The sequence below is a fragment of the Nicotiana tabacum genome, chromosome 7 (genome assembly GCF_000715075.1).
Source record: "Nicotiana tabacum cultivar K326 chromosome 7, ASM71507v2, whole genome shotgun sequence".
Lineage (NCBI taxonomy): Eukaryota > Viridiplantae > Streptophyta > Magnoliopsida > Solanales > Solanaceae > Nicotiana > Nicotiana tabacum.
The window spans coordinates 45,914,322-45,986,410 of record NC_134086.1 but is presented as its reverse complement, the minus strand read 5'-3'; the positions used below and the strand labels follow the sequence as shown (position 1 = coordinate 45,986,410).

At 39.0% G+C, this 72,089-nt stretch overlaps 2 protein-coding genes and 1 long non-coding RNA gene across 6 annotated transcripts; 1 reads left to right on the top strand and 2 right to left on the bottom strand.

Moving 5' to 3' along the window:
* Positions 1-5,149: 5,149 nt before the first annotated feature.
* On the bottom strand, positions 5,150-9,682 carry LOC107775871 (translocase of chloroplast 159, chloroplastic-like). The gene has a single exon (XM_016595669.2). It carries the CDS (start codon positions 9,390-9,392, stop codon positions 5,283-5,285), a length of 4,110 nt encoding a protein of 1,369 aa, XP_016451155.1. The 5' UTR covers positions 9,393-9,682; the 3' UTR covers positions 5,150-5,282.
* A 1,132-nt stretch (positions 9,683-10,814) lies between these two features.
* On the bottom strand, positions 10,815-13,674 carry LOC107775870 (mediator-associated protein 2). Of its 3 annotated transcripts, none has more exons than XM_075257185.1 (4): positions 13,444-13,674; positions 12,512-12,589; positions 12,293-12,377; positions 10,815-11,323 (listed from the first exon to the last, which is right to left on the bottom strand). In XM_075257185.1, the coding sequence occupies exons 1-4, from the start codon at positions 13,570-13,572 to the stop codon at positions 10,929-10,931; spliced, it is 687 nt and encodes a 228-aa protein (XP_075113286.1). In that variant the 5' UTR covers positions 13,573-13,674; the 3' UTR covers positions 10,815-10,928. The 3 variants fall into 3 exon arrangements, with proteins under 3 accessions (XP_075113286.1, XP_075113288.1, XP_075113287.1); XM_075257187.1 differs by having other exon boundaries at positions 12,293-12,376; positions 12,507-12,589; positions 13,444-13,659; XM_075257186.1 differs by having other exon boundaries at positions 12,293-12,376; positions 12,471-12,589; positions 13,444-13,631.
* Positions 13,675-50,782: 37,108 nt separating this feature from the next.
* On the top strand, positions 50,783-70,222 carry LOC142182684 (uncharacterized). Of its 2 annotated transcripts, none has more exons than XR_012711614.1 (3): positions 50,783-51,320; positions 57,505-60,833; positions 70,029-70,222. It is a non-coding gene; the product is annotated as an uncharacterized LOC142182684 (long non-coding RNA). The 2 variants fall into 2 exon arrangements; XR_012711613.1 differs by having other exon boundaries at positions 59,001-60,833; positions 70,029-70,218.
* Positions 70,223-72,089: the final 1,867 nt, after the last annotated feature.

Here is a 72,089-nt window from a genome sequence, read left to right as displayed (position 1 = left end):
AAGATTGTGGTGATGTTGTTAAATTGAGAATTGATGCCTAAAGGGCACTCGGTTTATTGGGTTGTGGACTGTGGAGGATTACTCCGGTTATGATGGTTGTTCTTGTGTATTATGAGAAAAAGGGAGTTATTATGGACCTTTGAAAGTAGTTTAGTGCGATCAGAATCAGCTTGAGGTATGTGGATGGATTTAAATGTGAATATGTTCTCTATATCAGGCCAGATGTGTTCATTTCAGCAATGTGCTCCTTATAGAAGAGTAGTCGGGGTGTTTGTTTAATTATGTTGACCGCGTCGCATGTATGATTCGCGAGCGGGGTAATTGGATTTCCTTTTCAGAGTTCGCTTTCCTTTTGTATCGCGTTCAAGTTGGTAGCCCATTGGCGCATTGTGGCATCATATGAGACTTTTGGTCACGTCAAGGTGGCTTATTGCCTAAGCAGTTCGTACTGGGTGAGACGAGATCATTAGATTTAGGATCAGTGCAATTTGATTATATGAAGTATATTAAAGCTAAGACCATTATTTGGTTCAGAATGAGGTGATAGTTCTTGTCAGGAGTATAGACTCAATGATTTGTTGATTCAGCAGTTGGTTATGAATTTCTACACATCTTTTCCGTTACGGCGGTATTGAGTAAGACCTATGTATGTCATGAGGTGCAATGAGAGTATTAGATTCATGGAATTTCGAATAATTTGATCAGAGAATGTTATTGTGGTCCTATGAGTAAAGTGGTGCAAGGTGTGAATTCAGCTAAGGTATGCAGTCATGTTTTGGTGCTACATGTAGTTATTGATACGGTGGGCATATGCTGGAACAGGCCTGGCAAAGAATTCCGGATGTTGGAATTGGGCTCTAAGGCTTATTTGCTTAAGTGAAAAAGGATATCTTCAGATTGATTAAGCTAGGGTGCCCAGCTGAGTTGTGGTAGCACGAGTAGGGGCTCGAGGTGTTAAATAGTGATTTCGGGCAACTCCACCGCAGTTCGTAGCACGTTCGAGGACGAACGTATGTTTAAGTGGGAGAGAATGTAATGACCCGACCGGTCGTTTTGAGCTCTAGCGCGTCGTTCAGTAGTTTGAGGCCATGAGCAGTTTCACTTCAAGTATTATGACTTGAGCGCACAGTCGGAATTGAATTCTGGGAAGTTCAGAGTTGATTTGGAAAGAGAATTCTTATTTCGGAAGCTTTAAGTTGAAACAATTGACTAAGGTTGGATTTTTGAGTAAACGACCTCGGAATCGGGATTGAAGGTTCCAGAAGGTTCGTATGATGATTTCAGACTTGGGCGTATGTACGGACAGTGTTTTGGAATACCCGGGAACGTTTCGGCGCCTATTGTGGAAGTTAGCATTTTGGAAGAATCTCATAAGTTTGGGATGAAGTGCATTTCAGCATTATCAATGTCTGTTTGGGATTTCGAGTCTGAGAATAGCTCTGTATGGTGATTCTGGTATTGGGAGCGCGATCGGAAGTGAATTCGGAGGTCCGTAGGTCCTTTTAGAGTCATTTGGCTAAAGATAGAAATTTGAAGGTTTTTGAGAAGTTTGACCGGAAGTGGACTTTTTGATATCGGGGTCGGAATCCAATTCTGGAAGTTGGAGTAGGTCCGTAATGTCAAATATGACTTGTGTGCAAAATTTGAGGTCAATCGGACGTGATTTGATAGGTTTCATCATCGAATGTAGAAGTTTGAAATTCTAAAGTTCCTTAAGCTTGGATTAGGGGTCGATTCATGATTTTAGCATTGTTTGATATGATTTGAGGCCTCGAGCAAGTCCGTAATGTGTTTTGGGACTGGTTGATATGATTGGTTGGGGTCCCGGAGGACCTCGGGTGATTTTCGAATGGTTAACGGATCAATTTTTGGAATTTGAATAAGAAGAGATCAGCTGCCTTCTGGTGTAACTGCACCTGCGAGGTTTGGGCCGCAGGTGCGGAGATGCAGAAGCGGCCCTTGGGTCGCAGAAGCGGAAATGGGTCGACCAGGCTGGGGCCGCAAATGCGGTCGGTTTGTCGCAGGTGCGTAACCGCACCTGCGGAAGGAGGAGCGCAGATGTGGAAGCTGAGGCTAGGAGGAGGACCGCAGAAGCGGAGGGTAGCCCGCACCTGCGGGACAGCAGAAACAGTCAGGTGACCGCAGGTGCGAAAATGCTGGAATCAGTAAGGTTGTTTAAAATGGGGATTTAGCTCATTTCAACCCCATTTTCTCCATGGGAGCCAATCTTTGGGCGATTTTGGAGCTCCATCTTTGTCATCCATGTCAAGGTAAGTGGTTTCTACTAGTTTTGAGTTAAATACTTGGATTATATATGGATTAGAGCATGAAAATTTGTGAGAATTGTGGGTTTTTGGTAGAAGACCTAGAAATTTATATTTCGGATTTTTACCACGATTTTGGGCATGGAATTAGGAGAAAATCATATATTTGTGTTTGTGAGTTCATGGGTAAACTTTATCTTCAAAAAATTTCGGAATCCGGGCACGTGGGTCCGAGGGCAATTTTGTCAACTTTTCGATTAGGGTTAGGAATTGTTATGAATTGGATTGTAATGAGCAATTGAACATATATTAATGGATTTGCATAATTATTGGCTAGTTTTGGAGCATTGTGCATCGATACGAGTCTTCGGAAGGGCGTGGAATGCCGGTTATTGACCTTCGGAGCTAGGTGAGTCTCCTTTCTAAACCTTGTAAGAGGGAATTATCTCCATAGGTGAAATAATTGGTTATGTGCTCCTATTTGTGGGGGCTACGTACGCACGAGGTGATGAGAGTCCGTGCGCAGTTACTAATATGTCTAAGTCCGGGTAGTCTAGGACCCAAAAGCATGTTATACTTGGAATATCTGTAATCTTATTGACAGTTGAATTGCTTAAATCCTATCGAATTGGTAAATGAATTTCTAAAAGGATTAAACTTCATTTTCTTAAATCGTTAAAAGAGAATTGGCTTTTATTTGGATAAATGTTCCCCGATAAATTCTTAATTGGCTGTTGGAGCATGTATTTCTATGTGTACCTGCGTCGCATGTATTATTCGCGACCAGTGTGATTGTTTATTTAAATTTGACCGCGTCACATGTATGATTCGCGATCGGAGTAATAGATGCATCTATTGTTCACGACGTTCGACCCTCGGTAGTGCACATTTTACATTTATGTTGGATCGGGCCGTTTGACCTCGGCATGATTTGCGCATACTTGTATTGCTTGCCTTGAGATTTATTGATATTCGCTCTACCCGACTTGAGATATTGTTAATTAATGGATTATGAATCCGGAGACTCTTTAATAAAAAGGAATTTTTACCTGTTTCGTGACTTATTTGAATTTACTGTTGTTCTTAATAAATCTGTGATTCATCGCATTTATAATATTATTATTGGACCACTAGCAAGTGTCGAAGTCGACCCCTCGTCTCTACTTCTTCGAGATTAGACGGGATACTCATTGGGTACACGTTGTTTTCGTACTCATACTACACTTGCTGTGCATTTTTGTTGCATAGGTTCATATGTGGCTAGTGGCTTAGCGGCATGGTTGATATGGAGACTTAGGTGGGCTGCATTTATCGAGACGACCCGCAGCCAACAGAGTCCCCTTCAGAGTATTTTACTATGTTTTTCATTTCTGTCCACTTTGTATTCCGGACAGTGTATTTTATTTCATTCCCTAGTAAATGCTCATGCATTTATGACACCGGGTTCTGGGATAATTATGGGGTATCTTGTATTAACTGTTTAACATTCATATTTGATTTGAAACGATTATCTTTTATTGGTAAAATTAAAGGAAAATCATAATTTTTAAAATTATTAAAACGAGAGTTTAAGTAAGTATTTTGGTTGGCTTGCCTGACAGCGGTGTCCGGCGCCGTCACAATCCTTAGTGCAATTGAGTCGTGACAAAAATTATGTTTAAGAGGCACATTGGAAGGCCATGGATTTTCGACCTTCTAATACATGATTACAATAACTTCTTTAAATGGTGAAAAAATCCGTTAAAAATTACAGAAGAAACAATAAAAAATTAAAACTTAAAAAAAATATATGTACCAATTAAAAAAATAGTAAAGTACCTCATAAAAAGATATCGTCATAACCCACGTCTGAAAATAAGTGCAAAACTCAAAACTGCATAAAAAACAAAAATTAGGACTTCAAATAAAAAAAAATGCTCAAGATCACAGCATACAAAGTTTACCGCACAAAACTAACCTACACGTACAAGCTCCTTTTTAGATAAAAAGTAAAATTTGAGGCTAAACAAACCAAATAACATAAAATTAACAAACAAATTGCAACTTTAAAAAATCAACCCACAAAGTACTGAATAAACCACATCAAATAAAGCAAAACCCGAAAAATCTTGCTTAGAAAATTAGCAAATTTTAAGATCAAAAGAGCATAAAATCTAACATAAAACTGAAACTTGAAGAAACATCAAGAAGCATAAAGTTTAATATAGCCACAAAAAATTTTAAAACCTTAAAGCTTTTTCAAAATAATAGCAATTTTAAGGCTAAACTAATTTTAAAATTTAAAAAAAAAATATTTAACTTACAAAAATAACTTGACGAAAAGAATAAAGAACACAAAAATAAAAAACAAAACATACCATCTTCTTCCAAACCAGTTGGAGCTAGAAGCTCAAAGGACATGCCTTCATGATTCTCCATAGAGTTCCACTATGTTGTTATTTTTTTCCACCTAAAATGAATTCTCCAAAACATACACAACAAAAATGAATATGCTCATTTACACTTAAAAATCTTAAACGAAAACTAATATATAAAAGTTCCTGAAAAGGAAAAGAATAAAACAAAAATAAATCACAACTAAAGAACATTCTTTAGTACATCTTTAAAAAGTCAATCAAATAAATTAGCAAAAAAAAAAAAAAAAATCAAGCTAATAAGCAGATCCAATATAATAGTCGGACAAGTCATAAATAAAATTTCAAAATATCCAATTGAAAATATGTGATCACCGAAGTCTTTTTCAATTTGAGCAAACAGAACTCATAGCTCTATGAGCTTTGCTATCAATCAATAATACAACAACTTCAAGCAAACATTCTATATCTCTAATAATCTTTTATTAGTTGAAAATAGATTTTAGAAATGATATGTACGTAGAATCCTAACAGGGAAAAGTAAAATGGTCCTTAAGAAAGAGGAAATGAAAGGTCCGCAATTATTAATTAGGCAAAATAGAATAACTGCCACTAAAATCATCAAAATTAGAGGTGCAACTGGCACTTGTCTAAGATACAACAACTATATTAAGTTCTTTTCACTTGTTTGCAGGAAGAGCACCCTCACTATCGCTATAGCAATTGGCAGAAGTCCTAAAATAGAAATCTGTTGTTGATCTGATGTGCTTGTTCTAACTGTTATTTGCCCGCTTTTCTTGCTGTTTAATCCAGCCCTAACAGCCATCTTGGAATTCCTTCCTATGGAGAACTGAGATTGCAAGTTGCATCCCCATATGATGTCATTTCTCCATTTCATCAAAGAAAGGCCAAGTGAACTTTGGTCCTGGCCGACGGGGTAATCTTTCTCTCTCAGACGCAACTCTAAGTTAGCTCCATACGCTGAATTACCCTGAGACCTGATGGTGCCCGTACTTCCCACCACAACTAACTGCTTACCAATGGCGAACTGGTCCTCCAACTTCAACCCGGTCACCAAATTATCGCCCAATAAAGTAATGGATACTCCCGCAGCTGTTTTATTCGTTTTCAGATTTTTCACTTTTGTTTCTCCCTTCAAAATGTAGGCAAGTTGCTTTCCTAAAGTTTGAATGTCGAACCCCACCATAGTTGATCCTTTCTCCCAAGTCTTTGCGGAAACAGATGAATCCAAGTGGATGTTGAACTCTTTCTTATCTTTTGTGAGCTGAAGAGCTATTACTGCAGGAAACTGACCTGCAATGGCGAGGTGATCCTCAATGCTCACACCATCATATCCACAATCGTGGTCCCAGCCCTGGGAGTCCATAACAGGTCTAGCAAGAAGTTGAGACGAAGGTTCTAAAAACCGGTATTTATAAGCCGGATTGTCCCCATCAAAAGAATTTGGGAGTGCCATGTCAGGTAATGGGATTGCTACTCCTGCCGCGCTCCCTGTTTCCTGGTCAGCACCTTCTTCCATGTAATCACCTATCTCTGCTTTGCCTTTCTTCTTCATGTCCCTAAGCCTTTTTAACTCCTCCCTCCATTGCTTCTTCTGAAGTAGCTTCACACGGTAATCATACTCGTCAAAATATGCTCTCTTTTGCTCCTTGCTTAGCTTTGCAATCTGAGATTTCCTCAAAGGTCTGAAAGGTGGAAGGTTATCATACTCTTGTTCAACTTCTTGGTCGGAATCAGATGAATATGCCAGCTCAATGTCTGAGTCCATATCATCACCGCCTTGATTGTTAGAGGCTTTAGGATGAACATTCGATTGTAACAGTGAAGATAAAAAGTAAGCTAAAGGAAGTGAACGCATGGGGAAGCCAAAAAGCTTTCTGTGGTCAGGAAAATCGAAATCTTTCATGACAGAATCTACTTCTGACAAAATCTTCATCGAGTAACACAAAAGCAGTAGCTGTGATCTCCAATTTTCTCCATTTGGGAGCAATATTTCTCCTTTCTCATTCTTTGGACTGAGTGGGTGGTTTTCAACAAGTGAAAATGGACGACTCGTCAACCCAGCATTCGTCGTGTGTGAATCACCAATGGAGTGGTTAATTAACTGTTGAATGATACGTGAGCGCTGCGCAACAAACATTTCATAGCTTACAGGGTACCCCGCGGGTCCATCTGGAGGACTTGAAGCAGCATGTGTAAGGGTAACTATGGCATTACGCCATATTGATGGACCAAGATATCTACTGATGGACTTCAGTAATGGTACATCACCAAGATCTCTAGATTGTGTGTCAATGCGGTCAACATAAAGGACTACATCAGGACTGTGTTTCTTCATATATTTCTTTATGGACAGCAAAGTTCTCCGGTTAATGGATTGTTCCGGCAGGGAAGAACTGAGACCAGGAGTATCTAAGATGTTCAATGTAACTCCATTCAGTTGTCCAATAATCTCCTTCACATTTGTCGTTGCAGGTACAAATGCATCTACTAATGATTTGGCTTCACCAAAGATAGAGTTTATTGTAGCACTCTTACCAACTCCTGTTTTACCAATAACCAGGATATTCAGAGAAAAGTTCAAACTGTCTGGATCCTCTGCTTCTAACTCCATTGCTACCTTCTCAGCAGAGTCAAGGCTGGATGCTTGAGAGGCTGACTTCCCTGCCGCACGAACTAACTGGTATAAGACCTGTGCAGCTACAGAATCTTCAGGAGACCGGTTTAGCTTGTGGATGAGCCGCAAATATTTCACTCTTAACTGTTGTAACTTCTCAAGCTTCTTCGTTTCTTCGTCACTCAAAATTTCTTCTGATATACCTTCAGTCTTATTCTCGGATAGGCTGAAACTGTCTGCATTGGTTGGCTGAGCAGGCCGAGATGAGTGAAATGTGGACCCCGAGCTACTAGGTTGCTCCAGAGAAAAAACCCGTGTACCATCAGCAGATGGAATTGTAACATTTCTACCTTCAGGTCCAACACCAGCAGCAGCCATCAGCAGCGCAGCCAGTGCTTCTGCATCAAACATCTCTTTCCCTTCACTTTCTCCGTCTGTGTCTACCTCCTCATCCGAGTCTGTCACAATCTCACCATCAACCTTTGGTAAATAACCTCGAGAGACCTCTCCATCATAGTCAGCAGTGGCTATTCGGAGGTCCAACTGATCAATGATAAGTTTCATATCATCCAAACTTTCATCATTTTCACCTAAGAGTAAGACTTCTTCATTTTTGAACAATTTGACAGGATCAATGTCTTTGCCGTTGTTTTCTAAGTAGTCTGGATTTAAACAATCCTCTGTGTGTTGTGTTATATCTGATAACTTTGGCACGTCATCTTCCACTGTGGAGGACCAAGTTACATCTGATGAAGAGCTTGGACTAGAATATACTTGTTCTTCAGCTGTTGGCGGTACTGAAATTTCAGTGCATTCCAAGCTATCTACTTCACTATTCTCAGTGAGTTTATGACAAGATTCAGTTTCAGTTTCAGTGGCAATATCCTGACGATCACTTCCTTGATAAATCTCTTCCTCCGTACTCTCTAAATTCTGACTGTCCCCCGAAGCTCCAGTAAGCAAGACGACACTGTTTCCACAGTTCAATTCATCAGCTCTGAAGTTTGATACTGTATTTTCTTCCCTTGGGCTGTTGTAAGTAGTATCAGAAGGCTCAACATCACGAAACAAATCTGCACTTTTTGGCTCAGCATTACTATCAAGAATTTGACTTGCTTCTGTTAAAAGCTTTCCGTCATTGTCCAACTCTTGTCCCAACAAAATAGATTCTTTACTTGCAACCTGATACACGACTTCTCCTCCTTCAAAAGTACCATCGGCGTCACCTCCCTCCGTTATGAGATTCTGAACAGTGTCAATGTCAGCTTTATCCTCTGCTTTAGTCAAGATCAAGTCCTCTGCCATTCCAGATTTTATCACATTTCCAAGCTCTAATTCACCCTCCTCGCCATCCGAAACATCTGGGATTCTAACTTTAGGGGCACTATCTAACCTCTCCAACACCACATCATTCGGAATTCTAATGGCACCAAGAACATCATTCTCTTCTGGTAAACCGGTGCTCAAGTACTCATCTTCACTGTCCCAAGACAAGTGTGCACGAATGCCTCGAGTTGGAATCGAAGGAATCGCACTATCAACAACAGCACTTCCAGCAAAGCAAACATCTTTATCAGACCCCTCCAACGATGTTCCTATAGCTACCTCATTCTCCCCATCCACAACAAAAGGCCTATCACTATATTCATCAATACTATCAAGTCCATCAACAATTTCCCTATCTTTTACAAAAGGTCTATCAATATATTCGTCATTACTATCTAGTCCCTCAATGGAATCTGCATAAAGGTCAGTTAAAGAAGACCTAGAGTCATCATTTTCACCCACACTGCTGCCAGTTTCTTCATCTGGGGTTTTCACAAATGGTCTAGAAACAACAAATTGGTTAACAAAATGAGTTTTTTCAAGATTTTGCTCATCAGGGTCAGACGCAAAAAGCCTCTCAGAAGCAGTCTCAAAATCATCCTCACCACTAACAAAACCTTCAGACTCAAAACCAGTGTCACTACCATAATAACTGCTTGTGGAACTAGTATTCTTTTGTCCATTAGAGTATTCAAAGTCAGAATCATCAACAGTAAGAGGAGCTCTAATACCTGTAAAAAGAGGGACCTTTGCAGGAGGTGTGGTCCCTTGTAGTGTGGAAAGTGGAACACCATAAATCTTTGAATCCATGGTCACAAGTCACAACAATAATTCTTTTCTTTAGTCCCTACCTTTCTTTATATAAAAACATACACAAGAACACAAAAAATAGAAAAGGGGTATCAAGAAAATTCGAAAAAGTCCGAGTCTTGGGGCTTTGGAAAAGATGGTGATATACGGGGTTAGGTTAGGGTTTGGTTTTTGGTGTATTTCAAGATTGGTGTTTTGTGTTTGTTGTTGTTGGTATATGAGCTCATGATTCGTTATTTGGGGTAATTTGGTAGGTATAGTGGTTAGAGGAGAAGCTTACACGTGAACATTAGACAATGGTGTGTGAAATGTGAATAAGATAAGGCTGAGAGTTGTAATTTTCTTGGAGGTCTTTTCGGCTCATTTGAAACCTTCTTTTTGTGTTTTATTGCATGCCTCCTGTCACCTGTGTGTATTTTGTATAATAAATCATACGCGTGCGAGTCACGTGACTCGTGTTACTGACTATTTCACCTTTTAATTTCCTTCCAAAACTTTCTATAATAAAACCGAACGTTGATTTCAACTTCTTTTCTGTACTTCTTTTGTGCAAGTGTTTTTTATATTATTGGTCACTTCCTTTCTAATAGATTATAAGGTGTCATTGTTGTTTTTGTTGTTATTTTCTTGAAAATGGTAACTCTGTTTTTGTTGTAATTTTTGTTGCTGATGAATGAATTAACCGACAGCAAGTTGTGAAGTTGTGGTAATTTTGACTTCTCGATATTTAGTTAATTGACAGAAAAGAAAAAATCATTAATGATTTTGATTCAGATGTTAATTCTTGAAAATTTTGTAAATTGATTAAAACCATCAATTGAATATGGCATGGCAAATGTGTTGCACATGTAGGGTACTACTGTGAGAATTTCTCATTTTCTCTCCTTGTTATGAAGCTTTCCTGCCCTTTATTTGCTAGCTGTTAAAGAAAAAGAGTGAAAGAATAATCACCACTTAGATCTCATGTAAAAAAGAAAAGATATTCACACGGTAAGAATAAGACACTAGAAGTAAGAAAGAAAGCTAGGAATTCCATAAAGGACAGTTTCAAATTTGCCTTAATCCAAAGAATGCACAAGAACAAACCACCCCAACCTAATCGATGATAGACTCAGTTCTTGGCAAAATGTCTACAGTTAAAACGACTTGCATTAAATTTACAGTTAAAAACTACTGATGTATTAAAGCAAATTCGAAATGGTTCCTAACCAGATCAGAGACCACTACATTTTGGGGGCGAAACATGAACTAAAGACACAAAAAGCCTAAAAACGAAAATTATGCTCTGTTCGACGTTCGATGTAGTATTTGCTCCTTTATATGAACTTGCACAGTATTTCTAGTTTCCTGTGTTTGGTAAACAAAAAGCTTTCTTGTCAATGCAAAATTCAGTGGGGATTCACCTCATAAAATGAGCAGCCCTAAATGTAAAACCTAAATCATTACATAGACACCATCTGTGGGCAAGAACCACATATTTGTTTTACAACAAATGCCAGAGAAATCAATGTCGCAGAAAAAACATAAGCCAACACTTCAACCATCAATTTTCCTTTTCTTCTTTGATTTTTTTTCATGAGATTGATCCAAGGACCCTGAAGTCAATGCACTATGATCCCTTCCTGAATCTTGAGCAGATTGGTCATTGGATTTCGCAGGGCCATCGCGGTGTTTTCTCTTGGTAGATTTTGATGGTTCCCCTGCTTCAGACAGAGAGCTTCTATTTCTGCTATTGGAAGGAGTATAGGCACTCGCTGTTCGCATACTCCGAGTCCTGTTACTTTGAGTAGGAGTTGCAAAGCGCCGAGATGAATTGGTCAATGTAGTAGCAGATGACCGCTGAGCCATCTGCTTCAAGTTTATGCTATTCTGTTTAAGCTCACTTGGCTCTGGGTAACGGATAAGGGAAACACGCCGTGAAATTTTCCCAGCTGCCAAAACATGCAAAAGCATCAGAATTGGTGCGCCTAACCATCTCACATGATGCTCGACAAAGTTAACAGTGAGGGGGGAAAAGATGCATCTGAAGGAACCTCATGTGCATATGACACAAATAGTTTATTGTCCAAGTAAAAAGATCATACTATAGTTTCATATAAAAGATGTAGTCATGCACAGAAAAAGCGTTATACTTGACATCAGAGACGGTCTTGAAGAAGTGGGCACTAATTGACTAGATTATACTATTTGAATGCAGTCCACATTATGCAGTCTCTTTCCAAGACGAATTTCCTTGACAAATAAAAACTGGAGTCACAGGTACAATCTAGGAGCCAATATCTTAGAATTGACCAGTTGAAGTTCTTTATACCGGTCCGCAAAACTACTTCAAAAACAAATTCACCGTCAAAATCTGCTCAAAGCCTTTTTCGCTGTTTATCTGGGAATTAGCAGTGGTTGGATCATGTAGAGGTTCACACTACGGAAACAACAATAAGTTTTACCAAGAATAAACAAAAGCAGAGCACAAGTAGTTGGATCGTGTAATACAGTACGAGTTCCACGCAATTAAGAGATAGCAATAAAATTTGAAACAAAAAAGGGCAAGTCATATTTATTAACATAATACAGCAAATTGAAATCATCAAAGATACTGAGTCACATTAGCTTCAGTACTCACATGACAACAATGCGCGGCAGAACATAATGGTCCGCCCTACTCAGAAATTAATTCCACGCCGTAACAGAGAAAAATAAGATTATGAAGCATGAAGCCTCATCTGTCAATAGAATAGCTTTTACTTGAACAACATCACAAAAGAACATATAGAGATGCCATATCCAAAGGGACATTACACGTTTCGAGTGTTGTGAGATTATATGAGTAAATAAGCAGATAAAAGTATAGCAATATGCAAAGGAACTTTGTATTATGAAAGAAAATGCCGAGTAGGAGTTACCAATTGTTGTCTCAGACTCAGAAGATAGAAAGACCGTCACATCTGGGTCCAGCGCTCTACAACTGACCACTTCATATGATTTACCTGTTACAATCATTAAGCAAAATGTTAGGAAAGAAACTTTCATTATCCTAAAAGGCCTATATGAACGCTAGAGACACTGAGGTGGGGAGATGACCACAATTAGATGTAAATGTTATTCTTAAGACTATACTTTCCAGATGAATCCTCAAAGCTGCCCATATGCCCATCTTGATGGAGCTTCAACGAAACTTCTCTCCCATCAAAATCTGGATGCTGGAATAGCCAATTGGAAATTCAATAACACAGAACTGATATAAGTGACAGTGACTGAAAATATACTAACACGTCCTACATTAAGAGTGATTCTGTTCAAATTCAATTACTGAACAAATCATAATTAGTCACCTCACAGAACATGGTAACTTCAGTGCATGAAAGTCAAAAAATTCATGTTCTACTATGTCCCATCACCAATCCTCTCAAGTAAGCTCACTCTTTGTTTGGAAACTAGGGAAGGATGGGAATCCCTTATTGTTGCTTGTTCAGAGAAGAAACAGAGACAGAAAATCTCTCGATTCATTGGGTATTTTTCACTAAAGTGAGGGAAATTATTAATTTGAATAATCTTCTTTTTTCCTTTATTCTGATAAAGTAATTTTTTATCTTTAGCCAACCAAATATTCACTTAGAGACTTCAGCAGCTGATTTTCCTCCCTGAAATCTCTTCTTTGCTCCCTAACCACACGAAGAAGGGAGAATGTCTCAATTTCTTAATCATTTTCCACTCTTTACCCCTTCCTTCCCAATTTCCAGACAAAACATCAATTTAAGGATTAGAAAATTATCTTGATGAAAGAAATTCTTTTTTTTTCCTTTTAATATTAAAACAAAACCTCATAGATGAGCAAAGGCATCGAGGAGATGCATACATGGGTGAAGAAGAGAACTAAGATTGAAACAGAGACGAATAATGTACATTAGACTATGATAATGTGACTAAACGTCTATAGATATTGAAAGTACCTTGATCTCCTATTATCCAATTGTGAATTGAATTGAGTAAAAAAAAAACATGCACCTTATTACATCCTAAAAGCGGAAGAAAACGAAATCCCCGTGAATCTTACTTGATTTAAGGGCCATTGGATAAGCCAGAGCTCGGTTGAGTCTGCTGAGTTAAGATTAATAAGTGAATCCTTTTTGACCTCCTCAAATTCTGGGGCAGGTTTGTAGCTAAGTTCTTTCAGAGGATCCATAATAATGAAATATAATCAATAAGAGTGTTTATTTTCAAAGATTGCAGACCAAGCACCTCCTTAACCACAGGCCTACACAGAAAAGCAAAATCAGCAATTCAGCATAAGACAACTCAAAATTGGAAAATAACTGGAGAAGGTAATAGATCTTTGACCATAGCAATAAAATAAACAATCCAATTGTAAACTTATTAAGACTATAAAAACTGCATCGGGTTAAATTTGAAAAGAGTTGCACAGGCACAAGCCTATCGGATGCTCCAATCACTTGAACTTCGAAACACGAACTTCTACTAATTAATTTTTGAATAGTGGACGAGGGCAATCCCCAGTGGTGGATGTAGCTACCAATCTACGGGTTCAACGGAACCCAGTAATTTTTATACGGAGTTCAGCTATATATATGTAAAAATCTTTAAAATTTCAATTAATATCACGTTTTGAACCCATAAATTTTAAAAGTGCAACGGGTTTATTGATAAGACCATAAGGACAAGCCATCAAGTTAAAATCCTGAAATCCGCCTCTGGTAATCCCAGTCACGCCCCAGGCTACTTTGCACTTTCTGTCTGATTAACTAAGTTTAGTTTCCTTGACTCACTGAGGTAATCCTTGTTAAATTCATTGTATGGTTTGGTTTGTTCAGCTTTTCTGTTTACCTTAATATGATTCTTGTTCTTAATAACACTATAACAGGATAGTGAAATAAATCATCATCCAAATAGAGGTATTGCCAATGACTTGTTACCCTATTCACATACTGTTTCTTTCACCCAAAAGCTGTCACCTCATTCACAGATAGAAATGATAAACCTAGCAAATCGGAGGAGTCCAATAAAACAGCCACTACAATTAAGAAGCAATGCTTTTCTATTATATATGCTTAAGCAGACACTAAAATGCTTTTGGAGCAACATGCTTATGGTTTCCACTTTGTACACTATTACATATATTAGAGAGAGAGAGAGAGAGAGAGAGAGAGAGAGGAGAGCAACCGGGCGGCGGAGCTAGGCAAGGGCGGCTCTAAGGTAACGCAGGCGAAACCCTTGCCTTAGGCCCAGATATTTAAAGCCCCAAAAATATACTCTTGACGTTTCAATTTATGAATTCATTCGATTGACACGGAGTTTTAAAAAAAAAAAAAAAATTAAACTTATGGTATAAAATGAGACACATATATTTTATGTGATTATAAATCATTGCATAAAGGTAAATTATTTTCAAATAAGGAAAAGGATCTTTTTTTAGCACGGAATGTGAAGAAAATAAGTTCACATAAATTAAAACAGAAAGAGTATAATTTATAATTATGCATTAGTTAATAAAAAAATTCAAATTTTAATTTATTTTAAAATTTGATAGAGATAGGTTTGAATGAGTTACTCCTTCCGGTCCATTTTATTTATTTTTTCACACATATTAAAAAATTCATCTTTTAATATTAATTAGCAATAAAAATGACTATACTAACTTTTACTATCTCTTTACATTTTTTTACATTTTATTTTATATTTAACATAATACCATTTTGGGATTTGAAATGTGATGATTAGCAACTCCCACAACTCGAAGCAACCGACAAAACTCATTGAAAACTTTGTGAGGATCAAAGACTATTTCAAATTTTCAACAAGAAATCTCAATTTGTCATGTAATTTCAATTTTAGAACGTCAACGAACTATAAAATGGAGCAAAACAAAAGTTCAACATTTTCTCTCCAGTTTTATTTTACAAAAATAATTAACATGAATTGTAGGAGATGAAATAATCATCAGATTTTATAACAAGTAGTACGTGGACTACTAGAGAAGTGAAACGCCAATTTGAGATGGATGAATCCAATTGCATTGAAAAATAAATATAACACATACTCCAATACAATTTACTCCAAGGGTAATTTTGAAAATAATAATTAATTCACTCTTGTAATCTGAAAAAATTAAATATTATGAACCACAAAAAATCAGATAAAGTGGATGGAGGGAGTAATATGATAGATCTTTTCTATCATTAAAATCATCAACATAAACCGCTACAATAACAATAGAAGAAGAAGAAGAAGAAGAAGAAGAAGAAGAAGAAGAAGAAGAAGAAGAAGAAGAAGAAGAAGAAGAAGAAGAAGAAGAAGAAGAAGAAGAAGAAGAAGAAGAAGAAGAAGAAGAAGAAGAAGAATATTGTAGAGAAAAGTATAGAGAGGGAATTCTTATTGATTTGGGATGATTTACAATGGAATAGAACCCTTTATTTATAGGGAGAGAGTGACTTAGCCACCAAGTAATAAATCCTAGAATCTCTCTAAATATAGACATTCACCATAAATAAAATTTTATTTATAACACCCCACCTTGAATGTCTATTCAACAGATAATGTGCCTCGTTAAAACCTTAACTAAAATAAAACCCAGTAGGAAAAAATTCTAGTAAAGGAAAAAGTGTACATATATCTAACAATACGTCTTTTGGTTGCCTCGTTAAAAACCTTGCAAGGAAAACCCAGTAGGACAAAACCTTATAAGGAAAAAAGAGTGCAACGCGTATTAACTCCCCTTGATGAGAGCATTAATCACATCCTTGAGCCTTCACATTCCAATCTTGTGTACCATCTTCAAGAGATCGTTGGTAGAGATTTGATAAATAAATTAGCCATATTAACTTGAATGAATATTTTGCACCTTGAAATCATCAGTCGTGATACAAATATAATGTCTTCATAAATATTGTGGAATGGCTCTTCAATATCTCCATAGAGGTATTCTCGTTATCACATTATCATGCTTATAGTTATAGCAAGATACATTTGTGCATAAATTGCATTGAGGATGTGGTACTTCAAGATCAAGAATTGTATATGCTTTAAGCAATTTAAATCCTTCAGGGATTATCATATAAGTATAAGCAGGTTCGTATGATGATTTCGGACTTGGGCGTATGTCCGGATCGGATTTTAGAAGACTCGGGAATGTTTCGGCACCTATTGTGGAAGTTAGCATTTTTGGAAGAATTTTATAAGTTTGGGTTGAAGTGTATTTCAGTGTTATCAATGTCCGTTTGAGATTCCGAGTCTAGGAACAGCTCTGTATGGTGATTCTAGTGTTGGGAGTGCGATCAAAAGTGAATTCGGAGGTCCGTTGGTCATTTTGGAGCCATTTGGCTAAAGATAAAAAATTTAAGGTTTTTGAGAAGTTTGACCGGAAGTGGACTTTTTGATATCGGGGTCAGAATCAAATTCCGAAAATTGGAGTAGGTCTGTAATGTCGAATGTGACTTGTGTGTAAAATTTGAGATGAATCGAATGTGATTTGATAGGTTTCGACATTGAATGTAGAAGTTTGAAGTTCTAAAGTTCATTAAACTTGAATTGGGGTGTAATTCATGATTTCGATGTTGTTTGATGTGATTTGAGGTCTCGAGCAGGTCCGTGTTATGTTATGGGACTGGTTTGTGTGATTGGATGGGGGCCCGGGGGCTTCGAGTGTGTTTCTGGGTGATTTCGGAACATTTCAGGCTGTTTTGCAATAGTTGGTGCTGGTGTCTGGTATTGTTCTTCGCATTCGCGAGGATCCTCTCGCATTCACGAAGAAGGATTTGGCTTCAGGGACTGTTTTTCGCATTCGCGAAAAGATCCTCGTGTTCGCGAAGAAGGAAATCTCTATGCGCAGGTCTGACTTCGGAGGCTCATATCTCGCAATCTATAAGGAAATTGGAGATGATCCAAGAATAAAAGTTGTAGCCCTTTGTATCTAGTTTTCAAAAAATATAAACCATTTAGCATTTGGATTTGTGTACAAAAGGTTATGGCTGGTACACTACAGGTTGTCCGGGAAGATGAAGAAGAAATTTGTATTACACAGGGCTGATTTTGGCAGCTTATATCTCAAACTCTATAAGGAATTGGGAGATAACTAAAACATGAAAGTTGTAGATCTTGGTTTCTAGTTTTCAAAACATTAAACCATTTGTAATTTGGAGTTTTGTACAAAAGGTTATGGCCATTATACTAGAGGCTGTCTGAGAAGAGTTTGGAAAATGGTTTTTGGGAATTTTCTTCTTCGCGAACGCGATAGGGGTCTCGCGAACGTGAAGAAGAGTCGTCTGGACAGTGTATAACTGTAAAGAAATGGGTTTGACTCATTTCCTCCATGGGAGCCGACCTAGGAGCGATTTTGGAGCTCCATTTTCATCATTCATGTCAAGGTAAGTGATTCCCACCTATTGCAAGTTAATTACTTGGATTATATCTGGATTTTAACATGGAAAATCATGTAAATTAGTAGAAATTTTGGGATTTTGAAGAAAACCTAGGAAATTTGTATTCTTGGATTTTGACCACGATTTTGGACATGAAATTGAGAGCCAATTATATATTTGAGTTCGTGAGATTGTGGGTAAACTTTATCTTCGAAAAATTTCTTAATTCGGGCACGTGGGTCCGAGGGCATTTTTGTCACCTTTCCGATCGGGGTTAGGGATTGTTATAAATTGGATTGTTATTAGTAATTGAACATGTATTAATGTGTTTACATAATTATTGGCTAGTTTTGGAATGTTGTGCATTAATTTGAGTCTTTGGAAGGGCGTAGAATGCCGGTTATGGAACTTCGGAGCGAGTTAAGTCTCCTTTCTAACCTTGTAAGAGGGAATTGTCCTCATAGGTGATATAATTGGTTATGTGCTCCTATTTATGGGGGCTACGTACGCACGAGGTGACGAGAGTCCGTGCGTAGCTACTATTATGTGTAAGTCCGGGTAGTCTAGGACCCAAAAGCATGCTATACTTGGAATATTTGTAATCTTATTGGTATTTGAATTGCTTAAATCCTATCGAATTGGTAAATGAATTTCTAAAAGGATTAAACTTCATTTTCTTAAATTATTAAAAGAGAATTGGTTTTTTATTTGAATAAACATTCCCCGATAAATTCTTAATTGGTTGTTTGACTGTGTGTATCTTTGTGTGCCCACGTCGCATGTATGATTTGCGAGCGGGGTATTTGTTTATTTATGTTGACCGCGTCGCATGTATGATTCTCGAGCGGGGTAATAGATGCATCTACGGTTCGCGTCGTTCGACCCTCGGCAGTGCACACTTTACATTTATGTTGGATCGAGGCGTATGACCTCGGCATGATATGCGCATGCTTATATTGTTTGCCTAAGAATTTTTAATGTTGATACTTGCCTTTCCTGTCCAGAGATAAATGGATAAAGCTAATGAAAACTAAATCTTTGGAAACCATTTTATTATTGAGAAGTTGTCTACCTACTATCTGGCTTTATGAGTTTATAATTGCTTTATAAAATCCATGATCTCCACCCAATTTTTACTATATTATCATTGGACCACTAGTAAGTGTCGAAGTCGACCTCTCGTCTCTACTTCTTTGAGATTAGACGGGATACTCATTGGGTACACGTTGTTTTCGTACTCATACTACACTTGTTGTGCATTTTTGTTGCATAGGTTCAAGTGTGGCTAGTGGCTTAGTGGCATGGTTGATACAGAGACTTAGGTGAGCTGCATTTATCGAGATGAACCGCAGCCAGTAGAGTCCCCTTCAAAGTATTTTACTATGTTTTTCATTTCTGTCCATTTGTATTCCGGACAGTTACTGTATTTTATTGCATTCTCTAGTAAATGCTCATGTACTTGTGACACTGGGTTCTGGGATGATTATGGGGTATCTTGTATTAACTTCTTAACATTCATATTTGATTTGAAATAATTATCTTTTACTAGTAAAATTGAAGGAAAATCATAGTTTTCAAAATTATTAAAACGAGAATTTAATCAAGTATTTCGGTTAGCTTGCTTGACAGTGGTGTCCGGCGCCATCATGACCCTTAGTGGAATTTGGGTCGTGACAACATGGTATCAGAGCACTAGGTTCACTTAGGTCTCATGAGTCTGAGCAAGTCTGGTAGAGTCTTGCGGATCGGTATGGAGACGTCTGTACTTATCATCAAGAGGCTACAAGGCTATTAGGAGCACTTTCCTTCTTAATTCCTCATCGCGCGGTTTGATTCCTTTGAGGCTTATGCCTTTGTTTATTTCCTACTCAATCTTATGTGACGTGAAACGCTTGCTATATCGATCAAGAATTGAGAAATTGTAATGGTACTACAAATATGGTACGGGATGTTCCTCCGTGCGTATTTGATTGGGCTATTGTCGTCGCCTTGCGGAAGGCTGTTCTGTCGTTTCTGCTCAATATCAATATTACCTAAGGTTTTGAGATTTGGCATTAATTGTTATGACGATTCGTGCGTTGCTATCGCACAGTATTGGTGTAATGGTAGGATGCTTGTCTATGCATTGAAGCAGTGAATGACTTGGAAGGATGTTTACTCAATGCGAGATTCAGAGATTCAGAATTTTATTTCTGGCGGAGGAGAGGCAATCGGGCTATGAATGTTCAAGTTTGGTTTGATGAAGTAACAAGACTTGATATTTTTGAGCGTGGTGGAATTTTCATCTGTGATGCAGTGTCATTGTCTTTGTTGAGTACGTTAAGTTCGTTGGTGTTATGGTTTTCTTCAATTCGCCTTTGGGGCAGAGTAGCATATGGGTTCTGTGGTAGGATAACTACACGTCTTGAGAAAGTTTAGAGTGATTTGGGATTCATGGTGGACAATGCTACGAGCTTAATTTGAAATATTGGCTAGCATAACGGCAGGAAATTTGATATGACGGAAATGAGTTGCTTGATATGAAGAAGGATACAACGTAACTTTGAATTGGAAGATATTGTCGCACATTTAGTTGATGTCCACGAAGAGTGAATTGACTTGTGCAGCTGGTGAATGAGCACGGGCTCAGGTGGGTTATCTCCTATGAGCAGGTCAGCGGTCGTGTGGTTAGTGAAGCTTCTGCAAAGGATTTTACTGGCTATCCGGTAAGATGTCTAATATATGAATGTTACTAGAGATTCATAGTGTTCATAAAATGCTAATGGAAGGATTTCGAGGAATCTGACGGTTTAATTGCGCAAGGTCATGTCAATAAGAGGTAAAGAATCTTGGTGGGTTCCAAAGTTGTGTAATAGTGGCTTCAAGCTAAGTGGGAGAGTCCCACCGTCTACGGTTGGATTGCCTGGTCGCCTATTTATGAGATTTCTAGTTATCGGCATATTGATGGGTTACTGCGACTAAGGAAAGAGAACATAAATGGTAATTTGAGCAAAGGAATTGAAGAATGTGTTCTATAATTGGCATCATCGATTCATGTTCAGGCTTTGGGAAGACTCGGGAATTATGTTTCGCGTAGAAGTGAGTTGCTAGGAAGGTGATTCGGCCGGGTGCTTCTTTGAGAGGGTGGTCATGTGCTAGCAGAGCCTTACAGTCGATTATATTCGGGACCAAGTCAGAGTGGGTGACTCTCAATAATGGTCCTAGTGGGTTCAAAGGTTAAGGTGTGGTGCCTAAGGGTTTCGAGTCCATAGTCTGGTTGAGTATCGAGCTTTTGCAGCAGATTATGATAAGGAGCTTGGAGTGTTTTGTGTTATCTTCAGTCTGCGGAATAAATTGAGAGGAATGGGAGAAAATGACTTCGGATTCATAGAGGAATTATCAGAATGGGTGTACCAGTTGAGGATGCGAATATGCGCATAAAAGGGTATGAGATGGTTTGTGAGAATTGAGACAGCGTGGTCCCGTGAAATAAGGTCACTCAGGATGCGTGCGGATTTGGGTTCGTGATGTTTTGAATGGGGCAGCTATTATTCCTAAGTCAAGCCCAGAGTAAATTGGAAGAAGTAAAATTAGTTAGCAATGGTTGAATTGGTATAATGGTGGCAACGATTAGTTCCTTCAACGTGTTAAGTTATACACATGATTACAGTAATGCGTGCGAGGTTTGACGGTCGCCGTAATTGATTTTATTTGGAGACTTTCGAGTATTATGGCCTATTATGTGCAGATGGATCCCGAAAGAGTTATGGTGGGTTATACCACTACTTGAGGTTGGTATTTTTTGCTGTTATGAGAATTTAGTCACGGGTTGTAATGGTTCCCTTGAAATGAGCTAAGTAAAAGGCTTCTATATGATGAAGTGTTTACCCTATTAGTGGTTCAGGAGTTATGATAAAATTCTTGTACTCTTGCGCATTGTCATGATTAAGTTCCATGAGTAGCGTGGGATTTGGAAGTTGTGAATCAAGGTTGCGATTCAGTGTTGACAAGGAGGTCACGGGCTCGGATGAGCAGGAAAAGAATTTAGATGTTTAGAGTAAGCTGGTATTATCTTCAGTGTCACCTGAGATCAGTGTCATGAGTAATAAGTTTTGTGTATTGACTTGTGGATCCTTGATTCGCTTTGCAGCATTTGTATGGCCGGTGGTATGGATGTGCAGATTTGTTACCTGGCACAGAAGGCCATGGGAGCATATCCCACGGAAAGATTGTATAAGTGTGAAGTGTAGTCACTTAATTGATTGAGGATTTAAACCATGTATGGAGATTATGGTACTATTGCTAATTGAGAATTTATGTCTGAAGTGCGCTCGGTTTAGTTGGTTGTGGAATGTGGAAGGTTGTTCCGGATTGGACAATTGTTCTTGTGTGTTATGGGAAAAAGGGGGTTATTATGGACCCAGGAAAGATTATTGGCCTAGTTCGGTACGATAAGAATCGGCTTGAGGTCTGTGAATGGATTAAAATATGAATATGGGCTCTATATCAGGCCGGATGTGTTTATTTCAGCATAGCGCTCCTTATGGAGGAGTATTTGGATGTTGGATGTTATTTCGTTGTCGGCTATTTTATGTAATGCTATATTGTGTCGTGTGAGTTGCGAAATGGCTTGATAAATTTCTTGTGTGTAGAGGTTCCGCGTAGCGATGGTGTTATGTGAGCAGGATGACTCTTGAGATTCAGATCATATATCGCACTTCAGTTGTGCTTGAGTTTTGTAGCTTATGGCGCTATCTGTCTCCCCAGGGATGGTATTATGCACTTAGCGTGCTTGTGGCCGATATTCGGTATTTTGTAGTAATGAGCGATTTTGCTCGGTGTGTATCTTCTTATGTATATTTTATGTGTGGATCGGGTGGACTTCGCCACGGGTATGTTGTTTGGATCGGGTTGCATGCCGCGAGAGTGTGATGTTGAGTACAGTTCCCTATATCTATTTTTGTGTGTTTTGTTTCCCATTTTCTGAGGAAAGTTCATATTAGTTGTGTGAGTTGAGTAGTCCTTTCCAGAGTTCGTTTTCCTTATGTATCACATTCGAGCTTGTGGCTTATTGGCACGTTATGGCATCATATGGGACATTTGGTCACGTCTAGTTGGCTTATTGCCTGAGCAGTTCGTATTGGGTGAGACGAGATTATTGGATCTAGGATCTGTGCAGTCGGATTATATGAAGTATATTAAAGTGAAAAAGATCATTATTTGGTTCAGAATGAGGTAATGGTTCGTGTCAGAAGTATAGACTCAATGATTTGTTGACTCGGCAGTTGGTTATGAATTTCTACACATCTCTTCCGTCGTAAGTATTGCAAGAGTTGGAACAAGACTTATATATATCATGAGGTGTATTGTGAGCATCAGATTTGGGGAATGTTGGTTATTATGATCAGAGAATGTTATAATGGTCTTGTGAATGATGTGGTGCATGGTGAGAATTCAGCAAAGGCATGCAGACATGTTTTGGTACCTCGTATAGTGATTGATACAGTGTTCATATATTGAAAGCAGGCCTGGTAGAGAATTCTAGATGTTGGAATTGGGCTCTAAGCTTATTTGCTTGAATAAAAGGAAATATCTTCAGAATTGATTGAGCTAATGTGCTCCACTGGGTTGTAGTAGCATGGGTAGGTGCACGACGTGTTAAATAGTGATTTCGGACAACTCCAGTGCAGTTCTTAGCACGTTCGAAGACGAACGTATGTTTAAGTGGGAGAGAATGTAACGACCCGACCAGTCGTTTTGAACTCTAGCGTGTCGTTCAGCAATTTGAGGTCATGAGCAGCTTCACTTCAGGTATTATGACTTGTACGCATGGTCGAAATTGAATTTCGGGAAGTTCGGAGTTGATTTGGAAAGAGAATTCTCATTTCGGAAGCTTTAAGTTGAAAGAATTGACTAAGATTGGATTTTTGAGTAAATGACCTCAGAATCGGGATTCGAAGGTTCCAATAGGTTCGTATGATTATTTCGGACTTGGGCGTATGTTCGGATCGGGTTTTTGAAGACTCGGGGATGTTTCGGCACCTATTGTGGAAGTTAGCAATTTTGGAAGAATTTCATAAGTTTGGGTTGTAGTGCATTTCAGTGTTATCAATTTTCGTTTGAGATTCTGATCTGTGAATAGCTCCGTATGGTGATTCTGGTGTTGGGAGCGCGATCGGAAGTGAATTCAGAGGTTCGTGGGTCATTTTGGAGTCATTTGGTTAAAGATAGAAATTTGAAGGTCTTGAGGAGATTGACCGGAAGTGGACTTTTTGATATCGGGGTCAGAATCCAATTGCGGAAGTTGGAGTAGGTCCGTAATGTCGAATGTGACTTGTGTGCAAAATTTGAGATCAATCGAATATAATTTGATAGGTTTCGACATCGAATATAGAAGTTTGAATTTATAAAGTTCATTAAGCTTGAACTGGGGTGTGATTCATGATTTCGATGTTGTTTGATGTGATTTGAGGTCTCGAACATGTTCGTGTTATGTTATGGGACTGGTTTGTGTGATTGGACGGGGCTCCGGGGGCCTCAGGTGTGTTTCGGGTGGTTTCGGATCATTTTGGGCTGTTTTACAATAGTTGATGCTGGTGTCTGGTATTGTTCTTCACGTTCGCGAGGATCCTCTGCCGTTTGCGAAGAAGGATTTGGCTTCAGGGACTCTGTTCTTCATGTTTGCGAAGAGATCCTCGCGTTCGCGAAGAAGGAAATCTCTGTTGCACAGGTCTGACTTCGGAGGCTCATATCTCGCAATCTATAAAGAATTTGGAGATTATCCAAAAATGAAAGTTGTAGCCCTTTGTGTCTACTTTTCAAAAAAAAAGTAAATCATTTAACATTTGGATTTGTGTACAAAAAGTTATGGTTGGTAAAATACAGGCTATCCGGGAAGATGAAGAAGAAATTTGTATTGCATAGGGCTGACTTTGGCAGCTTATTTATCAAACGCTATAAGGAATAGGGAGATAACTAAAACATAAAAGTTGTAGATCTTAGTTTATAGTTTTCAAAACATTAAACCATTTGTAATTTGGAGTTTTGTACAAAACGTTATGGCCATTATACTAGAGGCTGTCTGAGAAGAGTTTGGAAAATGAATTTTGGGAATTTTCTTCTTCGCGAATGCGATGGGAGTCTTGCGAACGCGAAGAAGAGTCGTCTGGGCAGTGTATAAGTGTAAATAAATGTGTTTGACTCATTTCACCATATTTCCTCCATGGGAGCCGACCTAGGAGCAATTTTGGAACTCCATTTTCATTATCCATGTCAAGGTAAGTTATTCCCACCTATTGCAAGTTAATTACTTGGATTATCTCTAGATTTTAACATGGAAAATCACGTAAATTAGTAGAAATTTTGGAATTTTGAAGAAAACCTAGGAAATTCGTATTATTGGATTTTGACCACGATTTTGGACATGAAATTGAGAGCCAATTATATATTTGAGTTCGTGAGATAGTGGGTAAACTTTATCTTCGAAAAATTTCAAAATCCGGGCACGTGGGTCTGAGGGAATTTTTGTCACCTTTCTGATCAAGGTTAGGGATTGCTATAAATTGGATTATTATGAGTAATTGAACATGTATTAATGTGTTTGCATAATTATTGGATAGTTTTGGAACGTTGTGCATCAATTTGAGTCTTCGGAAGGGCGTGGAATGTCGGTTATGGAACTTCAGAGTGAGGTGAGTCTACTTTCTAACCTTGTAAGAGGGAATTGTCCTCATAGGTGATATAATTAGTTATGTGCTCCTATTTGTAGGGGCTATGTATGCACGAGGTGACAAGAGTCCGTGCGTAGCTACTATTATGTGTAAGTCCGGGTAGTCTAGGACCCAAAAGCATGTTGTACTTGAAATATTTGTAATCTTATTCACATTTGAATTGCTTAAATCCTATCGAATTGGTAAATAAATTTCTAAAAGGATTAAACTTCATTTTCTTAAATCATTAAAAGAGAATTGGTTTTTTATTTGGATAAACATTACCCGATAAATTCTTAATTGGTTGTTTGACTGTGTGTATCTATGTGTGCCCGCGTCGCATGTATGATTCACGAGCGGGGTAATAGATACATCTATGTTTCGCACCGTTCGACCCTCGACAGTGCACATTTTACATTTATGTTGGATCGGAGCGTACGACCTCGGCATGATATGCGCATGCTTATATTGTTTGCTTGAGAATTTTTAATGTTGATACTTGTCTTTCCTGGCCAAAGATAAATGGATAAAGATAATGAAAAGTAAATCTTTAGAAACCCTTTTATTATTGAGAAGTTGTCTACCTGCTATTTGACTTTATGAGTTTATAATTGCTTTATAAAATTCATGATCTCCACCCTATTTTTACTATATTATCATTGGACCACTAGTAAGTGTCGAAGTCGACCTACCGTCTCTACTTCTTCGAGATTAGACGTGATATTCATTGGGTACACGTTGTTTTCGTACTCATACTACACTTGTTGTACATTTTTGTTGCATAGGTTCAAGTGTGGCTAGTGGCTTAGTGGCATAGCGGCATGGTTGATACGGAGACTTTGGTGAGCTGCATTTATCGAGATGACCCGCAGCCAGCAGAGTCCCCTTCAGAGTATTTTTCTGTGTTTTTCATTTCTATCCACTTGTATTCCGAACAGTTACTGTATTTTATTGCATTCTCTAGTAAATGCTCATGTACTTGTGACACCGGGTTCTGGGATGATTATGGGGTATCTTGTATTAACTTCTTAACATTCATATTTGATTTGAAATGATTATCTTTTACTAGTAAAATTGAAGGAAAATCATAGTTTTCAAAATTATTAAAACGAGAATTTAATCAAGTATTTCGGTTAGCTTGCCTGACAGCGGTGTCCGGTGTCATTATGACCTTTAGTGAAATTTGGGTCGTGACATGTTATGTCATGTGATCTTCTAAGTTATTTGAAACCGATTTGTCTATATGCTTTAAATATACCATAGACTTTGTCCTTCTATGACTTAATAGGAGCATTTTCAATGAGAATATAGTTACTTTCTTTGGGTCAACAAATGCGTATGGCATGCTTTGCAATATATTGCAAACGAATTATCTTTTTATGAACTTCAAGGTCATATTATGATATTCGAGGATCTATATATACAAATGATAATCCGTTCCACGTAACGTTTTCTCAATTGTTTATCATGTCTCCGCCTCATGTTAGAAAAACTAACTTGTTTCCTCAATTTTGAGAACTCATCTTTGTGCGTTATGGTGTTAATCAATATACACCGCACATCAATAATAATAAGATGGAATTTCCTGACCTTGAACCATTTGTGAGGGGAGAATGTAATATACTTTCGTATATAACCTATATCAAACTGATATAAATAACTTTGTTCTCATAAGCAATAGTTTAGCTATTAAGTGGAGGCACTCAATAAATTATTTTGTTAAACTGGTTGTGATGTAAACCAACTTATCAAGATGAAATTCTTGAATAGAAAATCTTGAAATTATGCTCGAAATTAAACTATTGAGCAAGTTACCTTGCAAAACACCATGTTGTGAGTTAATAATAATTGCACATGTGTCACGACCCTAAAAACGACCCGATCGTGATGGCGCCTATCGTGAAACTAGGCCAGCCGACACAAATCCCAAATTGAACCATTGATCATTAAGAATCATTTTAAGCCTTTAGTTAAACAATTGTTTCATAATGTAAGTCTACACGAACAGTGCGGAAATAATATACAAGCTCGACATCGGGGTGTCACAAGTCACGAGCATCTACTAAGGTCTGAATACAATGAAAAAGTCTGAAAATGTACTAAATACAGTCTAATGAAAGCAAGAGGGAGAAAAGTTGTGCTGCGAACGCTGGACACCTACCTTTCTAAACTCCGATGACTCTGCCTCTGAGCAATCAACACCCGCTACCGGGTTCAGAAAATACCCGAATCTGCACACATAGTGCAGGAAGTAATGTGAGTACTCCAACTTAGTAAGTAATAAAGGTAAATGAAAGCTGAGCAGTAAGAAAACACGTAAACCACGTCAAAACGCTACAACAAAAGCAGGATATTTCCAACACAGTACAGAAATCATTTGTTTCGTAAATCATGCTCAGTTTCGGTAAAAACCCTTTATAAAACAATTTTCAATAGTTTTCAAACGAGTAATAAAACAATGAATAAACATGATAGAAACGTAAACAACTCCTTGGGCAAAACATGTACCATAAACCGCATCTCGGGCATAATATCAACAGAACCAGCCCCTCGGGCTACCTTACAATCACTCGTAATCAGCCCCTCATGCATAACATAAATCAAGAACCGCCCCTCGGGAAATAACATGGAACAACATCAGCCTCTCGGGCAATATCACATCTCATACTGGGTACCCACGCTCACTGGGGGTGTACAGACTCCGGGAGGGGCCCCTTACGGCCCAAGCGCAATATCAAGCCACCTTGTGGCATAATCAATAGGCTCTCGGCCTCATATCAAGCCATCTTGTGGCGTACAACTCAGGACCTCGGCCACATAATCAAAAATCAGTGTATCACTGCTACGACGTACAACCCGACCCAAAAGTATCCTCACAACATAGGCCCTCGGCCTTACTCAGTCAAAAATATCTAAAAGCCACTCGGGCACAGTAAAATATAATGCTCAGCCCAAAGTATCATTTAAAGTATTAAAATAGAGTAAACATGGCTGAGTTATGAAAATAGTAGAAAATAACATGACTGAGTACAAATATAAAAATCAAAATAGTGAGTAAATAGTAGTAAAAATCCACTAAGGGTCCAAAACAGTTGGCACGAGGCACAAATATGGTATTTAGCCCAAAACATGATGATAGCAAACAATTTTCAATCAAATACACAGTAAAACAGTCATTCAGGATGGATTAAGTCACAATCCCCAATAGTGCACGACCCCACGCTCGTCATCTAGCGTGTGCGTCACCTCAAAATAACACAACAATGTGAAATCCGGGGTTTCATACCCTCATGACAGACATTTACAATCATTACTTACCTCTATCCGGTCCAACTCTAGCTCGCGATGCCCTTTCCTCTCGACTCGGCCTCCGAATGCTCCAAATCTAGCCAAAAGCAGATCCATACCATCAAAATATGCTAAGGGAACAAAGCCCATTCGAAAATATCCAATATATACCAAAAATCCCGAAATTGGCCAAATCCGACCTCCGGGCCCACGTCTTGAAACTTGATAAAATTTACGGCAAAATGATCTTCATCCTCCCACGAGTCTATACATATCAAGAACACTGAAATCGGAGTTCAATTGACCCCTTAAATACCCATTTTAAGGTCTCTTAATCTCAAGCTCTATTTACCCATTTTGCATTGATTTTTCCCTAATTTTTCACCACTAATTAGACCTTTAATCACATATAAACGAGTTATAAAGTCAAGAATATTACCTCCAAGTGATTCCCCTTTAGTTTTCTCAAAAATCTCCCTTAAAAGCTTCAATCCCGATCAAAAATGGTGAAAAATGAAGAAGGGTCGTGGATTGGCTATTTAAATACAACCCAGTTGTTTAACCCTACGCGGTCGCAGAAACACCTATGCGATCACGTAAAATAACTCCTCACAACAATGCGATCTCGACCAACTCTATGCAATCACATAGAGCAATTCCATCACCTTACTTCCACTCCAAGTCCTTCTACGCGAATGCAAAGGTCTCCACGCGAACGCAGTGACCAAAACTGCTCACCCTACGCGATCGCACTCCTACCTTCGCGATCGCGATTCACAAAATCTACCTAGCCTCAACTTACTCTACACGATCACGGATGAACTCACGCGATCGCAATGAACAAACCACTGCTGCTATAACACCAGAAAACCAGCAATCTCCCAAAGACCAAAAGTGCCCGTTTGAGCATCTGAAATACACCCGAGGCCCCCCGGGACCTCAACCAAACCTACCAACATATCCCATAACATCATTCAAACTTAGTCAAATCCTCGAAACACCAAAAACAACACAAAAACACCGAAATCACATCAAATTCAAGCCTATGAACTTTGAAATTTCTAAATTCCACCAATGATGCCGAAACCATCCAAAATACCTCCGATTGACTTAAAAATTTGCACACATATCCAAAATGACATTACGAACCTGTTCCAACTTCCGGAATCCATTCCGTCCCCTATATCAAAATCTCACCTATCAACCGGAAAATGCCAAAATTCCAATTTCGCCAATTCAAGCCTAAATCTACTCCAGACCTCCAAAACACATTTCGGTATGCTCCTAAGTCCCAAATCACCTAACAAAGCTAACCAAATCATAAAAATTTCAATCCGAGGTCATCTACTAATAAGTCAAATCTTGGTCAGACCTTTTAAATTTTAAGCTTCAAATTGAGAACTGTTCTTCAAAATTCATTTCGGTTACCCTGAAAACCAAACCGACGATTTGCATAAGTCATAATACATCACACGGATCTAGACATGCCCGAGAACTGGCAAGTGAAGTGCAAAATCTCAAAACGACCGGTCGGGTCGTTGCATCCTCCCCCACTTAAACATACGTTCGTCCTCGAACGTGCCCATAGTTGTTCCAAAAGACAACAAGTTGTTGTATAACCTCTCCATGCAGATACCTGGGGGTGACCCCACGTCACCCTATCTCATATAGGTCTGATAACACAATGTAACTTAAATTTCACAATCCAACCCAACCTATAAACCTTGAAACCACATTTCTACCTCTGAAACCATCTACAAGATTAGAATTTCACATCTATATTCTGGGTAAGCCCGAACCAGCTGTAATAACCCATACCTGCAACCTCAGGAGCAATTACATGATGCACCACATAACTCAAACACTTGTAGCAATAACTTCTAATCATAGCAGTTGCTTAAAACATCCGAATTTTGATAATAAGGCCTTTATCACATAATGCCTCATTCCAACACTTCCGTATACTGCAAATGATAAATTAAACATATAGGAAGTCATAACCACTCCTAAGACCAACCATTCAGGAAGCTACTTCTCCTTTAGTAAGGACCATAGCAAATTTCTGAGCCGAACATCGATATTATCCCTCCAACACGCTGAAACCGAATCCGTTTGTATTCATTCTAGATCCCAACAATCTCATCTAATTCCAACACAACTACTCTGGTGACATGACACATCAATACGATCTAAAGCCACAACTCGTGCAACCCGTGCACCAATAAGCAACCACCCGAACGTACTCAAATCATGAAAAATGACTCAAATGAGAGAGTTGTATCGCAAGCTCACCAGTACCACCACACGCAATGTTAAGAACCCATCACACATCGTAGAAACAGAACACATGAATCTATCCCGAAGGGTTATGCCTCCACATAACTTCGCTGCAATGCACGACCCTATCCAAACACTGGTCCACATGAAACACCTCAAGTCACTATGCTCAAAATTGACAACCACGCGCAATTTGATGTCTAGAACCAGAGCAAATCATCATAACCACGGTGAAGCAATTGACATAACACTACACAAACCCGGAAGGACACAACGGATACGCCATCCGCCGAGCAATACCAAATACTCTTCCCGCTCGAATTCCACTGTGAGATCCCAATAAAACCGCACCACATGTGCTTATAACCAACAAATTCCAATGCCTTGCAACACGTAAAGGTAATTATAGATTTCCCCAGGTCACTAATAAGCTCAACAACAATCGAATCAACACATCCCTCAACAATACAACTCGGAGTCAACCAAGCCAACTCAAGTTAGAACACACATCCACATTGGCCTGCCAATGAACCCCTTATCAAGGAATCTCTGAAGTTGTTCCTTCAATTCCTTTAACTCCGCCGGTGCCATACGATACGGTGCCCAACACCAAATCAATACCGAAATCAACAACCCTGTCCGGCGACATGCCCGGCAGTAGGAAACATATCCGGAAAACCCCTCATCACCGGAACTGAATCAATGGTAGGAGTCTCTGCACTGATATCCATCATGAAGGCCAAATAGGAAAGACAACCCTCCCCAGCCATCCACTAGGTCTTCAAAAATGAAACCATCCTACTAAGAACATAATCCATCGAACCTCACCACTTAATCCGTGGCATCCTCGGCATAGGCAACGCCGCTACCTTAGTGGAACAGTCCAGAATAATATGACACAGAGACAACCAATCTATACCCAATATCACATCAGAATCTAACTTATCAAGCAGCAAAAGATACACTCGGGTCTCCAAACCCCGATAGCCACTACAAAGAGCCGATACATGCGATCCACAACCACAACATAACCTGTTTATGAGAACTTCCAGTCTCCAACTTCATATAGCACACGAATCTCTATATCCGATCCCAATTCCGCTGTCCGAATATACAACACACCTCTAATACCCAATCATTCCACGAGAGGTACTCTTATAATTCTTCTGTGCCACCAAGCAAACTCGAATATCAGCAGTCGATCCAACAAGAGAGTGTCGCAATACTACTAAAGTACCATCAACTTAATCACATTGTCTTTTTCTAAAACGTATACCCTCGTTAAATCACACCAATTAGTAATACCATTTCCTTAATCATTTGAAGCTACCCGTGCTGCCCAAGAATTTGTGACCTTCCTTTCAAATTTGAACCGTGACCTTACACATGCAAATCTTAATCCTACACAACATACTGCATATACCATACCATCCTAGGATAAATATGAGAACTTCATATCCCTTCCGAGCCACAAGTAGCTACGTACTCAACTAGCCAAGAACTTTCCATTGATCCCATCTAGAAGAAAATCGCCACACATTCCATGCTCCTCGCACTCGTAGAAAATACGCATCTCTAACCGTGGTAGAAACCGTCAAGAACTCTCCGAATTCCATTTGCACAAAACTAAAACGTCAGGACTTAATCCTTCTAACTCAACCAAGCTACGCAGGTCACTAAAACCCAAGAGAATTTCCACGAGACACTTGTAGAAACTCATTACCTCGTACGTATCCAAAGAACTAGTCATATCCTTACCATGCCGATCCGGCCTACTACCAAGCTATCCTATCTATCCAATTTCCTTCAGATTTACCTTGAACTTGATACTTATTATTGTTATAACACCACAATTCCTCAACCCCGACTCACCACACGAGACCTAAGCATAAAACTACACTGTCTAAGGCTCATGAGCCACTAGATACTCTCTTAGATATTCCCAAATGTACCACATTCCAAATACCTACCCTAAAGTGACTTCTTACGGATCCGAAGCCATTACCTTCATGATACTGATATATAGAATCCCATAATTGATATAAAAATACCACGAGTCTTGACACCCTCTAATGCAAACCTCAGTTTCTAGCCAAATATACAACCTGAATATCTCCAATTATTACACATAAAATCTTGAATACATTAGAACCATTCTCGAGAGTCATCCACTCTACCCAAATAGTAATTAGACCGATCAAACGGACCGGACGACCTGTGCTCTAATAGCACTCCGACACCATAGAATGTAACCTCACCTTAATACAACCAAGCGACTTCCTGCTCTATGCGCCGCATATCCTTTACCAATAACCACTCAAGACATTCTGTGATTCTCATACACCTACGAAGCATAATATAACCTTTGTCAAAATTTTCCTTTGCTCGAGCGATCCTCGGTCTCAATCTCTATAAGCCATAATTGATTCACAAGTATGCCTCAAACTGGAACCAACAAAGCACATAACCGTGCAATCAACTAATCAATAGCAGACTCCCCCACTTGGATCGAAGCCATAGATCAAAACACACAATAACTCATAATGTGTATACTCTATCACTATTATAATACCATAGTGAGATTAAACTCAATCCTTCATAAGCTTGTACGACACATACCATCTAGTACCTCAAATCTTCTACGAATCTCGCATTCGCCCTCGTAGCAGTCAAGCCCACTTTCTTAAGCGATCCAAATTTAAATTGCAGCACATACATTTCGCTGGTAAAAGAGACATTCCAACAAACCATATAATGATCACACAACATTCAAAACACTCTACAGGAGATAACCCACATGTTTTGCCTCAACTAACATCTCTTTATACCCTTCCACTGTCATAGACATTACGTAGTCACTTAATCTTCCTGAGTTTGAACTCATATCACAACGTGAAATCCACTTCACTCCCCCAACTAGAAAATATAAAAAGATTCTTCACACTCCCATACCTCGGGGCGATACATCAAATCAAGATGGAAATCAAGCATCAAATAGTCTTTCTGTCCTTAGGCAGACCCTTCTCGTCTCACTCAATTCATATGAACACATCTCGCAGTCACATCACACTCGTCACATAGCTATCCAGTCATCACTCCCACTAATAGGGACACTATCGGACATATAGATCCAAAAGCACATGCTCACACAATCAACGCCCCAGAGCTCAAGATATAGGCAAAAATTCGGCCTCAAGTCCTCCAAACTGGCCCAATCTCAACACACAGAGTTCACATCTCACCCCTCAATCAGGGAATCACAAGCCGCCAATGCACAGCTGATACCAAGCACTCATGCGCTCATACGAATGTGTGGAAGGAATTCAAAGAGTTACATTTCAAGCTGAAGACGCACGATAAGAATTCAAGAATGTGAAGTTTTTCTAAAGGTTCTACAGCCTCCCGAGAATAAGTACAAATGTCTTCGTACTGATCTGCGAGACTCTACTAAACCTGCTCATGACTCGTGAGACCTATGTAACCTAGGATCTAATACTAACTTGTTACGACCCTAAAATCGACCCGGTCATGATGGCGTCTATCGCGAAACTAGGCCAGCCGACACAACTTCCAAATTTAACCATTGATCATTAAGAATCATTTTAAGCCATTAGTTAAACAAATGTTTCATAATGTAAGTCTACATGAATAGTGCGGAAATAATATACAAGCTCGACATTGGGGTGTCACAAGTCACGAGCATTTACTAAGGTCTGCATACAACGAAAAAGTCTGAAAATGTACTAAATACAGTCTAATGAAAGAAAGAGGGAGAAAAGCTGTACTGCGAACGCCGGGAAACTACCTTGCTAAACTCCGATAACTTTACCTCTGAGCAATCGACACCCGCTACCGGGTTCAGAAAATACCTGAATCTACACATATGATGCAGGGAGTAATGTGATTACTCCAACTCATTAAGTAATAAAGGTAAATGAAAGCTGAGCAGTAAGAAAATACGTAAACCACGTCAAAACACTACAATAAAAGCAGGATATTTCCAACACAGTACAGAAATTATTTACTTCGTAAATCATGCTCAGTTTCGGTAAAAACCCTTTTTAAAACAATTTTTAATAGTTTTCAAATGAGTGATAAAGCAATGAATAAACATGATAGAAACGTAAACAGCCCCTCGAGCAAAACATGTACCATAAGTCGCCCTTCGAGCATAATATCAACAGAACCAGCCCCTCAGGCTACCTCACAATTACTCGTAATCAACCCCTCGGGCATAACATAAATCAAGAACCGCCCCTCAGGAAATAACATGGAACAACATCAGCCCCTCGGGCAATATCACATCTCATACTGGGTACCCGCGCTCACTAGGGGTGTGCAGACTCCGGGAGGGGCCCCTTATGGCCCAAGCGCAATATCAAGCCACCTCGTGGCATAATCAATAAGCTCTCTGCTTCATATCAAGCCACCTTGTGGCGTACAACTCAGGCCCTCGACCTCATAATCATAAATCAGTGTATTACTGCTGTGGCATGCAGCCCGACCCAAAAGTATCCTCACAACATAGGCCCACGGCCTTACTCAGTCAGAAATCTCTAAAAGCCACTCGGACACAGTAAAATATGATGCTCAGCCCAAAATATCATTTAAAGTATTAAAATAGAGTAAACATGACTGAGTTATGAAAATAGTAGAATATAGCATGACTGAGTACAGATATAAAAATCAAAACAGTGAGGAAATAGCAGTAAAAATTCCCCAAGGGTCCAAAACAGTTGGCACGAGGCCTAAATATGGCATTTAGCCCAAAACATACAACAACAACAACAACAACCCAGTGTAATCCCACAAGTGGGGTCTGGGGAGGGTAATACGTACGCAGACCTTACCTCTACCCCGAGGGGCAGAGAGGCTGTTTCCAGGAGACCCTCGGCTCGAAAAGGCAGCAAGAGACACTATATAAGTACTATCAATATACTCATAATAAAACAACATAAAATACCATAAAATCCATAACATAACATAAATACCATAACAACAAAGTAACAACAATATAAGAGATATAGGAAATACGCGAAAGATGTAAGGTATTAATACACAGAAGATAAAGCCCATCATCAGTAGTTGATCAATAGTATTCTAAGACTAATTCCTAACTGGCTAGTCTCACTCTAGTGTGCTGTAAAAAAAAGACATCACAATTTCCCTAACCTATAACCTTAATGCTCGATCTCCACAATTCCCTGTTTAGGGCCATGTCCTCAGTAACCCTAAGTCGCGCCATATCCTGCCTGATCACCTCTCCCCAATACTTCTTAGGTCTCCCTCTACCTCTCCTCGTACCCACCACCGCCAGTCATTCACACCTTCTCACCGGTGCATCAGTGTTCCTCCTTTGAATGTGCCCGAACCATCTGAGTCTTGCTTCCCGCATCTTGTCCTCCATGGGGGCCACCCCCACCTTCTCTCGAATATCTTCATTTCTAATCTTATCCTTCCTTGTATGCCCGTACATCCACCTCAACATCCTCATCTATGCAACTTTCATCCTCTGGATGTGTGAGATCTTCACCGGCCAACACTCGGTCCCATACAACATAGCAGGCCTAACCACTGCCCTATAAAATTTACCTTTCAGTAACAGTGGCACTTTCTTGTCACACAGGACTCCCGTCGCTAACCTCCATTTCATCCACCCCACCCCTATACGGTGTGTGACATCCTCGTCGATCTCCCCGGACCCCTGAATAAACGACCCCAGGTACTTGAAACTACCCCTCTTAGGGATGACTTGAGAATCAAGCCTCACTTCCACTCCCGCTTCCATCGGCTCTGCCCCAAATTTGCACTCAAGGTATTCCGTCTTCGTCCTGCTCAACCTGAAACCTTTGGACTCAAGGGTATGTCTCCAAACCTCTAACCTCTCGCTGACGCCGCGTCGTGTCTCGTCGATTAGGACTATGTCATCAGCGAATAGCATGCACCATGGCACCTCCCCTTGAATATGATGCGTTATAGCATCCATCACCAGGGCAAATAGGAAAGGGCTGAAAGCAGACCCCTGGTGCAACCCCGTAATAACCGGAAAATAATCTGAATCGCCTCCTGCTGTCCTAACCTGAGTCTTAGCTCCATCATACATGTCCTTAATCGCCCTAATGTAGGCAACCGGGACCCCTTTAGCCTCTAAGTATCTCCATAAGACCTCCCTAGGAATCCTGTCGTACGCTTTCTCTAGATCGATAAACACCATATGGAGATCCTTCTTCTTATCCCTGTATTGTTCCACCATCCTCCTAATAAGGTGGATAGCTTATGTGGTAGATCGCCCCGGCATGAACCCGAACTGGTTGTCTGAAATAGACACCGTCCTTCGCACTCTCATTTCTACCACTCTCTCCCAGACTTTCATGGTATGACTTAGTAATTTAATACCCCTATAGTTGTTACAGATCTGGATATCGCCTTTGTTCTTATACAACGGGACTATTGTACTCCACCTCCACTCTTCGGGCATCCTATTAGTCTTGGATATAACATTAAGCAACTTAGTAAGTCATTCCAAGCCTGCTCTACCCACACACTTCCAAAGCTCAACCGGAATTTCATCTGGTCCGGTAGCTCTGCCCCTTCTCATCTTACGCATTGCCTCCATGACCTCATCGACCTCAATGTCCCGACAATCACTTAGTACATGGGGGCTTTCGGCGTTCCTCAATTCATCTAGTACAATATCCTGATCCCCTTCCTCACTTAGAAGTTTATGAAAGTAGGTCTGCCATCTCCTCTTTATCTGGTCATCCCCCAACAAAACTTTGCCATCCTCATCTTTTATGCACCTCACTTGGTCCACATCCCGGGCCGTCCTCTCTCTCACCTTAGCGAGTCGGAGTAACTTCTTCTTCCCGCCTTTGTTCCCTAGTTCCTCATACAAATGAGCAAAAGCTGCCGTCTTTGCCTCTGTCACTGCCATCTTTGCCTCCTTCCTAGCTACCTTATATCTCGCAATGTTCGCTCTCTTCTCCTCCTCTCCAGTGCTCCCCACTAACCGCAGGTAAGCCACCTTCTTCGCTTCCACTTTACCTTGTACAACTGCATTCCACCACCAGTCTCCTTTGTGGCCACCGGTGCGGCCTGAAGATACCCCTAACACCTCTCTCGCCGCCTTCCTTATATAGTCCGCCGTTGTCGACCACATAGTGTTTGCGTCCCCACTACTTCTCCAAGCTCCCATTGCCGACAACCTTCCTTCCAACTCCTGGGCTTTAACCTTAGTCAAGGCGCCCCACCTAATCCTCGGGCGGCCTCGTACTGACCTCTGTTTCCTTCTTATCATAATACTAACGTCCATCACCAAGAGCCTATGTTGCGTTGCAAGGGTCTCACCTGGGATAACTTTGCAATCCTCGCACAACCTTCTGTCGCATCTCCTGAGGAGGAGATAGTCAATTTGAGTCTTCGCCACCGAACTTTGGTAAGTAACCAAATGCTCCTCTCGCTTCGGAAAACTCGAGTTTGCAATCACTAGATCGAATGCCTTGGCAAAATCCAGCAGTGAGATGTCCCCTCCGTTCCGTTCCCCGAAACCAAAGCCGCCATGCACCTCAGTATAACCACCTGCAGACGACCCAATATGGCCATTGAAATCCCCTCCTATGAATAACCTCTCAGAAGGTGGAATACTACGAACAATGTCATCCAACCCTTCCCAAAAACGCCTTTTAATCTCCTCATCACAACCTACTTGCGGTGCGTACGCGCTAGCGACGTTTAAAGTACACTCACCCACCACCAATTTAATAGTCATTAGTCTATCATTCACATGCCTGACCTCTACTACCGACTCCCTAAGATGACTATCTACTAGGATACCCACTCCATTCTTACCCCTCACGACTCCAGAGTACCACAACTTATACCCATCCGCGTTTCTCGCCCTCGATCCGACCCACCTAGTCTCCTGGACACACGCTATATTAATCTTTCTCTTCTGAAGGATCTTCGCCAACTCTATAGACTTACTCGTTAGCGATCCTATGTTCCATGACCCGATTCTCAATCTATAGGCTCCCTTGCCCCCTCTACCTCCCCTGCCTCCCGACCCACCCCTTGACCCCGGGCCCACTCTTTGCCCCACACTCTGCCCAAAACATGATGATAGCAAATAATTTTCAATCAAATATGTAGTAAACAGTCACTCGGGATGGACTAAGTCACAATCCCCAAAAGTGCCCGACCCCACACTCATCATCTAGCATGTGCGTCACCTCAAAATAGCACAACAATGTGAAATCCGGGGTTTCATACCCCCAGGATAGAAATTTACAATCATTACTTACCTTTATCGGGTCCAACTCTAGCCCGCAATGCCCTTGCCTCTCGACTCAGCCTCTGAATGCTCCAAATCTAGCCAAAAGCATATTCATACCATCAAAATATGCTAAGGAAACAACGCCCATTCGAAAATATCCAATTTATACCAAAAATCCTGAAATTGGCCAAACTCGGCCCCCGAACCCACACCTTGAAACTCGATAAAATTTACGCCAAAATGATCCTCATCTTCCCACGAGTCTATACATATCAAGAACACTAAAATCGGAGTTCAATTGACCCCTCAAATACCCATTTTAAGGTCTCTTAATCTCAAGCCCTAATTACACATTTTGCACTGATTTTCTCCTAATTTTCACCACTAATTAGACCTTTAATAACATATAAATGTGTTATGAAGTCAAGAATATTACCTCCAAGTGATTCCCCTTTGGTTTCCTCAAAAATCTCCCCCAAAAGCTTCAATCCCGATAAAAAATGGTGGAAAATGAAGAAAGGTCGCGAATTGGCTATTTAAATACTGTCAAGTTGTTTAACCCTACGCGGTTGCAGAAACACCTATGTGATCGCGTAAGACAACTCCTCACAACAATGCGATTGCGACCATCTCTATGCGATCGCATAGAGCAATTCCATCACCTCACTGCCACTCCAAGTCCTTCTACGTGAACGCAAAGGTCTCCACGCGAACGCAGTGACCAAGACTGCTCACCCTACGCGATCGCACTCCTACCTTCGCGATCGCGATTCACAAAATCTGCATGGCCTCAACTTACTCTACGTGATCGCGGATGAACTCACACGATCGCAATGAACAAACCACTGCTGCTAAAATACCAGAAAACCAGCAATCTCCCAAAGACCAAAAGTGCCCGTTTGAGCATCCGAAATACACCCGAGGCCTCCGAGACCTTAAGCAAACCTACCAACATATTCTATAATATCATTAAAACTTAGTTGAACCCTCGGAACACCAAAAACAATGCAAAAACACCGAAATAACATCAAATTCAAGCCTATGAACTTTGAAATTTCTAAATTCCACCAACGATGCCGAAACCATCCAAAACACCTCCGATTGACCAGAAAATTTGCACACATATCCAAAATGACATTATGAACCTGTTCCAACTTCTGAAATTTCATTCCGTCCCCTATATCAAAATCTCACCTATCAACCGGAAAACGCCAAAATTCCAATTTTGCCAATTCAAGCCTAAATCTACTCTGGACCTCCAAAACACATTCCGATCACGGTCCTAATTCCCAAATCACCGAACGGAGCTAACCAAATCATAAAATTCTAATCCAAGGTCATCTACTAACAAGTCAAATCTTGGTCAAACCTTTCAAATTTTAAGCTTCAAACCGAGAACTGTTCTTCAAAATTTATTCTGATTACTCTGAAAACCAAACCGACGATTTGCATAAGTCATAATACATCACACGGGGCTAGACATGCCCCAGAACTGGCGAGTGAAGTGCAAAAGCTCAAAACGACCGGTTGGGTCGTTACAACGTGTAACCATCTCATAGATGCATTTTATGTGGTATACATGGCAGGTGAATGGACTCATATTCACCTTTGATATTTCCAGCATTCATGGAATTTAATCTCAATTCTAGTTGGTCTATTAATTAATAAGAACAAGCAATGTAAGAGAATTCGTAAAGAACTTTCTAGTTCTTTAATATTTACCCATGTGAATTCTCTATTATTTTTGCACATCATACTTAAATTTGTATGGCTAACCCAAATTTCAACTGAATAAATTATCAATATTGATAAACTTCAGATTTACACCATGACGTGTGTAATTATCAATAAACTCCAAGTTTATTATGAAATGAATTTTTATATCAATAAACTTCTGCTTTATTATGGCATTCTTTTGTTTGTATAGTACAAACTGGAGAATAAAGCGGGTAACTTTTTACATACATATTACCCCGCTACAAGTTGTAGTAATAAAAGATATTAAACCTTTCCTTTATTTATAGTCTCATTATGACCAACCACTTTCACGAATAATTTAGAAACTAAATAAGTTTCTTTGAGACTTACTACAACACGATATCTTATTGATAATCAATTTTATTTCTCCAAAATAATGGTAATTGGCTTTTCCAGAGCTCTCAATTAATTTTGTACTACCACATATTCATCAACATCCATACGGTCATATATCTCCTTCAAGGAGAAAGTTATACCATTATGGTCATGGTCAAAATTATATGCAAGATATGTTTATTGCATTATTATTGTCCTTTAATAATCACATTGCCAAAATATTTTGGTGTACAATAGGTACGTGACCAATGACCATTCATGCCATAATAATGACATTATTTTCTTATATCATCTCAAACCTCCTTCTAGATGTGAGTGTGACATATTCGCTACTACTAGCACGTTCATATTCTTTGAAGAATGAGTATGTATTCATAAATCACATGTTGTCACATTCAAATCATGAATGGACCATAATCATCTATATGTGCATTACAAAATCTCATATCAAATTGATGACAAATATTACCTTCACAGAATGAAGGATTATTTTGAGAATCCTTATTGTTCTCATTACCACAATAATGACTATTATAATTTCGTCTATTGCCACGTCCATATCCATTGATACATTCATAGTAATAATTTTGTCTTCTTTTAGACTTATCACATACTACTATCACATTCTCTTAAGGGAATGAGAATGAAACAAATTCAATGGGACGGATTTTCAATTCTTTGCCCACAATTATACATGAATTTGATCATGGCAAGACATAAAAATTTTATCACTTCGGGTGGTTATAATTTCTTGCAAACTCTATTAGAGTTATAATCAAAATTTATTGTCTTTTCTTGTATTTAAAATCAAATTATAGAATAAAAGAAAAAAATACGGTAAAATACGTACCTTAAATCCAGAATTTAATCATGAAGGAAGTTCATGGAACAATTGACAATCATTATGTTCAATCTCAAAGCTTCTACTCAATTGGTTAGAGTCTCGTACTGATAACGTATTATAAAACAATAAAAGAAGAAGAAGAATATTGCAGAGAAAAGTATAAAGAGAGAATTCTTATTGATTTGGGATGATTTACAATGGAATAGAACCCTTTATTTATAGGGAGAGGGTGACTTAGCCACCAAGTAATAAATCCTAGAATCTCTCTAAATATAGACATTTACCATAAATAAAATTCTATTTATAACACTCCCCCTTGAATGTCTATTCAACAGATAACGTGTATACTTTTTTTTCTTCATATTTCTCGCGATTTTACTTTCTAATTTTAATCCAGATTCTCTAAATTAGCTATTCCTTTTGGCGTAATCATACGTCAAAAAGCAAGTTCTTTTGTATCTCTTTTTTTAACTAAGAAATTTTCGAGGCAAGTGTTGCCATATTAAAGAAAACTCGATGAGTAATGCGCTCACCCCTTTATTATTTTCACTTAATACCATATTTTTATATAGAGGAGAATTTAATATAATAACGTGCGCTTATCTGACACAACATGCGTATGCGTTGCGTTCTCATATTAAGCCATTTTAGAGTCTTATTATTCTATGAATTTTATGAAAAAATTTCAAGCGTATTTTGATATATTTTAATTTTAGCCACCAATTTCATTGAGACCATTGTCGCACAAACATGTTGCTCAACCAACTTCATTCGCATTTGTTAACTGAATGGCACATTCGTTGTCTTTAATGTTCTTGTCATTGTTCTCTTATCTTAATTGGAACTCTATAAAATTTAATTGAGAATGTCAAGAATGGATGGTGGCTCAAGATGGAGCTTAGTAAAACCTTGATTTAAGCCTTCGAGATTTTGAGGCTCAAAAAAATTTTAATAGTGAATTTTATGATTTTATTTTAGCTTAGATAATATTAAAGTTTGCAAAAAAATAAAAAGTATAAAAATTTTGTAAAACAAAAAGAAAAAGAGATTGTATATTCCTTAACATTAAAATTAATTAGAACCCTGAATTAAACTATTTATATTTTCATATTGATAAATATAATTTTTACAACAATATCAAAATAATTATATTGTAAATACATACCTAATATTTTATTATTCAAATTATCGTTTACTAATATAAATAATATTATTACTATATAAAGTTAAAGATTTATATTATTTAAAAATATTATATTATAACAATAAGCACGAAAAATTGGTAATAATAGTCTTTTGCATATGTATGTGTACATACATATATGAATTCTAAAATAAAAAAATATAAAACTTTTTATTAAATTTTGACACATATTTCACTAATTTTATTGAGCCGCCATTAATTGAGGTCGGAGGTCTTGGAAGTGGAGGTTCGATTGGAGCACGTACGCGGAGCAGATATTTGAGAATGAAGAGTCAAAGAATAAACGCTAAGAGCACTTCATGTTTTACCTTTTATTATACCTTATAATTAAGTTATTATTATCAGTTTGTGATTTAAAAAAATCATTTTACTCCTTCAAATTTACTTAAAAATCAAATTAACCCGCAAACTTTAAATAATTTTGTCCCTTCTATCTAATTAATTTTTTAAATACATATTTTATTTTTTATCAACATTTATCTCTTTATTCTTACTTTTAATATCTCTCCTGTAATGAAGTGCGTAACTGTTTTTTGTGCAACAACAAAGCTAGCTTGGAGATAGGAGATTCAATAATATAAAATTGTTCTATTTATATATGTAATAATTAATTTTTTAGGTTATACATTTATTGAATTTCTTTGATATGAGAAAATATTTTTAGCAAAGTGAGTTCAAAAATTACTCTAATCATATGATTAGAGTAATTTTTAAACTCACTTTGCTAAAAATATTTTTTCAATTTGGTTAAATATGATTTTATATATATTTATATTTGAGTTGGAATGAAAAGGTTAGAGTTGTCAAAACGGGTCAGCCTAGCCCAACCCAGCCCGAGCCTCATGGGCTTTTCAATTTGGTGGTCTAGGAAGGGTCGGCCGGCTATCTAAATGGGCCTTAAAATGGCTAGTCCAACCCAGCCTAAGAGGGTCGTGGACTATGGTGGGTCGGCCTTTCATTTTTTTTTGGAATTTTTTTCTTCTAATCTTTAAATATTTTTTCGCGATATAGTCTCTTAATCATATGAACGACTTCTATTTGTTTAGAGCGTACAAGAATCTTCATATTTTACAAGGAAATCTCGCAACTGAAAAGCAAATTCTCTATATCTCTAAATCTTCTTTTTTAACTTTACATGAATATTTCTTTAATACTTTTCTTTCACTTTACTCAGGTTTAGGGATTGCTTCAATGATTTATATGTGAAGGGTTTTTATTTTAGGTTTAACATCATTTGCTGATTTCATCATTATAGTCCATAAAACTTTTAAAAGGCATGAAGTTTGCTTGTGTTGTCAATTTTCTTTGGGTATTAAAACTTGAACTTTTTTCTATATTGAAGAGCAGTTTAATTATTAATAATATATTAAAGCAACCAAACTGATCATTGGTCACTTAAAGTAATATATTTTTAAAAAAAAACTTATTATTGGCCACTTAAAACTTTCATGATTCGTTGTTAATTAAGCAAAATAAAAACTAATCTTGTCATACTACATGCATATCAAAAATCTAAATTCTAGTTGATGTGGAAGGGTAAATAAGCAAACTAAGGTTGAAGAATGGGGGATTTTATTGACCAATATTGTCCCTTATCTTTGAGGGTAGGTCTATTTTGGTCCCTCAAATATAACTCTATGCATATTTAGTCCCTTAAGTATGTTAAAGTGGAGCACCTTTAATCTCACTGACATAATGTGTTCAAAAACTAACTGTGTTAACCAATTTTGATTCATTAATCAAATGTTATGCTCTGAAACAAAACGTTTCCTCTCCTTTTATTGGATAACGCAAATTATCACTTTAATTTTTCATTTTTAGATAATGTCCTCTAAAATTTTGACCTTGAAAATATCCCCTTTCGTGCCAGTGTTCATTAAAAAAAATGACACTATATAGCCGCTGTAAAAATAATAGCCGAAAAAAAAATCGTATATTATTTTGTATATATATACATTTTGTATGTTAATATACAAAAATTATATAAATTTTATGTAACGACCCGACCGGTCGTTTTGAGCTTTTGCTTGTTGCACGCCAGTTCTCGGGCACGACTAGCCCCGTGTGATGTATTATGACTTATGTAAATCGTCGGTTTTGATTTTTAGGGTAATCGGAATAAATTTTGAGAAACAGTTTTCAGTTTGAAGTTTAAAATTTGAAAGGTTTGTGTCACGACCCGGATTTTCCTACCCTCGGGAGTCGTGATGGCGCCTACTCGTAGAAGCTAGGCAAGCCACGAAATATAGAAATTCTAACTCTTTCATTTTGATCCTTTTTAACCATTTGAACTAGAAGGTAATCAACATTTTAAATATTAACGATAAACAGAATAAGCGAAAGATTTAAACAGCTAAAAATAACCAAGTCAGTACTACAAGGGCAATATATTCCTCTACCCGGAATCTAGTGTCACAATATTCACGAACTATCTATGAGTACTACATACACATGTCTGAAAGAAATACAATCTATCTCGAAATCTAATGAAAACAGAGTACATAATAAAGTAGAAGAGAACGCCGGACCTGCGGACGCCTGCAGGACTACCTCGGGATCTCTGGATGGACTTAAGGCAGGCTCCCCGAGTGCTACTGTCCAAAAGCTGCTTCGGAATCTGCACATAGTGCAGCGTGTAGCATCAGCACAACCGACCCCATGTGCTGGTAAGCGCCTGACCTAACCCCGGCGAGGTAGTGACGAGGCTAGGATCAGACTTCAGATAAACCTGTGCAGTTATATAATATACAGCGGAAAAATAATACAGGAAATAAACAAATAAAGGTGGGAGGGGGTACATGCCGCGGGGAAAATATCACGTCGAGCAGTAATTTAAGAAAGATATGAGGGAACAATTCAAGATCTACAACAAAACAATAATAACACTGTTACGGCGCGCAACACGATCCCTATCATTTAACACTGTTGCGGCGTGCAACCCCATCCACTTATATCACTGTTGCGGCGTGCAACCCGATCCTTTTATATCACTGTTGCGGCATGCAACCCGATCAATTTATATCACTGTTGCGGCGTGCAACCCGATCCATTTATATCTCTATTGTGACATACAACCCGATCCAATATAATATTGTTGCGGCGTGCAACCCGTTCCATATGTTGTATTGTTGCGGCGTGCAACCCGATTCATATATTTGTATACTTGTAGCAACAACCATACCAAGAGTCCTCGCAAGGGATCAACAATAAACTACACTATCCCGGCAAGGGATTCGACAGTAAAAGTAAATACATCCCGACAAGGGAGAAATAGCTATAATCAATCTTAATCCAACTTCTACTCATCTCAACTAACACCAATATTCAATCATAAGTAATTTCCACGAAAACAAACTTAATCCTTGCTCAATATCGAGAATCATCAATTAAAGCATCCGTAGTATCATTTAAGAACACAACAAATTTCAATTTAAGACTCACGGTCATGCTCAATACCAACGTATAGTTACTCGTCACCATGCCTATACGTCGTACTCAACAAGAAGCAAATAACAAATACGACACAACTCCTAATCCATCAAGCTAAGGTTAGACCAAACACTTACCTCGAACTTTCACAACCAACTCAAGCCTCAAACACCGCCTTTCCTTTCGAATTCAGCTCCAAATCAATTGTATCTAGACATAATCGACTTAATAACATCAATAAACGCTAAACAATCCAATTTCAATGCTTAATTATAACTTTCCCATCATTCTTCCCAAAATGTCAAAAATCGACCTCGGTCCCGCTTGGTCAAAACACGAAGTTCGGACCAAAACCCGATCACCCATTCACCTACAAGCCCGAATATATAATTTGTTTTGAAATCCAATCCCAAAACGAGGTCAAATTCCCAAATAATCAAAAAGCCCTAACTCTACCCAAATCCCTAATTTTCTATCCTTAATCACATGATTTAGGCCTAGAAATCCAATGGGTGTTAATGAAAATTGAAGAAAATGAGTCTAAGATTACATACCTATGAATTGGTGGTGAAATTCCCTTTAAAAAATCGCCCAATTTGGAGTTGAAGGGAAGAAGTTGTGAAATTTTGGCTAAATCCCGTTTTTGGTTCTATTTTAAAATCACTGGACAGGCCTTCATCGCGTTTGCGATAGGCCTGTCGCGTTCGTGATGAAGCCAGCTTAAGTGACCTTCGCATTCGCACTAAACGTGGTTGCGTTCGCGTAGGGTATAGTACCCCTCCCCCTGCCCAGGCTATAATCCTTCGCGTTTGCGATACCAGGATCGCTTTCGCGAAGGGAAGACCCCCTAATGCTTCGCATTCACGACCTGTTTCTCGCGTTCGCGTAGAAGAAATTTTCCTTCAGCATGAATAGCTCATCGCGTTCGCGAGGGTCCTTCCGCGAACGCGATGAAGAAAATATCAGCACACCAGAATTGAAAAACCTGCAACTTTTTGAGCTCCAAAAACCTTCCGAAACACACCCGAGCCCTTGGGGCTCAAAACCAAACATACGTACTAACTCAAAAACACCATATGAACTTATCCGTACGATCTAATCGCCAAAATAATATCATTAACATCGAATTAAACCACAAAATCAATGAATTATTTCAAAACTTCTTAAAACATCAAATTTTGCATTTAAGGTCCGAATCACGTCAAACAGATTCCGTTTCTTACCAAACTTTCACAGGATTATCTTAAATCACATATAAGACCTGTACGGGGCGCCGGACCCAAAAATACGGGCCTGATACCAATATTTTCTAATCAAAATTCACTTCCAAATCCTTTAAACAATTTCAGAAAATAATTTTCTTAAAAAATTCATTTCTCAGGTTTGGGGCCTCGGAATTCGATTCCGGGCATATACGCCCAAGTCCCATATTTTACTACGAACCCTCTGGGACTGTCAATTTACGGGTCCGGGTCCATTTACCCAAAATATTGACCGAAATCAAATTAATTCATTTTATAGTCAAAAGTTATCATTTTTATAGATTTTCACATATAAGCTTTCCGGCTACGTGCCCAGACTGCGCACTCAAATCGAGGTTATGCTAAAAGAGGTTTTTAAAGCCTCGGAACACAGAGTTTCATTTAAAAACAAGTGATAACCTCTTGGGTCATCACATTCTCCACCTCTAAAACAACCGTTTGTCCTCGAACAGACAGAAGAAGGAAGTACCTGAGTCGGGGAAAAGATGGGGATAACGGCTCCGCATATCGGACTCGGACTCCCAGGTTGATGCCTCAACAGGCTGACCCCTCCACTGAACACAAATAGAAGGGAAACTCTTCGATCTCAACTGACGAACCTGCCGATCTAGAATAGCTACCGGCTCCTCCTCATAAGACAAGTCCTTGTCCAACTGGACAATGCTGAAATCTAACACGTGGGATGGATCATCGTGATACTTCCGAAGCATGGACACATGAAACACTGGATGCACGGCTGATAGGCTCAGCGGCAATGCAAGTCTATAAGTCACCCCTCCCATTCGATCAAGAATCTCGAATAGACCAATGAACCTAGGTCTAAGCTTGCCCTTCTTCCCAAATCTCATCACGCCCTTCATAGGCAACACTCAAAGCAATACCCGCTCACCGACCATGAAAGCTAAATCTCGAACCTTGCGGTTGGCATAACTCTTTTGCCTGGACTGAGTTGTACAAAGCCTATCCTGAATAATCCTGACCTTGTCCAAGGCATTCTGAACCAAATCCGTACCTAATAACCGAGCCTCTTCCGGTTCAAACCATCCAACTGGAGACCGAACCACCTACCATATAAAGCCTTATAAGGAGCCGTCTAGATACTCGACTGGTAGCTGTTATTGTAGGAAAACTCTGTTTAAGGCAAAAACTGATCCCATGAGCCTCCAAAGTCAATGACACAAGCTCAGAGCATATCCTCCAAAATTTGAATGGTCCGCCCGGACTGCCCGTCCATCTGAGGATGAAACGTTGTGCTCAAATCAACCCGCATGCCAAACTCTTGCTGAACTGCCCTCTAGAAGTGTGAGGTAAACTGAGTACCTCGGTCCGAAATGATAGACACGGGCACACCATGAAGGCGAACAATCTCCCGGATATAGATATCAGCTAACCTCTTAGAAGAATAGGAGACTGCCACAGGAATGAAATGCGCTGACTTGGTCAGCCTATCAACAATGACCTATACTGCGTCGAACTTCCTCCGAGTCTATAGGAGTCCAACAACGAAATCCATAGTGATCTGCTCACACTTCCACTCGGGTAGCTTAATCCTCTGAAATGAACCACCGGGCCTTTATTGCTCGTACTTAACTTGCTGACAATTCAAATACTGAGCCACATATGCAACGATATCCTTCTTCATCCTCCGCCACCAATAGTGCTACCGCAAATCCTGATACATCTTTGTGATGCCCGGATGAATATAGTATCGGGAGCTATGGGCCTCCTCTAAAATCAACTATCGGAGCCCATCCACATTGGGCATACAAACTCGACCCTGCAATCTCAAAACCCTCATCATCACCCAAGGTAACATACTTGGCACCTCCGTGCTGCACCGTGTCTCTAAGGACACACAAATGGGGATCATCATACTGTTGATCTCGGATATGCTCCAATAATGAAGAACGAGCGATAGTGCAAGCTAACACACGGCTGGGCTCAGAAACATCCAACCTCACAAACTGATTGGCCAAGGCCTGAACATCCAAGGCAAGGGGTCTCTCACTGATCGGAATATAAGCAAGACTGCCCATACTGGCTGACTTCTTACTCAAAGCATCGGCCACCACATTGGCCTTTCCCGAATGATATAGGATAGTGATATCATAATCTTTCAAAAACTCCAACCATTTCCTCTGCCTCAAATTCAACTCCTTTTGATTAAACAAATACTAAAGACTCTTGTGATCCATGAACACCTCACATGCCATGCCATATAGATAATGCCTCCAAATCTTCAACGCGTGAACAATGGCTGTAGACATGTGATTTTTGACTCCCCAAGAATTTTTATATTTTAGCATGTAAATATTTAATTTAGGCATAATATTGTTATTTCAACTAATTTTGACTCTTTCACTTTATTTTATTACAAGAAAATAAAAATTACAAAAAAAAATTGTTTCATTAATGGTTAGTTTTATTTTAACGGTTATTTCTACTTAAGTAGTCTTAATTAATACTTTGGTAGTATTTTTATCGTTGTTTTTCTTATTTTTTATAGGCAAGAGTTGATGTAAGGTGGATAAATTCTTGGTTAATTAAGCCAATTAGGTTATAAAGGCCCAAGTTTTAAAGCCCATAATTCCTAGGCCCATATATCTAAAAACCTTACAAATACCTAGACCCCAAAGACATCTGATCGGTCGTTTTTTAGTAGAAAAAAGTCGACCCCCCTTGAACATTCTTCTTCAATGAATGAGACAAATCAGACGCCACAACCAATAAACACTATTCCGCCGTTCTTCTTGAAAATCAATGGAAAAATACACCAAAAATGAAGACCAACAAAAGCTGACTCTAGGATAGAAAAAGTTGAAATCAACCGCTATACAAAAAAACACCCTCCACTTAACTTCACCCAAAAACCAAAACAAATAGAGGTCATCCTCTCCAATTAACTAAGACCACAGATCCCTAAGAGTAGACCTTTCAGCCGCAAAGTTGTCGTCCTTCACCCCAATGAACAGTCCTCCATACTGCTTCAACTGCTACAAAGTGAGCAGAGTTCGAGTCCGGATAGTCGAGTAGGTAACCATTTTCCGGTCGAGGTCGCTGGCTTGAAGTTCTGTTGGAATTTTTCTTCCGGTCTGTTTGTTGCTTGGTTTCGTTGTGTTCTGGAAGAACGAATATTGAGGTGTATCCATTTCATAAAGAAGTTTGTCTTCTCAATTTATTGACAAAATTTCCATATCAGAGGTTCTTTTCCTTCAATCTATCTTGATTCATTTCCTTTAATCCATCTTTTTCCTTACATGAAGGTTTATGTTGTCTTTAGTTTTTGGTTTAAATATTTTATTATGTGATTTTGTTTGCTTGCTTCATATCAATTCTGTTAGAAACTAAAGAACTAGAAATTTTCTCCGTATGTGTTGTTTGCTGGGTTAAGTGAGAAAATAACAAAGTTAGTAGAATGAGATTGATGGTTGAAGTGTTTGTGTTTGATTTTTCTAAAATTAGTATTAGGGGAGGAATAACGTAACTCTTCATATTTTGGGTTCAGAATTGGATTCTCTGCAAACTAGAAATTGTGATTACTTGAATTACTTTGACTATTAAGTGACCATCGAGTTGAATTAGGCAAAAAGTTTTAGCTGGTGAGGTTTTAATTTTAGATAATGGGCCAAATGTATTATTTTCGTTTGATTCAATCCAATAAGAACTATAATGTTGTCAACTTCTTACAAACCCATTAATTGTTAAGTTAAGTTTGAACATTAGCCTAAAGTAATTAGAATTTTTTTAAGCCTTCCTTAATTAATTAGACTCTTAAAATTGGTTTGAGGTGTGCCATATCAAGTGAGTTATAATTTATGGCCCTCAACAACTAAGTTTAGAAAATACTTTTAATGGAATAATTTGAGGCGTGCCATGCCAAATAAAATCTCAAGACTCATGGCCCTCACTTAATTAATTTTAGTCCTTAGAAATCGAGGCGTGCCATTTAGTTGAATTTTCTACGGCTCTCGCAAACTTGAAAGTGCGTAGTTGCTTTAGGCACGTAATTTAAATTAATTTCCTTAAACTCGGGTGTGCATTTATGTGACCCAAATCCAAATCTCAACAACGTTAGATAAAACATGTCATGGATCGCGGGTGCATTTATGTGACGTGGTCCAAGATATGTTTTAGACGACGTTGAATCTTTCTAAAAAATATCTAAATAAAAGCGGCTATAAAGTTAAAATGCACATAAGTTTAAACATGTATTAAAATCAGATAATAGGCCAATAATAACAGTTGAGCGACCGTGCTAGAACCATGAAATTCGGGAATGCCTAACACCTTCTCCCGGATTAACAGAATTCCTTACCCGGATTTCTGTGTTCGTGGACTATAGAACAGTGTCAATATTTCCTCGATTCGGAATTCTAAACCGGTGACTTGGGACACCATAAATTATCCCAAATGGTGACTCTGAATCTAATATATAATCTCGTTTCAATTGTCACTTAAATTGGAAAAAACTCCATTATACCCTTCCGGGGGTAGGAAAAAGGAGGTGTGACAACTCTGGCGACTCTGCTGGGGACAAGAACCCTGAATCTCTGGTTCAGGGTTCAAGAATTCGAGCTTTGAATAATTGTTATATTTGGCTTTATTTATTATGTGGTTTTATTACATGTTTGGGCCTATGTGCTAAATGTCGCTTTTTACCGCTTTGATATTATCTGAACTGTATATAAACTGCTACGAAACCCTTCTCTTCTCATCTTTGGGAATGTGCACGCTGGCGTGACTCCTCTTATGTTAGTGTCATACCTTAAATTAGGAAGAGGCTCAGACAAGTTATAAAGTCGGATGGCCTTTTGGTTCCCGGTATGTAGCCCCCCTCGGCTCGAGTTGTCCGCTCGGGTACACAACTCTAGAACAACATACCCAGGTTTTGAACTTAGAATAACTCAGCCTCATGCCAGATCCCTAGTAGGAACGCTTGGTTGCATCATGTGCATTTGACTTTGGGGACCTAACACAGAGGTTTGGTCCGTCTAGGACAGGTGTACCCAAATTAAAAAACCATCCTAATACATCTTACGTGCTACTTGCGCATCTGTTTGTTTCGGCTTGCATGTTGACTGGCTTCTAGAATAAGGAAAGAAAATGAAAAAAAAAAGAGAAAAAAAGAAAATCAAAAAAAGAGAGAGAAAGAGAAAAGAAAAGAGAGCGAGAGGCAGGTATTTGAATTACCCTGAAATTCTGTTGAAATTTTGAAGAAAAAAAAAAAGAAAAGTCATTTCAAAATAAGTCATATTTTTCTGTTGCGTCGGGTGAACTACGCGGGTCTGATTCTCACCGGATGTGAGATGCGTAGGCAAACCTCATCGTTTCTAGCCCATAATTTTCAAAAAATTCAAAAATATTTTCCTTTATTTCCTCTCTAGAAAAGTCTTTTTTTTAGACCCCAATTTTCAAAAAATCCAAAAATATTTTCCATTACTTGCTTCTTTAGAAAACCTTTCTTTTAGACCCTAATTGTTTTTTTTTTAAAAATATACACAAATATTTTCTTTTAATTTCTTCCAAAAATCTAAAAATATTTTCATTCTTCTTTCAAAATTGAAAAGAAAATTCAAAATTCAAAAATATTTTCTTTTTTTAGAAGCATTTCTTTCATAAATTCAAAATAAAATTCCAAAAATATTTTCTTTCTTCTTTAGAAGTTTCTTTCGAAATTCCAGAAAAAAAATTCAAAAAAAAAGTCTTTTTTCTTTAGAAGTTTTTCTTTGCAAAAATGCTGAAGAAAAATCAAAATCTAAAACATATTCCCTTTATTCTTTATAAGTCTTTCTTTCGAAAAAATAAAATAAAAAATTCAAAAAAAAGTTAGTTTATTTACTTTATTCATGATCTTCCCGAACTACGCAAGATCTGATTCATGTCCCCACATGATACGTAGGCAACCCACATCAGGTTCGATCACCATTAAAAAGAAATGAAAAAAATGAAGAAATAAAAAAATATTGATAATAATAAGGACCGACGGAGTCCATTCTAACATGTTTTGTTTTGAATTGTAAAGAAAATTGAGGTGGTCGGTTTGTGGTAAGCTGGAAACACAAGATCCAAGGAAAATTGATAACTGACATCGAAGCTGTTACAAGTGCTCAAGAGACTCAGGGTCAGAGGGTTCAATAAGAGTCTACTGTGTTTGAGAAATATAGAATACTGAAACAGCAAATGACCGAAATGTGTCAAGCATGGGCCAGTGGTAAAGGACAGCTTCGTCATGAGTCACAATTTTCTACACAACAAGAGCAGTACCACTCTCTTGAGTACCACTCATACTCGTTTGATCTTCCTGCAAACATTGAGAAGCCTGCCCGAAAGATGGTACAAGAAGAAATGATCCAAAGAGTGAAAAGCTTAGAACAACGGTTGAAAAACATGCAAGGGTTGGCAGGTCAAAAGAGTGTTTCCTTCAAAGATCTATGTATGTTCCTCGATGTCCACTTGCCGCTTGGTTTCAAGACTCCCAAATTTGAAAAGTATGATGGACATGGAGATCCCATAGACCACCTAAAAAGGTATTGCAATCAACTGAGAGGTGCGGGAAGAACTGAAGAATTGTTGATGGCTTATTTTGGGGAAAGCCTTACGGGAGTAGCCAACGAATGGTTTATGGATCAAGACACGTCTCGCTGGTATGTCTGGGATGACATGGCATAGGCCTTTGTCAAATAGTTCCAATACAACATTGACATTGCCCCAAACCGCAATTCCCTTTCAAACTTGAAGAAGAAACCAACTGAAAGTTTCAGGGAATATGCCATTAAATGGAGAGAGCAAGCGGCCAGAGTTAAGCCACCCATGGATGAGCATGAGTTAATCACTGTCTTCCTTCAGGCTCAAGAGCCAGATTATTTTCAAAACATGATGTCCGCAGTGGGTAAATCCTTCTCGGAAGCAATCAAAATGGGGGAAATGATTGAGAATGGTCTTAAGACAGGCAAAATTATAAGTCAAGCAATTCTCAAAGCCGCAACTCAGGCTGTCCTGATTGGATTCGATAATTTTAGTGACACGAATGAGAAACACGAAGAAATCATGATGATATCATGGTCAAGAAGAAGTCCTAGAAGAGCATCTCGAAGGTATGAGCAACCTCATCAGGTTTCCCATGATTCCCCTGAATACTATTATCCGCTTCAGAACCCTCAATACTCTGTTGTTGCACCTCAGTATGTTGCCCGGCCACCAAGACACCCCAGAAGGCGAGCACCAGCACCGTAAAATCTCCAGTAGCCTCCACAAAATTTTCAAATGCCCTATAACCCACATCCAAGCCAGAGGTATAGAAGGGAACAAAGGCTGAAAGATAATTTTACACCAATAGGAGAGTCCTATGCAAACTTATTTGAGAAATTAAAGCAGTATGACATGATTGCACCTATTCCTCCAAATCATGTGGACCCCCATGCAAGAAGCTTTGACCCTTCTAAAAGGTGTGAATACCATTCCAATGCCCAGGGGCACAATGTTGAAAGTTGTCGGGATTTGAAAAGAGAAATAGAAAGGATGATCCAGGAAAACCTGATTGTGATCCAAGACAGTGACACCCAGAATATCGCGCAGAATCCTTTACCTGCACATCATGATGCACACTTTGTGAGGATGATACCTGGTGACATGGAGTATGAGAATCCTCTTGGGAACTTTCTAACTGAAGTTAATGATATTGAAATTGGAGAAGGCTCTGCTGATTCTGATAAGCAAATTTGTGGCTAAATGTCAAGCCTAGCAATTGAAAAGTCATTCCCTCCTTACTAGGAAGGAATCTTGGTAGCTTGTTTTGATGTTTTTTCTATTATCTAGGTTATTTCAGGGTTATGATCCAAATTTTATTTGTTTTATTGAGTCAAACTCTTCTATCCCTCCATTCTGTTTGTGTGAGTCTTGTCTGTCTGTTCTGTTGCTATTTTCATTATTCGGGTTATTTTAGGGTTGTAAATCGTATTTTGGGTTGCTTGTTTAGTTATAAAACCCTTTCATCCTTTACTCAATAAAATACAGTTTGTACTTTTGTGTCATTCTGTTCCTAGTTCTTTTGTCGCTAGTTCTAATGACATGACATGCATGCAGAAATTTTTGGCCAGATCTTAGGAACTGATTTAATCTGGAATTGGATAACTAAAAAAAATACATTTGAGGATGAATAAAGAGTTGGAATACTTTGAACTATGGTCGAGTAAAATTCACTTTCAAATCATTGTGAAGATTAGGCTTGAGGATGTTTAATCAATTGAAGTTTGTTGGAAAGTTTGTCACTAAGGGATGAAAAAATATCTTGTGACCACGGCACACCAAGAAGACAGACATGTTCGTCAATGCTTTGATCGCTAAAAGATACCATGTTTGACGTTCTCGAGGTTGGGAGGCCCTTTTTCTGCTACCCAAACACTTTATATCATTCGCTACCCCTTTTGAGCCTGTGTTATTTTCTTTGGCTACCCTCTTTTGGAATCAAGTTTAGAGTAAAAAAAAAAAGAAAAAGAAAACAAATCGATGTCCCAAGAGTACAAACTGGGGCAATTCTTAGAAAGTTAAAAAAAAAAGATTTGTCAAAGCTCCATGCCCTAAAAAATAGGAGCGGGGGCAACTTGTTTTGAAAACAAAAGAAAAAGAAAAGAAAAGAAAAGAGAAAACAACAAAAAGAAAAATGAAAAAAATAGTTAGGTCAGATGTTTGAACTACATTCGACCTGATTCCTTAAAAAAGGATACGTAGGCAGCCTCACGGTTCGGTCCAACCAAATAAGAATTCAGAAAAGAAAAGAAAAATTTCAAAAAAAATCCCTAGTATCTGAAACTGGGGCAAAGATTTTATTTTACTTTTGAAAGAGTCGATTCCAAGAGTTGTAAGTCTACACCCCCTTTTATTTTGAGTCTACGTTAAGCCTTCATGCCGACCCTTCTGTCCAACCCTATCCAAAACCATCCAAATAAAGACCTCCCAATATGCCTTCAAGAATGCCAAGAGAAACATGCAATGAGCAATGGCTGTCACGCGACATAAAACACTGACAAGTTGCTCGCACAAGAAAGTAAAAGAAAAAGAAAATAAGGAAAATGAAAGAGTCTTACTAGGGAAAACCTTCACGGGCACTGTAAGGCGACGGTAAGCAGAGATAAATAAATAAAAGAGGCTTGTTGGTGAAAACCCCTCGGGGCACCACTAGTCGAAAGTGAGTCATGAAGCTAACGTAAATGATTGGCACGAACAAGCCCGACTTCGAAGTCATAAGAATGGTAAAAAGGAAGATTTGGTCAGTTTGACAAATCGACTGTTAAGTTCAAAATGCATGTCATGATCATTAAGACTAATTATTGAGGAAAAAAAAGAGAAAATAAATAAATAATAATTCTTCCTTCTGTCCTTCTGACAGGGGCATTTCTTGTTAATAATTGTTTCTTTGCATCATTGTGTCCTTCACTCTGAGTTCGTCCTTGTCAAAACAAGCAAGAAAAGATTTCAAAATCTGCTACCAGCTTTTTAGTTGCACGAAGTAAATTTGGCCAGCACACTTGGTTGTTACTGTCAACATACCTTGAGGATTCATGCAAAAGCTCCCCCCAAAAGACCCCTGTCAGCCTACTTGGCGCAAACAAAGATAACTGGTGATTCTCTTTAACAGACAAGTTGCTCAAAAAGCAGAAAGTCATTCAAGATATCAGAAAATGTCACATAAGCAAAGATCTCCAGTTGGGATAAGGTTGATTGAGCCACAAATACAAATGGTACTGGGTGTAAGACAATCAGGGTTAATGCAGAGCAAAAATCTCTTGAGATCGACTCGAGCCGATTGAGCAGAAGCCAAGCTGCCCAAGACTCAAAGCCACAAACTGACCACCATTTTCAAAACTAACAAATTTTTCTTTGTGTGACACAGGAACAAAGCAGTGCAAGGAAAGTGGTTCAAAAAAAAGAAGAAAGAAAAAAAAAAAAAAACAAAAAAGAGAAGGAAAAGAAAAGAAGAGAAGAGACTATAAAGGGAAGTTTCTCAAATCTTCGCCTTTATTTGTCTTGCTATTGTGCATAAAATCTTGCCATTGATCTTCATATTTTGCCTCCTAAGATAAAAAGTCCTAGTCTGATGGATTTTCCTCCCAACAAAATCTTAGTCTGATGAATCATTCTCCTAAGATAACAAAGAAGAGGACCTAGTCTGATGAATTTTCTCCTAGGATCAAAATCTTAGTCTGATAAATTTTCTCCTATGATAGGAAACCTAGTCTGATGAATTTTCTCCTTGGATAGAAATCTTAGTCTGATGAATCTTTCTCCTAAGGTACCGAAAAGAGACCTAGTCTGATGAACTTTTCTCCTAGGATCAGAATCTTAGTCTGATGAATTTTTCTCCTAAGATAGAAGACCTAGTCTGATGAACTTTCTCCTAGGATAGAAATCTTAGTCTGATGAATCTTTCTCCTAGAATCAAAATCTTAGTCTGATGAATCTTTCTCCTAAGATAGAAAACCTAGTATGACGAATGTTCTCCTAGGATAATTTGAAAAAAGGGAAGTCTGGATTTGAAAAAAAAATGAAAAAAAGAAGGGGTCAATTTTAGTTTTCTTAAGTTATAAATCTTTAGTTGTCTTGAAATCAGGATCCTCATGGATAATGGGATTTAATTTTAAAAGTTTTTTCAAGACCCTCTTAGATAATGGGATTTAGCATAAGTTTTACTTGAGGAAATATAATTTAGCTTTAAAATTTTCCCTCTTAAGATGAGATTTAATTTTAGTTTTCAGGACCCTCTTGGATAATGGGATTTATCTTTTTAAATTAATAGAACTCTTTTGGATAACATGATTCGATTAACATTCACAGATGTTCCCGGTACCAAACTCAGGCAAAAAAGCTTCTTTTGTTTTGTTGTAGTAGCAGGCGCCCACCTGGAGAACAAGGGAAGACAGTTCAAGTTTCAAGGGAAGACAGTTCAAGTTTCAAGGGAAAGCAGTTTCGAAGGAAGACAGTTCAAGTTTAGCAATCAGGTGCCCACCTGGAGAACAAGGAAAGACAGTTCAAGTTTCAAGGGAAAATAGTTTCGAAGGAAGACAGTTCAAGTTTTGGCACTCAGGCACCCACCTGGAAAATAAGGGAATTCATTTCAGAATGCAATTCAAGTCAACAACAAAAGAAGCTCGCGGCAAGAATGCGAGTCAACAGTTTGAGATGATCAACAAAAGTTAGTTACAATCCAGAATTAAAAAAGAAGAAAGTCAAGAAGTGAATCCAAATGCAGAAGTTGATGAAAGATGTGAGCTGCTCAAGACATGACCGAAGTCACAAGCATGGTGTGTCCGGTTTTGATCCAAAAAACTGAAGAAGATTAAATCAACACCTGTAGCTAACAAACATCAAGATTCGGATCAGAGTCCGCATGAAGAATCAACCAAGACACAAGATCAAGCTTCAGAAGACTAATAGATAGGAATCTTGTAACTCGTAGCTAATAGGCTTAGTTAGTCTTTTTCATTTTTGATTTTGATGTAATAACGGGACTGCGGATCGGAACCTCGACGGCACCTCAATCGACTCTCCACCTCGGCATACTCCATCACCTCATTCACATCTGAACTACACGTGGCCTGATTCCTTTATAGCCAAGGATATGTAGGCAGCTCAGATACAAGGGCTCGGTCACATTCCCCTTTCTCTTAGTTTTAGTCTCTCTAAATAAGGGTCGGGTCAAAAAACTTGTCTAGTCGTTCTTTGTCTAAAAATACTTCATATTTCCAGTCAAATAGGGGTAGTTGTAGACATGTGATTTTTAACCCTCCCCAAGATTTTTTATATTTTAGTATGTAAATATTTAATTTAGGCCTAATATTGTTATTTCAACTAATTTTGACTCTTTCACTTTATTTTATTACAAGAAAATAAAAATTAGAAAAACAAAATTATTTCATTAATGGTTAGTTTTATTTTAATGGTTATTTCTACTTAAGTAGGACTAACTAATACTTTGGTAGTATTTTTATCGTGGTTTTTCTTATTTTTTATAGGCAAGAGTTGATGTAAGGTGGATACATTCTTGGTTAATTAAGCCAATTGGGTTATAAAGGCCCAAGTTTTAAAGCCCATAATTCCTAGGCCCATACCCTTTAATCTAAAAAACCTTACAAATACCTAGACCCCAAAGACATCTGATCGGCCGTTTTTTAGTAGAAAAAAGTCGACTCCCCTTGAACATTCTTCTTCAATGAATGAGACAAATCAGACGCCATAACCAATAAACATTATTCCGTCGTTCTTCCTGAAAATCAATGGAAAAATACACCAAAAATGAAGACCAACAAAAGCTGACTCTAGGATAGAAAAAGCTGAAATCAGCCGCTATACAAAAAAAAATAACCCTCCACTTAACTTCACCCAAAAACCAAAACAAATAGAGGTCATCCTCTCCAATTAACGTAAGACCACAGATCCCTAAAGGTAAACCTTTCAGCCGCAAAGCTGTCGTCTTTCACCCCAGTGAATAGTCCTCCATAATGCTTCAACTGCTACAAAGTGAGCAGAGTTCGAGTCCGGATAGTCGAGTAGGTAACCATTTTCCGATCGAGGTCGTTGTCTCAAAGTTCCGTTGGAATTTTTCTTCCGGTCTGTTTGTTGCTTGGTTTCGTTGTGTTCTAGAAGAACGAATATTGAGGTGTATCCATTTCATGAAGAAGTTTGTCTTCTCAATTTATTGACAAAATTTCCATATCAGAGGTTCTTTTCCTTTAATCTATCTTGATTCATTTCCTTTAATCCATCTTTTTCCTTACATGAAGGTTTCTATTAACTTTAGTTTTTGGTTTAAATATTTTATTATGTGATTTTGTTTTCTTGCTTCATATCAATTCTGTTAGCAACTAAAAAAGTAAAAAAATTCTCCGTATGTGTTGTTTGCTGGATTAAGTGAGAAAATAACAAAGTTAGTAGAATGAGATTGATGGTTGAAGCGTTTGTGTTTGATTTTTCTAAAATTAGTATTAGGGGAGGAATAACTTAACTCTTCATATTTTGGGTTGAGAATTGAATTCTCTGCAAACTAGAAATTGTGATTACTTGAATTACTTTGACTATTAAGTGGCCATCGAGTTGAATTAGGCAAAAAGTTTTAGCTTGTGAGGTTTTAATTTTAGATAATGGGCCAAATGTATTATTTTCGTTTGATTCAATCCAATAAGAACTATAATGTTGTCAACTTCTTACAAACCCATTAATTGTTAAGTTAAGTTTGAACATTAGCCTAAAGTAATTATAATTCTTTTAAGCCTTCTTTAATTAATTAGACTCTTAAAATTGGCTTGAGGTGTGCCATATCAAGTGAGTTATAATTTATGGCCCTCAACAACTAAGTTTAGAAAATACTTTTAATAGAATAATTTGAGGCGTGCCATGCCAAATAAAATCTCAAGACTCATGACCCTCACTTAATTAATTTTAATCCTTAGAAATCAAGGCGTGCCATTTAGTTGAATTTTCTACGGCCCTCGCAAACTTGAAAGTGCGTAGTTGCTTTAGGCACGTAATTTAAATGAATTTCCTTAAACTCGGGTGTGCATTTATGTGACCCAAATCCAAATCTCAACAGTGTTAGATAAAACGCGTCGTGGACCGCGAGTGCATTTATGTGACGTGGTCCAAGATGTGTTTTAGACGACGTTGAATCTTTCTAAAAAATATCTAAATAAAATCGGCTATAAAGTTAAAATGCACATAGGTTTAAACATGTATTAAAATCAGATAATAGGCCAATAATAACAGTTGAGCGACCGTGCTAGAACCACAGAATCCGGGAATGCCTAACACCTTCTCCCGGGTTAACAGAATTCCTTACCCGGATTTCTGTGTTCGCGGACTATAGAACAGAGTCAATCTTTCCTCGATTTGGGATTCTAAACCGGTGACTTGGGACACCATAAATTATCCCAAGTGGCGACTCTGAATCTAATATATAATCCCGTTTCGATTGTCACTTAAATTGGAAAAAAAACTCCATTATACCCTTCCGGGGGGTAGGAAAAAGGAGGTGTGATAATGGCTTCCAACTCCAAATCATGAACCAGATAGTTCTTCTCATAAATCTTCAACTGCCGCGAAGCATAGGCAATGACCTTGCCATCCTGCATCAATACTGCACCAAACCCTATATGTGATGCATCACAATATACTATATAAGGCCCTAAACCTGTGGGCAACAACCAACATCAGTGTCATAGTCAGAGCTGTCTTGAGCTTCTGAAAGCTTGCCTCACACTCCTCCGACCACCTAAACTGGGCACCCTTCTGGGTCAACCTGGTCATCGGGGCTGTGATAGATGAAAACCCCTATACGAACCGGAGATAGTAGCCTGCCAATCCCAAGAAACTCCGAATCTCTGTGGCTAATGTTGGTCTAGGCCAGTTCTTGACCGCCTCAATCTTCTTCAGATCAACCTGAATACCCTCTGCTGATACAACATGACCTAGGAATGCAACTGAACTCAACTAGAACTCACACCTCGAGAACTTAGCATATAACTGACTAACTCTCAAGGTCTGAAGAACCATTCTAAGATGCTGCTCATGCTCCTCCCAACTGCGGAAATAAATCAAAATATCATCAATGAAGACTATCACGAACGAATCCAGATAAGGCCTGAACACTTGGTTCATTAGATCCATAAAAGTTGTTGGGGCATTTGTCAACCCGAATGACATCACCAAGAACACATAATGCCTGTACTGAGTGCAGAAAGCTGTCTTAGGGACATCGGATTCCCTAATCCTCAATTGATGGTAGCCAGATCTTAAGTCAATCTTCAAAAATATCTTGGCACCCTGAAGCTGATCAAACAAATCATCAATCCTCGGCAATGGATACTTATTCTTGATTGTAACCTTATTCAATTGCCGGTAATCAATGCACATTCTCATCGATCTGTCCTTCTTCTTAACAAGCAACACCGACGCACCCCAAGGTGAAACACTTGTCCCAATGAAACCCTTCTCAATAAAGTCTTGCAACTGATCCTTCAACTATTTCAACTCAGGCGGGGCCATACGATACGACAAAATAGAAATGGGCTGAGTGCCCCGAGCCAAATCAATGCAAAAGTCAATATCCCTGTCGGGTGGCATACCCGGCAGGTCTGAAGAAAAAACCTCAGAAAACTCACGAACAACGGGCACATAATCAATAGAAGGAACCTCGGCACTAGAATCACGAACATATGCCAAATAGGTCAAACACCCTTCTCGACCATATGCCGAGCCTTTACATAATAGATAACACTACGGGTAGAATGATCAGGAGTCCCTCTCCACTCTAAATAGGGTAAACTCGGCAAGGCTAAGGTCCCTCTCCACCATATGGGGTCTCTTGTCCGACCCCTGACCACCTCTCTGCGACAGAACCATCTCCACCCTCCTGGCCACATTGGTCGCCTCCTGGAAAGTAATCTCACTCCCAGTCTCCCTAGCCATCTGAAGATGAATCGGCTGAATAAGTCCATCAATGAACCTCCTCACCCTCTCTCTCTCGGTGGGGAATATGACAAGAGCATGACGAACCAAGTCAATGAATCTGGTCTCATACTGGGTAACAGTCATGGAACCTTGCTGGAGACGCTCAAACTGCCTCTGATAGGCCTCTCTCTGAGTGATGGGGAGAAACTTCTCCAGAAATAGCTGAGTAAACTGCTCCCATGTTAAAGCTGGCAATCCGACTGGTCTAGCCAAATAGAAATCCCTCCACCAAATCTTGGCGGATCCTGACAAGCAAAAAGTAGCAAAATCGACCCCATTCGTCTCAACTATCCACATGTTCCTGAGAACCTCATAGAAGCTGTCTAGATAATCCTGGGGATCTTCAGTAGATGCACCACTGAAAGTAGTAGTAAAGAGCTTGGTGAACCTATCCAGCCTCCACAAAGCATCGGCAGACATAGACACCCCATCACTGGTCTAAGCTACCACACCCGGCTCAACTGCTCCAACTGGCTGAACTGCTGGGTCTAGAACTGAGGAGCTACCTGCTCCGAAGTGCGAGTAGCAGGAGTCCGGGCTCTTCCTCCAGCCTGAGAGACGGCTAGTGCTATAGGAAGCAAGCTTGCTTGGGTGACACTCTCCATAAGGCCCACTAGACGGACCAGAGCATCCTAAAGAACTGGGGTAGCAATAAACCCCTCTGGGACCTGAGCTGGGCCCACCAGAACTGCTAGGTCCGGAACCTCATCATCAAAGTCAACCTAAGGCTCCGCTGCGGGTGTTGTTGCCCTGGACTAAGCTCTGCCCCTACCTCGGCCTCTAGCACAGCCTCGGCCTTGCCCTCTAGCACAACCTCGGCCTCGCCCTCTTCCCCTCATGGGAGCTGCTACTGGGGGCTCGGGTTGCTGATCAGTGGATGAGGAAGCGCGTGTTCTCACTATCTACGAATGAACAGAGTAGAAATTCAATTAGCATTGAGAAACCAAACCGCACGACAAAAAAAAACAAATGTGAAGTTTTTCCTAGCTTTGTAGCCTTTGGTGGATAAATACAGACGTCTCCGTACTGATCCCTTGGACTCTACTAAGCTTGTCTGTGAATTGTGAGACTTATGTAACCTAGAGCTCTGATACCAACTTGTCACAACCCGAATTTTTTCACCCTCAGGAATCGTGGTGGCGCCTACTCGTAGAAGCTAGGCAAGCCACGAAATATAGAAATTCTAACTCATTCATTTTAATACTTTTTAACCGTTTGAATTAGTAGGTAATCAACATTTTAAATATTAACAATAAATGGAATAAGTGGAAGACTTAAACAGCTAAAAATAACCAAGCCAGTACTACAAGGCCAATATACTCCTCTACCCGGAATCTGGTGTCACAATATTCACGGACTATCTATGAGTACTACATACACTTGTCTGCAAAAAAATACAATCTGTCTCGAAATCTAATGAAAACAGAGTACATAATAATGTAGAAGAGAACGCCGGGCCTGCAAACGCCTGCAGGACTACCTCGGGATCTCTGGATGGACTGAAGGCAAGCTCCCCGAGTGCTACTGTCCAAAAGTTGCTCCGGAATCTGCACATAGTGCAGAGTGTAGCATCAGCACAACCGGCCCCATGTGCTGGTAAGTGCCTGGCCTAACCCCAGCGAGGTAGTGACGAGGCTAGGACCAGACTTCAGATAAATCTGTGCAGTTATATAATATACAACAGAAAAATAATACAGGAAATAAACAAATAAAGGTGGGAGGGGGTACATGCTGCGGGGAAAATATCAAGTCCAGCAGTAATTTAAGAGAGATATGAGGGGACAATTCAAGATCTACAACAAAACAATAATAACACTGTTGCGGCACGCAACCTGATCCCTATCATTTAACGTTGTTGCGGCGTGCAACCCGATCCACTTATATCACTGTTGCGGCATGCAACCCGATCCTTTTATATCACTAATGTTGTGTGCAACCTGATCAATTTATATCACTGTTGCGGCATGCAACCCGATCCATTTATATCACTATTACAGTGTGCAACCCGATCCAATATAACATTGTTGTGGCGTGCAACCCGTTCTATAAGTAGTATTGTTGCGGCGTGCAACCCGATCCATATATTTGTATACTTTTAGCAACAACCATACCAAGAGTCCCGGCAAGGGATCAACAATAAACTACACTATCCCAGCAAGGGATTTGACAGTAAAAGTAAATACGTTCCGACAAGGGAGAAACATCTATAACCAATCTTAACCCAACTTCTACTCATCTAAACTAACACCAATACTCAATCATAAGTAATTTCCACGAAAACAAACTTAATCCTTGCTCAATATTGAGAATCATCAATTAAAGCATCCATAGTATCATTTTAGAACACAACAAATTTCAATTTAAGACTCACGGTCATGCTCAACACCAACGTATAAATACTCGTCACCATGCCTATACATCGTACTCAATAAGAAGCAAATATCAAATAGGACAAAACTCCTAATCCCTCAAGCTAAGGTTAGACCAAACACTTGCCTCAAACTTCCACGGCCAACTCAAGCCTCAAACATCGCCTTTCCTTTCGAATTCGGCTCCAAATCAATTGTATCTAGACATAATCGACTTAATAACATCAATAAACGCTAAACAATCCAATTTCAATGCTTAATTATAGCTTTCCCATCATTCTTCCCAAAATGTCAAAAATTGACCTCGGGCCCGCTCGGTCAAAACACGAGGTTCGGACCAAAACCCGATCACCCATTCATCCACGAGCCCGAATATATAATTTATTTTGAAATCTAACCCCAAAACAAGGTCAAATCCCATTTTTGGTTCTGTTTTAAAATTACTGGACAGGCCTTCATCGTGTTTGCGATAGGCCTATTGCGTTCGCGATGAAACCAACTTAAGTGTCCTTCGTATTCGCGCTAAACGGCTCGTGTTCGTGGAGCTTCAGCTCCCAGATCTTTCGCGTTCGTTTCCATGTGGTCGCGTTTGCACAGGGTATCGTACCCCTCCCCCTGCCCAGGCTATAAGCCTTCGCGTTTGCGATACCAGGCCCCCGTTTGCGAAGGGAAGACCCCCCAATGCTTCGCATTCGCAACCTGGTTCTCGCGTTCGCATAGAAGGAATTTTCCTTCAACATGAATAGCTCATCGTGCTCGCGAGGGTCCTCCCGCGAACGCGAAGAAGAAAATATTAGCACACCAGGACTGAAAAACCTACAACTTTTTGAGCTCTAAAAACCTTCCGAAACACACCCGAGCCCTCGGGACTCAAAACCAAACATACGTACTAACTCAAAAACACCATATGAACTTATTCGTGTGATCAAATAGCCAAAATAACATCGTTAACATCGAATTAAACCTCAAAACCACTGAATTATTTCAAAACTTCTTAAAACATCAAATTTTGCATTTAAGGTCCGAATCACATCAAACGGATTCCGTTTCTTACCAAATTTCACAGGATTATCTTAAATCACATATAAGACCTGTACCGGGGGCCAGACCCAAAAATACAGGCCTGATACCAACATGTTCTAATCAAAATTCACTTCCAAATCCTTTAAACAATTTCAGAAAATAATTTTCTTAAAAAATTCATTTCTCGGGCTTGGGGCCTCGGAATTCGATTCTGGGCATATACGCCCAAGTCCCATATTTTACTACGGACCCTCCGGGACTATCAATTTACGGGTCCGGGTCCATTTACCCAAAATATTGACCGAAATCAAATTAATTCATTTTATAGTCAAAACTTATCATTTTCATAGATTTTCACATATAAGATTTCTGGCTATGTGCCCGAACTGCGCACGCAAATCGAGGTGATGCTAAAAGAGATTTTTAAAGCCTCGGAATGTAGAGTTTCATTTAAAATGACCAAATTTTAACTTGTTAGTATATGATATCGGATTGGAATATTTATGATTTGGATAGCTCTGTTAGGTGATTTGGGACTTAGGAGCGTGATCAGAATGTATTTTGGAGGTTCGTGGAAGGTTTAGGCTTGAATTGGCGAAATTAGGATTTTGGCGGTTACCGATTGATAGGTGAGATGTGATATTGGGGTTGGAATGGAATTCTAGAAGTTGGAGTAGGTCCATGGTATCATTTTTGATGTGCCTGCAAAATTTCAGCTCATTCGGACGAGGTTTGATAGACTTTTTGATCAAATTCAGAATTCGAAAGTTTTTGGGATTCTTAAGCTTGGATCGGATGATGATTTGATGTTTTGATTTTGTTTTGAGCGTTACGAAGGTTGGAACAAGTTTGAATGATGATATGGAATATGTTGGCATGTTTGGTTGAGGTCCCGAGGGCCTCGAGTGAGTTTCGGGTGGTACACGGATCAATTTTTGAACTTTGGACTTGGTAGTTTTACTGGTTTTTGTTGCAGACATTATTGTTCATCGCGTTCGCGGAGGTGCATCGCGTTCGCGAAGGGTATTTTGTATGATTATGATTTTAGTTCTACGCATTCGCGATGGGAGATACGCATTCACGAAGGGGAACTAGAAGCAAGAGAGGATTTGTGCTCCGTGTTCGCGAAGTGAGAGCCGCGATCGCGAATGTCCGTTTAGTGGTGCATCGCGTTCGCGAGATGGTCCTCGCGTCTGCATAAGAGGATCTTTGGTCAGTAGCTAATTATGCTACACGAACGCGAGTGTGTGGCCGCGTTCGCGAAGGGTTAAACCTGGGAAGTCAGATTATATTTTAAAAATGAGAGTTTAAGTCCAAAATCACAAAAAGTCATTAGAGAGCTCGGGAGGAGGTGAAACTTGAGGATTTTTTCAGAGAAGCAATTGGGGTAAGTATTCTTCACTCATATTTGGTTTAATTCCATTATTTAGTCTTGAATTTCATCATTTAATTTGAGAAATTAGAGTGGAAATTAGGGAAAAATGGAGGAAAAGTTTGAGAATTCTTTTAGGGATTTGAATGGGCAATTGAGGTCGGATTTTGAGGAATTTGTTATGGGCATACTCGTGAGAGTGTAAGGATTCTATTGATATGATTTTTATCGGATTTAGAGACGTGGGCCCGGGACCGGGTTTGGCCAATTTCAGGATTTTTTGTATAAATTGGATATTTTCGAGTGGGCTTTGTTCCCTTAGCACATTTTGATGGTATAAATCTGATTTTGGTTAGATTTGGATGCAACTGGAGGCCGATTCGAGGGGAAAAGGTATCACGGGCTAGAGTTTGAGCCGGATAGAGGTAAGTAATGATGTCAAATGTTGTCCTAAGGGTTTGAAACCCCAGATTTCACATCGTTGTGCTATTTTGGGGTAACACACACGCTAGATGATGAGTGTGGGGTCGTGCACCATTGGGGATTGTGACTTAGTCCGTCCCGTATGACTATTTAGCTGCATATTTGATAGGAATCTATTTGTTATATTTGTGTTTTGGGCTAAATGCTATGTTTGGGCCTCGTGCCGACTGTTTTGGACCCTTATGAGACTTTCACTACCTTTCCTCACTGTTTTAACTTAATAATTGTATTCAGTCATGCAACATGTTTTTGTAATTTCCTAACTCAGCCTTATTTACTAAATTTTGACACTATAAATGATATTTGTGCTGAACGACCTGTTTTACTGATAGTCCGAGTGACTTGTGAGGTTGATGACTGTGAGAGGTCAAAGGTCTGATAGTGAGATTGATGACTGAGATAGACCGAGGGTCTGATTGTGAGGATAATGACTGAGAGAGGCCGAGGGCCTGGTTGTGAGGATTATATATTTATGGATCGGGTTGCACGCCACATCAATATATATATATATATATGGATCGAGCTTCACGCCGCAGCGGTTATTATATGGTACCTATTGAGCGTGAGTGCTGAGTGTGCGCACTGATTGATAAGAGTTGAGTCATGAGTGACTTAGAGGCTTTCCCGAGGAGCTATATATTCATGCATACGAGTGATGCTTTGCTTGAGGGGCCTGTTTATGAACTTCCTGGTTTCACTCTTCCTTAAAGTGAGTTTTTATTGAATATGTTGATTTAATTACTGGTTTCACTCATCTTTAGACCGAGCCTCTATTGAAAATGTTGAGCAAATGCTTTAAACAACTCTCATTTAAACTGAATTTTTTTAAGTTATGAAATGGTTATGAATTTCTGTTTTGCCGAGGGGTTGTATACGAACTATGTTTTTGCTCGAGGGGCCGATTATGATTTTCATCACTTTCACTATATATATATTTCATTAAACCTCTATTTAAAAGGAGAGAAAGATATTTTCCAAAGGATTTTACTGAAGTTGGAAGTTTAACGAAATGATTTGATTTGTATCCTGTTTTTTTTGGAAATATGCGGTATTCTCTATGGTGCTATGATGTGGTTTACGTGATTTCTTACTGCTCAGACCTTATTTACTTTTATTACTTACTAAGTTGGAGTACTCACATTACTCCCTGCACCTTGTGTGCAGATTCATGTATTTCTGAACCCGGTAGCGGGTGTTGATCGCTTAGAGGCAGAGTCATCGGAGTTTAGCAAGGTAGCTACCCGGCGTTTGCAACACAGCTTTTCTCCCACTTTTTTCATTAGACTGTAATTAGTACATTTTCAAACTTTTTGTTGTATTCAGATTTTAGTAGATGCTCATGACTAGTGATACCCTGATGTCGGGCTTGTGCATTTATTCTGCACTATTCTTTTAAATTTACATCATGATATTATTGATTAATAAATGGTATAAAAATAATTTTTATTAAATAATTGTTGATTCAGGAGTTGTGTCGGCTAGCCTAGTTTCATGATAAGGTCGTCACAACCGGGTCAGTTTTTGGGTTGTGACAAGTTGGTATCAGAGCCTAGGTTATATAGGTCTCACGAGTCATGAGCAGGTTTAGTAGAGTCTAGCGGATCGGTACAGAGACATCTGTACTTATCCTCGGGAGGATGCAGAACCTTTAGGAAAAACTTTTCATTCTTGAATTCTTATCGTGCGTCTTTGATTCAGCTTGAAATGTAACTCTTGAAATTTTTTCCATGCCTTCGTATGTGCGCATGAACGCTCAGTATCAGATGTGCCTCGATGGCTTGTGATTATCTGATCAAGGGGCGAAATGTGATTTCTGTGCGTTGATGTTGGGCCAGTTTGGAGGTCTTGAGGCCGGGTTTTGCCTGTAGCTTGAGCATCGAGGTGCTGATTATGTCAGCACGTGTTTTTGAACATATATGTTCGGTAGTGTCCCTATTAGTAGAAGTGATGGCTGGATGGCTATGTGATGAGTATGTTATGACTGCGAGATGTATTCATACAATTTGGAAGTGACGAGAAGGGTCTGCTGGAGATAGAAGAACTATTAACTGCTTGATTTCCATCTTGATCTGAGGTATAGCCCCGAGTTATGGGTGTGTGAAGAATCTTTTCATGTTTTCTAGTTGGGAAGTGAAGTAGATTTCATGTGGTGATATGAGTTCAGACTCAGGAAGATTAAGTGACTGCATAATGTTTATGCCGGTGGAAGGGTATGAAGATATGCTAGTTTGAGGCGAAAAATGTGGGTTATCTCCTGCAGATTGTTCTGAAGTTTGCGTGATCCTTATGTAGTTTATTGGAAGATCTCTATTACCAGCGAAAGATATGTGTTAAAATTTGAATTTGGTTGCTTAAAAGAGTGGGCTTGACTGTTATGAGGGTGAATGCGAGATTTGCAAAAGATTTAAAGTAATAGATGGTCTGTGTTTTCTGTGTTTCATGAGCTTATGAAGGATTGAGTTTAATCTCACTATGGTATTATGGCAGTAATAGAGTATGTGCGTTAGGAGTTATTGTGTGTTTTGATTTATGGCTTTGAGACAAATGGGAGAGTATGCTATTGATTAATTGATTGCACGGTTATGTGCTATGTTGGTTCCAGTTTGGGGCATATTGGTGAATCAGTTATGACTTACGGAGGTTGAGATCGAGGATGACCCAAATAAAGGTAATTTTGGATAGGGGTCATTTTTTGCTTTATGGGCGTATTAGAATCTAGGGAATGACTTGAGTTGTTATTGGTAAAGGATGTAATGTACATGAAGCAGGAATTTATTTGGATGCATTAAGGTGGGGTTACTTTCTGCAGTACTGGAGTGCTAATGGAGCACAGGTCATCTGGTTTGATTGATCAGTCTAAGTGAGGGTTGAACATAGTGGATGACTCTCGAGAATGGGTCTAATGAGTTCAAGATTTTTACATGTAATCATTAGAGATTTTCAGGTTCTATATTTGGCTAGAAACTGAGGTTTGCATTGGGAGAGTGTCAAGACTCGTGATATTTTTATATCATTGTGGATTCTACACATCAGTATCAGGAAGGTGAAGGTATTGACTTTAGATTTGCAGAAGGTCTTCTCAGAGTGGGTATCTCAACTGTGGTACTTTTGGGGGTGCTTTGGAGGAATGCGAGAGTTTATGATCCTTAGGGTGATGTTATTTTAAGCTAAAGTTTGTGTGGCAAGTTTGTTAAGGATAGTGGTGTACTAGCAAGGAAACATATC

Coding starts and splice junctions, on each gene's coding strand:
- LOC107775871 (XM_016595669.2), bottom strand. CDS start 9,392: ATGGATTCAAAGATTTATGGTGTTCCACTTTCCACACTACAAGGGACC.
- LOC107775870 (XM_075257185.1), bottom strand. CDS start 13,572: ATGGATCCTCTGAAAGAACTTAGCTACAAACCTGCCCCAGAATTTGAG. Junction 12,590..13,443: donor TCCAATGGCCCTTAAATCAA/GTAAGATTCACG, acceptor TGGCTATTCCAG/CATCCAGATTTTGATGGGAG. Junction 12,378..12,511: donor GCAGCTTTGAGGATTCATCT/GGAAAGTATAGT, acceptor ATGATTGTAACA/GGTAAATCATATGAAGTGGT.